This window comes from Phoca vitulina, unplaced genomic scaffold (genome assembly GCF_004348235.1).
Source record: "Phoca vitulina isolate PV1807 unplaced genomic scaffold, GSC_HSeal_1.0 scaffold54, whole genome shotgun sequence".
In the NCBI taxonomy this organism is placed as follows: domain Eukaryota; kingdom Metazoa; phylum Chordata; class Mammalia; order Carnivora; family Phocidae; genus Phoca; species Phoca vitulina.
Window position 1 is genome coordinate 10136405 of NW_022589757.1, and position 68577 is coordinate 10204981.

At 38.2% G+C, this 68577-nt stretch overlaps 1 protein-coding gene across 1 annotated transcript; it reads left to right on the plus strand.

Annotated features, from left to right (window-relative positions):
* Positions 1 to 27181: 27181 nt before the first annotated feature.
* On the plus strand, positions 27182 to 47017 carry GORAB (golgin, RAB6 interacting). Its single transcript, XM_032389403.1, has 5 exons — positions 27182 to 27326; positions 33317 to 33674; positions 36144 to 36245; positions 38456 to 38596; positions 45216 to 47017. Exons 1-5 carry the CDS (start codon positions 27191 to 27193, stop codon positions 45667 to 45669), a joined length of 1191 nt encoding a protein of 396 aa, XP_032245294.1. The 5' UTR covers positions 27182 to 27190; the 3' UTR covers positions 45670 to 47017.
* The last annotated feature ends 21560 nt before the right edge of the window (positions 47018 to 68577 follow it).

Consider the following 68577-nt stretch of genomic DNA (forward strand, 5'->3'; position numbering starts at 1 on the left):
TGTCCAGATGGGCAACTCCAAACTCTCCTGCTATATGCAGATGTGTTCTCCCACTGGACAGGTTTGGACTAACCAACAACTGTATAAGGTCGCCTTAACTCCTGAGATGCTTCATGGGCAATGGGTCCCTGACATCAAACTCAGAAGACCTCTTTGACAACCAACTGTCTAACTATGGGCAATCTGAATGAGCCATTGCATTTGTAAGACTGACCACTGGATGTTTTCATCACTTCAGTGCCTTGCAAACTAAAACAGGTTGATATGAGCCAATTGGATAAACAAAGGGAATAGACATCAAATGTTAGATGCCATTGGTGATTGGATACAGATGAAGGAAGGAATTATGATATGGACGTACACCATTAGCACTACTTTTAAATGGAGGATTAATTTCAAAGGATTCACTATATTTAGCTTGGTGAAGGAAACAAAATCACAGTAGAGTCTCCCAAGGCTTTAGTCAAGACTGAATTATTTGCTTCAGAATAGTGAATTCAGAGAATCACTTTTGGGTTTAATGATAATGTCTATATTTTCTTTGGAACCTAATGAATCATTTTGGGCATTTGAGTTTCCACATAATATAAAAGGGACATAACAATTTGGAGATCAGAGAAGCAAACATTCTATATATGGGTTCACTCTCAATTAATATGGGCAGGATACATTTGACAGTATTTTCAGGATTTTGGTGTCAACTTCTATATCCCTGATATGACTAAGACTGATATTCCATATTCTCAATCCTTAAGATATAATGATTTCAAGAATGTAAGTTCTTACATTTGAATATCCATTATATACAAGAGGCAATAATTGCATACAAATGTCAGTTAACCTCAAAAGGAAGTAGAGCTACTCACCTGGGGTACAGTTTCTTACTAACAGATACAGAGTTATGCAAGAATGGAGGTAATATTTGGTGTTAATATGCATTTTTTTCTGGCGCTTTCATCAGACTAAAAATTGGTCAAGATCGTTGTTTTGTAGTTTGAGTTATAGATTCTATTTCTACATAACACCAGATGCCTATCACTTCTGAGATAAGGAAGCTTATAGTTTATGATAATTATATTTCAGAATACCTGAAAGGATTTGAAGTAACCTTTAGTGATTTTAGTTTGAAAAATGGTTTCTCTTGGAGTAACTGGCCATAAATCTGCCATTCGATGGATCTGATCTATTGCTTGGAAAATGCAAGAGAGGGAAAGGGCAAAGTCTTTTTCTGACTTAGAGGTAAAAGAAAATCTTAAAATATTAAAAAGCAGTTAGAAATGTGAAACCATGAGTAGCAGAGTATAATTCTTAACACAAATAATTGAAGTAAACTCAAATTTTAAACAAACTTAGGACTAACATTAGTTTTTAAACTACTTTTTTCCAAAGCCAAAGACACTAGGTGGTCTATTTTAGGTTAAATATAGGCGGACAGACAGACAAATCATGGATATCAGGTCACCTAAAATTCAAAGCCATGGCCTAGCCTTAATTTAGTCGCTGGTTTTGGAGAGCAGAACAGGCATTCTTAGTAGTGTAAGTTTAAAAATGTTGTGAACAATCTGAAATAGTAGAAGTCAATATAAAGTAAAAGTCATCACAGCAATTAGGAGACTTGAATAAAGTTTGCCTACCTATTTTCAAGCAAGCCAGAATTCACTATTTGAGGTATCAAGTATATCGTTTGGGGCTCCCAGCATTGGAAAGGAGGGACTATCTTGTTGAATATCATAACCCTAGAGCCCATTACAGTAGAGAGTTGATAACTATTGGTTAAATGAATGGAGTGTGAAGATTCCAGAAACTTGGCACCCTTAGGCCGACTAGTTTTGGCATCCCTGCCATGACAAAACCTGTAGCACTTTTAAGTGTTATGTCTGGGTTCTGAGATGAATCCACAGGACAGAAAGCTTTTAGCAATATTAAAAATGTGGGACTCGGGCACCTGGGTGGCTCAGTTGGTTGGGCAACTGCCTTCGGCTCAGGTCATGATCCCAGGGTCCTGGGATCGAGTCCCGCATCAGGCTCCTGGCTCAGTGGGGAGCCTGCTTCTCCCTCTGACCCATCCCCTCTCATGCTGTTTCTCTCTCTCTCTCTCTCAAATAAATAAATAAATAAATAAAATCTTAAAAAAAAAATGTGGGACTCATTTTTCAGAGCTGAGCACTAAGGTAATAATGACCTGGAGAGCAAAGGGTACAGAGAGGGAGGACTTTGAAAACGAAGCATATACATCACATTTATTGGAACACAGACCAGCTTATATCTAAACTGGTATCTGACTGGTAAAGAAGGTAGTATTTTATTCATTCTTATAAAGAACTGTAGTGGTTCCTATCATATATTAGCAAGTCAAGACTTCCATGATTTAATAAATGCCTAAACATGGATTTTCTTCTTACATAGATATGCATGCTTGGTAAGGTGCAGCATGCATAAATCAGAATCCAATACAAAATTCTACTCGCAAATGACAGATTTTCAACAGTCTGACCTTAACCTTCAGTCAATAAAAGCACTTTTGTGTTCGAAATACATCTATTCATGATATGCAACTCATTTTATCTTGTTTCCATATGGATGGGACTGGCAATGGGGGAAACAATGACAAATTTGTCTGGACTGGAAATGTTCTACCAATCCTCCCTCCTCTCCAGTCTACTTCCTGCTCCCTTGCCCCCCAACCACGTGGCTCCAAGAGAAGGAGCAGCATGAAGAGGCTAATGGGGGTGATTGCTGTTGGCTGCATCTTCGTACTTAGGCACATGTCTGTCTAGCAGTGGAAACAAAGGTCTCTGCAGCCTTACTAGCCAGTGCTATGCTGCTTCTGTCTCCAGCATTCATTACTGAGGGAAGAGAAGGGCAAAACCTTCCATTCCTGTCCTCAATCTCCTCCCCCAGCTGAGCCTGGGATAGGCATTAAGTAAGGCCGCCTTTGCGAAGAGCATTTCCCCCCTCCAACGTGCTCTCACAAGCCCCCTTTGTTCCCTGCCCTCCACCCCACTATATGCTACAGCAGCAGTCGCCCAGATGTTCTCTATCACAGCCTGAGCCGTGCCAGCAAACTTTGGCACGCATGAACGTGCACTGAGTACTGGCCCTCCAGAAATACCTTATTCCCCCTCTTATTTCTGCAAATATTTTTAAATGTTAATGGGTTCCACTCACCCACAACCTAGGGGGAGGTTACAGAACAGGGCTCTGTGTGTCCAGCAAATTAGCAGCCCGAGGATACTGCTTGGCGCCTGGGTTCTGTCCCACCCTCAGGCGTTGGCTGGGGTTCTCCAACCTTGAACTGTTGAGGCCAGTTTGCCAGCACATAGCTTTCTAGTGACAGGGGTTAGATGGGCGCTTGGCAGGAAAGTTACTCCCAGCTACAAAAAAGAAAGGACCCTATCTTGCTCTGAAACTTCTGAAAGCAAGAGAGATCCTTTGAGTATCACTGAAATAAGATTTTGAAATGTTTATTTTTTCCTCTTACTCATCCTCTTTTTTTTTTTTTTTTCCCAGTTCAATACATAGGCACAAAACAATTTGATGTGTGCTCTGGTACTTTGGGTATCATGTACCTTTGGAAGTACCTTAATGATAGAAAATGGTACATTAGCAGAAGTCTCAGTGCAAAATTTAGTAAAATGGAAATTTGGATCTTTCGTATACAGGTAGGAGGGTGATATGTATTTGGAGGGGGAAGAAGAAGAGATAGAATATATTTGTCACTGGAGCAACTTACTCATCTTACTTACATTGTGACAGCTATTTTAGGGTGCAGCTGGAGGCCTCTAAAAAGTCCTCTAAACTGAAAAGATAATTGAAAGCCACCCTTAAAGAGTCTGTTTTTAATCCGTCCTGATAATCTCACTGGTCACTCTGGAAACAAACTGCTTATATGTTATCCACCTCTAGGCCTTTATTTCTCTGTAGCTAAAGCTCTCTTGTTGCTTACCAAGTCACACCGTGTGAGGCTGGTAGCCCACATGTCCTGCCCCTGCCCACGCTGGGGAGTGGAGGAACTGACCCTCGGGTCTTCTGTCTCCTGGATGCGAGCTTTAGAGAATCACGCCGTATCATGCCATGATCCAAAGACTTCAGAATGTTCCAGTTACACCATCAGTATTCCTGCTGGAGGTGAAATTTTATTCTCCCACCTTCCAGTGAGGAGGAGTAGAGAATTAGGAGGACCTTGGTGAGATCTGACTGCAGAGCAAATGCAGGGTTACACAATCCAGATAAATCTTGAGAATCTTGAGAAGTAAAATCATCTACCCACACATCAACCTGGGCACTGAGAAAGGAAACCACACCTTACTGCCAACATTCGTGTGATTTTTCTATTCCACAGTCTTCATTAGCACTTTTTTTTTTTTTTTTTTTTTACTTTTCTAGGACTGTCCTACCCAACCAAGAAATGGTGTGAATGTTCAATACAGGAAGTTCCCCTAAGACCCACCAATTCTTCAATGGAAAGCATGGACTGACAGGTGTGCCCTTGGAGTCTTTTAATCCCTTGCTTCAAAATCTTCTCCTTGATCTTTCTACCAATCCTGACCTTCTTACCCCATCCTAATCAATTCCCCACATTGAAAGATCAGATTTAAGCAAAACTTCCAATCCTCAATAAATTCTGACCTTACCTTTTCCCCAACCCCTTCTAGACATGGGTGAAGCTCTGTGAGGTGGTACTTATTTCCCCACCACACCAAGCAGTAAACTCAGCCCTATCTTACCAATGACTGCATTGCATATTTAGGGAGCCAACTCTTAAACACTCTTTTGTTTAACTATAACCTGAGATGGAACTAATATTTTGAAATTTTGAGTTTTATACTTAAAACTGGGGGAGATGTGATGATTTTTTTAATTCTTTATATTTTCAAAATTATTGTCCTTATTTAAAAAGTTCTGAGAAAATTTAAAAACTGAAAGTAAGAAGAATTTCCATTATGAGTTAATTCTAAAATGAAAGTTAAGTAATTTTAAGAAGCAAAACTTTACTTCATAAGCTAAAAATATAGGCAGGGACCATGTCTTCAATCTCTAAATTTAAGTGACGACCAATTAATTAATTTGGTGCAAACCTCTAAATGTTTATGTCAGTGTCAAATCACTTGGATTTTTCTAATGTGGGAAAACCTAGCATACAGAATTTTATTGTTGGCAGTCCTTGCAAGTGTGACTTGCCCTGGGTATATACTGATAAGGTTCCAACATAGGAGATAGTTGGATAACAGGCAAAAGAGTGTAACCAGGATAAAAGCACACATAAAACTTTACTAAATTTGTTTCCAGTCAGCAACCAAACAAAGCACAGTTATAAATGCCTGATATAGGTGTCTCACCAAAGAATATGATTTTAACTACAGAGACCACTAGAACCTCTTGACGAGAGGTGTGCTGGGTCAGAGGAAAGAACTATAGCATAATCACTGCCCTATTTACAAATACCTTTGTTTAAAAAAAAAGCGGGGGGGGGGGAGTACAAACCCAGTGGAGATTTGAGTTACAACAGTGTTTCTAAAGCTAAGTCAGTAAATTCTAGCTAAGATCCTGCAAAAACTTTGGCTTTTCTTTAAAAGAGGTCTGCAAGTTTGAGGTTTGAGGACCACTGCTATACACTCTAAATCCTTGCTTAAGCCAATATAAAGAAGACAGGACTTTTGGTTCAAGAAAGCAGCTAAATATAATTGTTCATCTGTTCTACCTCCCCCAAATCAGAGAAAGCATAAAAGTCAAAAGAAATCCACAGTAAACCTGAAATGCCAGGAAGGATATCATCAGTGTCCATGAACAGAAAGAATTTTCTGGCAGATGAAATCAGATTGACTGCAAATTCCAGAAGACACACACACACACACACACACCTTAATCCCATACAAATGAAGGAGAGAATCTCCTGAAAATCTGAGTTTACCTAATAGAATCCTAGATTAAACCTGTGAATCAGAGACAGCAGGGGCTAGGAAGAATGGACCCTGAGTGGACATGTAATAAAGAGCAGCAGAACAGCTGAACCCACCTCCACACGCAGAGCCACTTTGGTGTTGCCCAAAGCAGAAAGCACAAATACTGGTGTTCCATAAAAATGGGAGTTCTAATCCAGGATGGACAGAATGGGCTGTGGGAGAACTAGGTGCCCCTAGCTATCATAAGGGTTAGGAAATCTCATAGAAGAAAACAAGTATCTCCTACCCCCAGGCCTGCCTATGTCATACCTCTCCTTTGCACAACCAACAGAGTCAGGGCTCATGTACTGACCAGCAAGGGACAAGTATCATTCCCCAGGCTGATGAAATGTGTTCCAGCAAGCAATGGTGATCAGCCTAGCCTGAGGCTTTTAGCCTCTTTTATGCCACGTGGACTTCTTTGTCAGATGAAGCCTATGGAGCCCTTCTCAGAATAATGTTTTGAAATATATAATATTTTAAAAATTTATATGATTATAAAGGAAACCAATTACAATGAAATGAAAGTATCAAAGTATTTTTAAATTATAATATAAAAATATTTTTTCTTCTTTATTAACACACAAAATGACAAGATCTAGCAGTAGGCCAAACACTGCCAAAGTTTCAAAACAGTGATGATTATAATCCACACTTACAAACTAATGTGATATGGAAATGTCTGATGTCTATCAGTGACAAAGTTACAGATTGTACTAATACTCCTATAGTTGTTGCCTATGTTCATAATTGAAGGAATTGCTAAATTTCATTTTGAAGCCAGTAAAATAATATCATTTTTCCCATCTAAATTCATGAACAGCCTGAATTCTATCTGTATTGGTCTGTGGTCCTCAAGTTAAAAATCTCTGATGGTAGACTCATCAACAAATATGAACAGGCAACCTGTTCTCATGCAAATATCAACTGCATGAGAAGGTCAACCACATATTTTAAAAAGTGCAATATTCCACAAAAGAGCTAATTCCTCAGGAAGAAAAATACAGGGAATTGGAAAGAATCATCAAAAAAACACAATTTGTATCTTTTTGTGAGCGCTATGAATTGTGTAAGACTGATGAATCATGGACCTGTACCTCTGAAACAAATAATACATTATATGTTAAAAAAAAAAAAAAAAGAAAAAAAAGAAGATAGTAGAAAGGGAAAAATGAAGGGGGGGAATTGGAGGGGGAGACGAAACATGAGAGACTATGGACTCTGAGAAACAAACTGAGGGTTCTAGAGGGGAGGGGTGTGGGGGGATGGGTTAGCCTGGTGATGGATATTAAAGAGGGCACGTTCTGCATGGAGCACTGGGTGTTACACACAAACAATGAGTCATGGAACACTACATCAAAAACTAATGATGTAATGTATGGTGATTAACATAACATAAAATAAAATAAAAAAAAAACACAATTTGTAACTACAGATAGTTTTAAAAGGAAAAGATGTCAAATTAAAAAAAAATACTTCAAAACAGGATGCGATGAAAAAGAAGCAGAGTTTTTGGAAATTATCAAGATTATTAAATTGTGACTGAACTGCAGAATGAATGAGACTTCAGATTAAAATAGTGAGCTGGAGGGGTAAGCCAAAAGATCATATCAGAATTCAGTGACAAGAACAAAGAGATTAAAAGGATGAGAGAAAAGATGAGATATGTATATTTAAAAGTTCTGCCATCCATCTAGTAGGCATTCAAGAAAGATAAAGTAACAAATAGAAGGAAAAAAATCAAATAAGTAGCAAAAAAGAACAGCAAGGCAAAGTTTCTGCCAGATGAACAAAGTCTCTTCAGTAGTGCAAGGAATAACATCTAGACACGTTATATTAAAATACATGAACTCCAACATTAAGTAGGAAGTTGTAATAGACTATGAAAGAGATAGAGTATAACCAAGTGGAAAGAAAAATTAAAACAGCATCAGACCTCTCACCTGCAACAATAGATGCTAGAAGACAATAGAACAATACTTTAACCAGGGACAATTAGAATTTACATACAAAATTAAACCATCCTTTAAAAACCAGGGCAAATTTTAAAAATTTAAAGAAATTAAAACCAGGGCAAATAATCATATGCAAAGTCTGAGTTGAACACATATAGCCTTTCTGAAAAAATACAAAATAATGTACTATAGCAAACTAAAAACTGAATTCAAGAAAGAAGATAATATAAGAAAAAAAATTGTAAGCAAAGATAAAGCCTGCAGTTAAGTTCAAATAGAAATTGATGATTGACCCTAAAATTAACTCAATTGCTAAGGAGTTATTCCTAAGGAATCAGGAATCAGAAACACAACAATAGGAGAGTATGTAAATATACCCAATCAATCAAAAGGATTCTAAAAGATCTTAAAATGTAAGTTGATGGTGTGATATTTAAAAAGTATGCTAAGGGATGTGCGTGCTCTGGGAGATGGAGGAGATTCTTAGATTCTGATTAATTCTGGATGTTAATGTAAAGTTGTTATCACTATGTGACTATAAATGTATACAAATATTTTTAAATTGGCATAACATGAACACCCCTTATTATTTCTCCCCTCTGCTTTGGCCCTAAAATGTTTCAGACCCAAAATTGTGATGCAGCTCTAGGAAGTATAAGACCTTGAAACATGGTTTTCATGTCCTATCCTCATTCTTGGCTCCATTTTATTTTTCATATTCTTATGTTCCCTCAATTTGGATTTCTTTACTTCTTTAAAAAAATCATATATATATATTTGCACATGTGTGTATATGTCCATATTCACATATGTATGTGTGTATATATGTTGAATTTTAGGTGATACATATATATATATATGTAGTATACATAATATATATTATATATATAAGGCCTAGGCAGGGATAGAAAGAATGTACATTTATAGTTCGATAGATGATTTCAATTAACTAAAGGCAAGGGTACGGTTTAACACATTACTATTTAATCTCCATCTTATTAATGTAATCCAAAGATTACCTAGCCCAGAACTGTCCTAACCTTAAGATGGTTTTCAAACCGTCTACTCTTCTGAAAATCAATGATAGCTTCACTATATCTCTTAACCACATATATGGAAAGAACCATATGTAAATTAAATTACCTAAATGAAGGGGCGCCTGGGTGGCTCAGTTGGTTGGGCGACTGCCTTCGGCTCAGGTCATGATCCTGGAGTCCCGGGATCGAGTCCCGCATCGGGCTCCCTGCTCAGCGGGGAGTCTGCTTCTCCCTCTGACCCTCCTCCGTCTCATGCTCTCTGTCTCTCATTCTCTCTCTCTCAAATAAATAAATAAAATCTTTAAAAAAATAAAAAAAAAAAATTACCTAAATGAAGAACTTGAAACATTCAAAGTGACCAGCTAACTATAATAATGAGTAGGCTTCTTTCAAGTAAAACAAAGCAAAACCAATACCTGAGTTGTAAGAGCATGTTAAGAGCACAAAGCTGTGAGGCAGACTGCCTGGGTTAATCCCAGTTAGCAGGGGTGGCAACTTGGACAACTGACAGCAACTCTTTGTGTTTAGTTTTCTCATCTGTAAAATGGGGATGGGGGGGAATAAGAAGGTTGTTGTGAGGATTCAGTAAGATAATGCCTGAGAATCTCTTAGAATAGAGGCTACCACCATAACTGTTAGCTACGACTATTATAATAAAATATTTCCTTGAATGACATATTTCCCAGAACTATATTAGCATTCTATCATACAAATGATGATTGTTTTGAACAATCCAGCTGAAAGTTCATTCAGAACAGAACAGTCAGATTCTTTATGAATAACAACATAAATTTAAAAAACTACTTCTTTGACTTTTTCTATTTCCATTCCTTTTGTCAGACCATGTATCTGATAGTTTGTAAGTAGGCATTTTCTCAAAATGCTCCATCTGAAAAATGACTAAGTCCTGTTGAAGCCTTCCCAGGTGGTCTATGCCCACAGCAACCATACTAGTCCATCTGACCCAATTAAGCCAATTTTTCCCATTAACATGCTTTTATAACTGATGGCTTCCATACTGCATGTTTAGCAAATATGAAGGAATCCATCGTCACTGGTTTCCTGCAGCAGGCTAGCATCGATTGGCAGGAGATGATTTACACATCTCTTCTTACCTCCACATTTCATATTTACACTATTAGGAATCATCAAATCAAGGTGGTTGTTGGCTTATTTTTTTTTTTTTTCCTGGAGAGCCTTTTGTTAAAAATTACCAACTCATCACAACCTCTTGTCCAAAAGAACCAGCCTTTGTAAAGTCCCAAAGTTAAGAGTACCCACATTATCTTTTAAGATAAAGCTTTTACAATGTAAAAAGCAGGTATCAGATACCCTGATTTGCATATATAAAAGAAATATGGTGTAAAAACAAAGAACAAATATACTTCTATCTGGAATATCATATTCATGAATATAACTTTCTATTCTGGGTTAAAAATCTGAGCACAAATCTTTTCAGATGCAACAGTAACTATCACAGTAATGATGTGGTTTGATTCCACATACTAAATTAACTTGGAAATATTGGTACATGATGTAAGTACTCATCGAAATTCAGTCCGTTTTATTCAAAGAAGTTTAAATTCAGAATATTTTATTTTGTTCTGGAAATTTTATAAAGGGGTTTTGCCAAAAGCATTAAATATTTGATTCTACTTGTTAAGATTTGCAGGAACTGCTTTAAATTTATTATAAAAAATAACAGCAACAGCAACACATTTTCCCCTTTCATTGAGGTAGTGAAAAAACGAACTTTAAGAGCTTTTCCATAAAAATGCTCTAAAATATTCCATTAAAATTAAAAGGCAACTGCCATTTCACACGTGGTCAGATTTAACTATTCGAAGTTATTTTAGGTATATCAGCCCCCAAAGACCAAACTACCTGAGAGTCCAGCTGCGTTCAAAGATCTCCAGAACCCAGCCTCCAAAGTTGGATAGGGTTGATAAAAACGGTTGTTAGGCCTGAGAAGGAAAGGATAGTTTTGGTAGTATTTGATGTAGTATTCAAGCTCCTAAAAATCCTCACTTGATTAGTGGTTCCTTGATGAAACAATCACCCTGCAGTGGTCAGGGAGAAATCTACACTAGAGCATGCTTAGAACAAAAGCCCAATCCAATATTGAAAGCGTGTGACCCACCCACCCCCACCCCACCACCATCAGAAACGGTGAATTGAGAATCTTAATAGCAAGCAATCTTCCAGGGTTGTGAGAAATAATGGCATTGCAGTTGAAATCTTAAGCTTTCATGATTATAAAAAGTATCTTTAAAATGCTACAATAATATGCATATTTGCTGTTAAATATTATACTCCTTCTGGTATGGTTCTCCTTGCCCAGTTTTGTTTTATAGCAATATTTATGCATTTTAAATATGGTTCAAACATTAGTTTGCCAGAGAGATATGTAGTTTCCTGCATGAGTAATTTATATATTCTTAGGGTGGTCCTTTATACATACATTTAATTAGCCTTAGAATCAGATTGTTAAAATACTTGTTTAAATGTCCCAAATATCAAGAAATAAGAGTACCTCATATTTTTCAGGAATTTATTATTGACTTTTGCACTTAAACCTTAACAATCTTTCACCAGTATCCTTGTTAGGGTTTCCCAGAACCCCAGCAAAATTTGACATAACTTACTTTTACCATAGTACCAGATGCTTATGTCTTTGGTATTTTATTTTTTGGTATAAAAGAAAGTTATCCCAAAAAAGTGAACTAATGACTACAAGATAAAAAACTATGGACACAAATGATACAGTAACTACATTTAAAGGCCAACAGACTTGTCAGTATGTGTTAACATCTTACTTCCTGCACCAGTGTTAGAAAAAGGATATGAGGGTGAGAGTGCTTTTGTTTGGCTTGTTTGTTTAGCGTTAAGTGAAAAGTATAGGGCTTGAAACCATCCATACTTGGGGTGTAATTCTGACTCTTCCATTTACTCATGTGTTTGACCCTGAGAAAGTTACTTGACTTCAAGTGACTTTTAGATTTCATCAGATTTCCTTTCAGATCCACCCAAAAATGAGAAAACAAAAATAATGAACACTCTTTTAATGATCTTATTTATACAAATATGGTGTTAATACTGAGAAAAGCTAGAACAACAGTAACTTTCAGATTAGGCCTTAACTTTTCCTCAAAATATCCCTGTTACAAATCTCTCAACCAGGGTGCCTGGGTGGCTCAGATGGTTAAGCATCTGCCTTTGGCTCAGGTCATGATCCCAGGGTTCTAGGATCGAGCCCCACATCAGGCTCCTGGCTCAGCAGGGAGCCTGCTTCTCCTTCTCCCTCTGCCTCTCCCCCTGCTCATGCTCTCTCTCTCTCTCTGTATCTCTGTGTCTCAAACGAATAAATAAAATCTTTAAAAAAAAAAAAAAAAAAAGAACCCCTAAGCCTTTGCCTTAGAATGATTTTTTATTGTCAAATATGGCTGGCTATATGTCATTTCTTATGCCAAGTATGGAAAGTATGGAAAGTGAAGGATTTCTTCAACTTCAACTTCAACTTCCCACAAACACTCAGTACTTGCTTTGCAGGCCACTGGCTTCTCTTCCACCTGAATCAGGGAAGCGGCAATTTCCAGTCTACTTGACTAAACATTTGCTGTGAGCTTAACTCCATTTGTTGGAAAGCTGCCATACGTTTATGAGCGCCTAAAGGATATTGGGTGATTGTCATCTTTCTCTTGGTCCTTCCCGCCACACCAAATGCCCAGCCACCTGGACACTGCATTCCCTGCAGAGCCCCTTGTTCCCAAAATTGTAGAATATTTGGACCAAGTTCAGAGAAGAGTTACTAAAAGGATTAAGTGACTGAGGGGACCAATTTATAAGGAACTCAGAAATGTTTGGTTAAATGGTAATTACCTTAAAAAGGTGTGGTGGCTCTGACATTGAGTTCGAATTTAAAGCCCTACTTGGCAAAAAGGCCTCTTTTCAGGCCTCCACATTCAGAAATACTCTGAAGAAGGGGCAGAATCTCCCTCTTGCTTGGCCCTCCAACCACTGCTCAGGCTGCTTGGGTGGTATTCAGAGTCCAGCGCAGTGAACTCTACCCACAGGGACAGAAGGCAACATGACAAAGCAGAGAGCTCGTTTAAGATGCTTACAAGAAAGTCTTCTCAGCAATCATGAAGAACAAGCCTGGGTCATGAAGGGCTAGTTCCTCTGTCCCAGTAACGCATTTATCCACAGCCCATCGCCAATCTCTGCTTGATGGGTGGTACCATTTAATAAGAGCTGCTGACCGAGTCCAAGTGTGCAAGTCGGTCTAAAATATACCGCTTGGAATTTAAGAATGACAGTTCCCACTTGGCCACAGAGGAAAACCTGAGAACACCTGTTAACAGTCAAGGAGGCTGAAAGAGATAATTCCTCTTTAGCAGCGTTGCCCAAAATGTTTTCCAGGTGATATAACTCCAGGTGATAAAAGTGTTACACACTTTTAAAAAGAAAAGAGCTAAGAACTGGAATAAATGAAGTCAAACTTTGTGTGATGTGTGTGTTTTAACAGTAGTATCTCTCAGATACAAATAAACAAGCCAAACAAAAACACTCTCACCCCCATAACCATCATCTTACTGGTGCAGGAAGTAAGATGTTAACACATCACTGATGAGTCTGTTGGCCTTTAAATGTAGTTACTGTATCATTTGTGTCCATAGTTTTTCATCTTGTAGTCATTAGTTCACTTTTTTGAGATAACTCTTTTACACCAAAAAATGAAATACCAAAGACATATACACTCCAAATTCAAATTGGGCTTGGAATGCTTTATTCCTGAAGTACAGATTCTTGGCATTCACAGCTACTTCCATAATGCCTTTTATAATACTGCACTCAGTAAATGAAAAATGAAATGTATGGACCAGCCTAGGCTAGAATGCAGGTTTTAAATCTAATCCACTCCTCTTTCTACCACATTGATATTCTCCCTACTCTTCACTTACAGGAAGCTTTTCATCCTATATAAATGAAATGAAATTTGTTACCTAGAAGCATTGACTTGAAGCTACAAAATATCAAGCTCGAGGGCCTTCTGCTTTCTTGAGGCATCCAGGTAAGTGTGTATTTATATTTTTTTCTTAAGGAAGCCCCACAAAACTGTATAGCCTTTATGTCCTGCAAAACTTGCTGCTACCATATAAGATGAAAATAGCCCAATGAGTTTTCACCAAATTTATAAGTTGTGATTGAGACAGTTGAACTTAAATTACTAATGATATGACAGAGTAAAATGCACTTTAGATTACTGTGGGGTCACCTTTGAGAGAGAGATATTCATCCTCCTGTGTGGCTAAAATGTATATCTAAATAAAAACTAACTCTATATTCATTATTTCCATACTCTTCATAATTACATGAACTTTAACCATCTCACTTCTTAGCATTCCTCTTAAGACATTTATTACATCTACTATTTGGTTAAATAAGCACCTTACCCAATAGTCTTACTTCCACCCTCCCACCTCTCGATATTTTCAGACAATGAATAGCCACTCTGAAATCATCACATTGTAAATATTACCACAGATGGAATTCCTTCTGACAACCATCTGAAGTTTCTGTATCATTTTTTTTCCATGAGTGGGGGCTGCCATAGTTAAACTTGAATCTACAGTACTGCAATTTGGCATTCTACTTCAATTCTTTAAAAGCTAATTTATATTGATCTTGTCTTTTGGAATTTCCTGTAGGCTGCCTCAGATAAAATAATTTCCAGCCTAATCTTTGTCTTGTCTGATCTCTAGTCTGACATTATGCCTTCAAAATCAAATCTTATCATTTAATCCAAAATAAAAACTTTATTATGAATATTAAATCAGTAATATTCACAGACTGGCCTTGGTAATTCATTTTTATCATGATTGAGAAGCCAATGTTTAAGCTTTGACTATTGATACTCAAAACTTTGCAAATTTCCAGACTGTTCGTAATTTAACAAGATACGCTAACAACCACACACACACACACAAATCACTATCCAACCACTCTGTGTCTTAGACCAAATAAAGCCTTTACCCTCTCATTTTTCAAGTAAACTTATAGTCCAGATTATAAAACCAGGACTGAGTGAAAAGCCAAACATTTTACCTTCCCATATTTCCTTCCCATCACTTCCTGAGTTGGTGACTATGAAAATATGCTAAGCCCAAAATAGCAGTCAGCTTGGCCTCAGTCATTTCCAAGCCAAAGGGGAATTGACAGACACCCCCTTTACAAGTCTAATGTTTGTAAATACCCAGTGAAATGACTTCATTCAGTCAATTATTTCTGGAGAAAGCTGGCAGAATAACATAGTAATTAAACTGAGGACTGATGGAAACTGCTAAACAGGAGAGCTATTTTGCACAGCAATTCACGTTAATGCTTTTAATGCATTTTCATTTTTAAAAAATGCTTAAAATACTAGGGCAGTTAAAAGGAACTGCCTCTTCATTGAGAAACATAGGTAAAATTCCAGGGAAGATGGCATATGGAAAAGAAGAAGAAACTCAGTTTTCCAGTATCATCTTAGAATCAGTATGATTTATTAAGTATGATGAATTGTGAAATCAAAACACAACTGTATTCAAATGTAAGTAGAAAAAGACACCCCAAAGCCAGAACATCATGTACTCAAGATTCAATTGCCTGTGTCTGGGTATTCACTTCATAGTGAATATGCTGTCTGCTGCATGTTTTTGCTCTGTCCAGTTTCCCTTTGGTTCCTCCAGCTGGCCGCCAGCTTACCTTGATTCATCCATCCAATCACTCATTTATTCAACAATATTGAGCCACCCCCTCAGGCACTCCGCTAGTTACTTGTTATGTAGCTGTAAACAAAAATACTTTTCCACACACCTCTCCTAACTGCCTAATAGTTATGTACTTGGAGATAGACAAAAATTCTAATACAAAGTAATAAATTGGAACCCAAAAGCTGATGGAAAGAGCTCTGAACGCTTCCCAAAGGAAAAAGCAAGTTGTTAAATTACTTATGTCACTTCATTTTTTATTAAGTTTTTAACTTTAATTCCAGTATAGTAAATATACAGTGTTATATTAGTTTCAGGTATACAATATAGTGATTCAATTATTCTATACATTACTCAGTGCTCATCGTGATAAGTATACTCTTAATCCCCATCACCTATTTCACCTATTTCACTCCTCTGATAACCATCAGTTTGTTCTCTATAGAGTTATAGTTCTCTATAGTTAAGAGTCTATTTCTTGGTTTGTCTCTCTTTTTTAATCCTTTGCTTATTTGTTTTGTTTCTTAAATTCCACATAGGAGTGAAATCATACGGTATTTGTCTTTCTCTGGCTGACTTATTTCAGTTAGCATTATACTCTCTAGCTCCACCCATGTTGCTGAAAATGGCAAGATTTCGTTCTCTTTTATGGCTGAATAATATTCCATTGTATATATATACACCACCTTTTCTTTATCCATTCATCTACTGATGGACACTTGGGCTGCTTCCATAACTTGGCTATTGTAAATAATGCTGGCAAAAACATAGGGGTGCATGTATCCCTCTGAATTAATGTTTTTGTATTTTTTGGGTAAACACCCACTAGCGTGATTACTGGATTGTAGGGTGGTTCTATTTTTAACTTTGTGAGGAATTTCATACTGTTTTCCGCAGTGGCTATACCAGCTTGCATTCCCACCAGCAGTACATGAGGGTTCCTTTTTCTCCACATCCTTGCCAACACTTGTTTCTTATGTTTTTGATTTTAGCCATTCTGACAGGCAAGTGTGAAGTGATCTCGTTGAAGTTTTGATTTGCATTTCCCTGATGATGAGTGATGTGGAGCATCTTTTCATGTGTCTATTGGCCATCTGGATGTTTTCTTTGGAGAAATATCTGTTCATATCTTCTGCCTATTTTTTAATAGGATTATTTGTTTTGGGGGGTATTGACTTGTATCAGTTCTTTATATATTTTGGATACTAACCCTTTATCAAATATGCCATTTGCCAATATCTTCTCCCATTCAGTAGGTTGCCTTTTAGTTTTGTTCATTATTTCCTTTGCTGTACAGAAGCTTTTTATTTTGATGGTTTCAATAGTTTATTTTTGTTTTTATTTCCCTTGCCTCAGGAGACATATCTAGAAAAATGTTGCTACAGCCAATGCCAAAGTATAGCACTTCATTTTTAAAAGACTCTAACATACAAATAAACACCATCTTTTCTAGTACCTGATGGCATAGATACAAAACCTAAAAAAAGGGGAAACTTTTAGGTCATTTATAACAATCTAAAGAATGGAGTAACAGAAGTTGGCAAAAATAAAGACCAACTTAGGGAAACCAAGCCAGAAAATTCCAAGGTAGAGTGAAATTGGATGAGTTAGTGACTAAAAAGCGTTTCTGCTACACTTCAGAAATATTTCTCACTTCTCTTTGTCAATATTAACTTACTAAATATTCTTCTGGATGAATAATCATACTCCTTTGAAAATACAAATAACATGGGGGTGTGGGGTTAAGGGCTGTCAGTCATTCACATTCTGCTTGTATGAGCTACATAAGAATTTAATGAAATGTTTGGCACAGTTCTTTGTAAACTGAGGAATACTATAAAATCAGAATGGCAGGGTAGTTAAGATCGTAGATTCTGAATTTGAAAACTAGCTCTACTAATAACAAGCTATGCAAGTTTAGGCAACTAATTTAATCTCTTGATGCCTCAGTTTCCTCATCTACAAAATGGGAATAATAGTTGAAACTATTCCACAAGGTTGTTGAAAGGTTTAATTAGTTAATATATGTAAAGCACTTAAAACAGTGCTGGGACTTGCCCTTTTGACCAAAACAGAGTAACAGGGACTGGTTTTATGCTCCCTCCTAAAGCTACCAAAAACAAACAAATAGGATATGAAATAGAATATGAAATAATGATTATCAAGACATAGTACATCAGGGAACGAAGGACAGTGATCCCTGAGACATGGGAAGACAAATGAAGCAAGCCTGAATGATTGCCCTAATTCACTGCCTTGAGAGAGTTCCCAGGCCACAGTATAGAAGAGAATTGAGGGGGGATCCAGGCAAAGTTTGCAGGGCTCCCTAAATTGAGGAGATACAGTTCAGAGTGTGAGCAGAAGAACAAGGGGGCTAGAAAGTGCAAAACAAAGTACCAGAAAGGAGAGAGTTGAAAAAAAATTAAAAGGCAAAAACAAAACAAACAAAAAAAACTCCAAAAAACAAACAATGGGGATCAGCAGAGTATCCCCTCAAGTATTCACCAGAGTAGTGATAAGCACATGCCATGTGAGGAAACTATGTAAGACCAGGGGAAGAACTATCCAAAAGCACCAGAGAGTATAGTACACAATACTCACATAGGAGCAGGAATAGTGGCTATTGTCACCAGTCAGACAGAAAAACCTCAAAATACAAAGAACATTTGGTAGAGTACTCAGAAGATTCTTATCCCAGTAATAGGAAATAATTAGTCTTGACTAAACATTTCTCTGCTCATATCTAACACATTTTAAAACCATTTTCAAAGGGGTGCCTGAGTAGCTCAGGGGGTTAAGTGTCCAACTCTTGATTTAGGCTCAGGTCATGATCTCAGGGTAATGGGACTGAGCCTTGTGTTGGGCTCTGCGCTCAGCGTGGAGTCTGCTTGAGATTCTCTCTCTCTCCCTCTGCCCCTTCCCCCACTTGTGTGCTCTCTTTCGCTCTGTCTCTCTCTCAAATAAATAAATAAATAGATCTTTTAAGAAATAATTCTCAAAAAAGATAAAACTATTTTCAAGTAGCAACTGCATCTCAGAACAAAGTTCAAAAATATTTAAAGAAAAACAAAAATAACAAGCCAAATTCACAAGGTAAAATTCACAATGTGAATCAAATCAAAGGTTACCAGGTATGCAAAGAAGGAGAAAAATATGAATCAAAATGGGGAAAATTAATCAACTGAAACTGCCCCAGAACAGATTTTAGAATCATCAATGACATTAATTATAATTAATAATGACATCATTATTATATTCCACATGTTCAAAAAGTATGGACAGACACTAAAGATATTAAAAAAAAAGACCCACGTTGAACAGCTATAGATGAAAGCTACAATGTCTGTGATGAAAAAGACACACCAGATGGAATTAGACGAGAAAATATTAGTCAACATGAAGACATAACAATAGAAACTATACAAAATGAAGCAAAAAATATTAAAATACAAAAAGAGCTTCAGTGAATTACAGGAAAATGTCAAGTGGTCAACAAACATGTAATGGTAGCCCCCAAAGAAGAGTGTGGGGAAGATGGAAAATACTTGAAGAAATAATGGCAAAAAAATTATTAAATTTGATGAAAACTAAAAATCTACACCTCCAAGAATCTCATGTAACCTTAACATAAGAAATAGGAAGAAAAGTACACCATGACATCATACTCAAATTGCTCAAAAACATGATAAAGTACAAATCTTACAGGCAGACAGAATAAAAAGATAAATTATATATGAAGAAACAAAGATAATGATAATAGATTTCTCATCATAAAAAATACCAGCTAGAAGACATGGAGCAGCATCTGTAAAGCATTAAAAGAAAAAAAGTCAAACTAGAATTTTATACTCAGTAAAATATCCTCAAAAACAAGGCAAAATAAAGACTTTTTCATTCAGGCAGAAGGAAAATTATACCTGATGGAAATATGGATCTGCACAAAGGACTAAAGAGTACAAGAAATTTTTTTTTTTTTTTTTAAAGATTTTATTTATTTATTTGACAGAGAGAGACATAGCGAGAGAGAGGGAACACAAGCAGGGGGAGTAGGAGAGGGAGAAGCAGGCTTCCCCGCGGTGCAGGGAGCCCGATGTGGGGCTCGATCCCAGGACCCTGGGATCACGACCTGAGCTGAAGGCAGACGCTTAACGACTGAGCCACCCAGGCGCCCCAAGAGTACAAGAAATTTTACCTATATGAGTAAATATATAAGACTTTCTTATTTATTTATATTTTTGAAAAAGATAACTGTTTCAACAAAAATAATAATACATTGTGAGGTTTGTAACACATATAAGTAAGATGTATAAAAACAACAACATACAGGCCAGGAGGGAAGAAGTAAAAATATGTATTTGTAAGTTTCTTATACTATATGTTAAGTGTTATATTACCTGAATGTCGATTGTAGTAAGTTAAAGATGTATACTATGATGCCAAACTGACCACTAAAATAAGAAAACAAGGAGTTATAGCTAATAAGTTACCAACGGAAATGGACAAAATCTTAAAAAAAAAAAAAGAATACGAAAGAAGATAGGGAAAGGGAATAACATATGAGACAAAAAGAAAGCAAAGACTAGAATGTTTTGTTTTGATTTTAGGTTTAGCTTAGAGGTTTAAGACCTAAACATAATAATCACATTAAATGTAAATGGTATCAACACACCAATTAAAAGGCAGAAATTGTTAGATTAGATAGAAAAGCAAGACCAACTATGTGCTGCCTAAAAGAAAGGTACAAGTAGGTTAAAAGTGTAAAAAAAAAAAAAACAAGAAAAGGAAAAAGATATACCAAGTTAACATTAATCAAAGAATGCTAGAGTAGTATATTAACATCAGACTAAGTTCAGACTAATATTACCAGGCAAAAGAAAGGAAGAAGATTTTATAATAATAAGTGGCTCAAATAATCAAAAGGGCATACAATCCTAAATTTTTATACACCTAATAACAGAGCTTCAAGACACATAAAGTGGGGCACCCTGAGTGGCTCAGATGGTTAAGTGTCTGCCTTTGGCTCAGGTCATTATCTCTAGGTCCTGGGATGGTGCCCCACGTCAGGCTTCCAGCTCAGGGGGGAATCTGCTTCTCTCTCACCCTCTGCCTCTCCCTCTGCCTCTCTCCACTGCTCATGCTCTCTCATTGTCTCTCTCTCTCAAATGAATAAATAAAATCTTAAAAAAAAAGACACATAAAGCAAAACTGACAGAAGTGCAAAAAAAATGGACAAATACAAAATTATAGTAGCAAATTTCAATTCTTTTCTCTCAACTGAATAAATAGAAAACCAGTAATGATATGGGGGACTTAAAAATCACAATCAGCCAAAATTGACTTGATTGGTATTAACAGAACACTCCAACTAACAATAGTAAAATATACATTCATTTTATTTGCACACAAAACATTTCCCAAGAGAGGCTATTTTCTGGGGCATAAAACAAGTCTCATTAAATATAAAAGCATTCAAATTATACAAACTACTTCTTTGATCACAACAGAATTAAATTAAAAATAAATGAGAGGTCTCTAGAAATCTCCAGATATTTAAAACTAAGCAACACAATTTTAAATAACCAGTAACTAAAAGATGAAATAAAAAAACCTAAAAAACAATTTGAATTGAAGGAAAATCATAAAAACAATATATCAAAATTCATGGGAATCTGCTAAAGCAGTATATAGGAGAAAATTTATAGCACTGAACATTTATTTAGAAAAGAAGAAAGGTTTTAAATCAAGGACCTCAATTTCTACTTTAGAAAAGAAGAGCAAATGAAATGCAAAGTAAGCATAAAGTAGTAAAGATTAGAGAAGAAATAAAAAATGTAGAAAACTAATAAATAGAAAAATCAGTAAAACTAAAAGCTGGTTGTTTAAGAAAAATAGAATTGATAAACCTCTAAGGAGAGTGATCAGAAAAAGAGACAAGATACAAATTACTAATATCAGGAATTACAGAAGTGATATCAGTACAAAACCGAGTCATTAAAGGATAATAGACATTGGGGGGGGTCCCCATGCCACCCTTAGTTTTGATAATTAGCACTAGAAAGACTCAAAGAACTCAGAAAAGCTGTTATACTCACAGTTAACTTACAGTTTATTACGTGAACAGATACAGATTAAAATCAGTAAAGGCAATGGGGTGCCTGGGTGGCTCAGTCGGTTAAGCTTCTGCCTTTGGCTGAGGTCATGATCTCGGGGTCCTGGGATTGAGCCCTGCCTGTGTCAGGCTCCTTGCTTGGCGGAGAGCCTGTTTCTCCCTCTCCCTCTGCCCCTCCCCCTGGCTCATGTGCTCTCTCTCTCTCTCTAACAAATAAAATCCTTCTTAAAAAATCAGCAAAGGCAAAATTCATCTAGAGAGGTGTCTAGAAAAAATCAGATATAAATTTCTAGTTGTCCTTTCCCAGGGTAACTTGTATGGACTGCACTTAATTCTCCCAGCAACAGTATGTGACAACACATATGAAGTATCACCAACTAGGGAAGCTCATCTAAACCTTGTTGTCTAGGGTTCTCATTGACAGTCATGCAGGCATGGAACACCCATATGACTGACTTTAGCTACCCAGTCCCCAGCCACTCCAGAGACCAAACTGATAAAGCATGGCCTAGGAATCCAGGTAAACGAAAATAGTCATTCACATAAATCACTTTGTTAGCATAAGCCACCTGATGAACACAAAGGCCCTAGGTATATAAAGACAATTTTATTACACAGGATATTCCAAGGGTTTAGAGGTTTTCTCCCAGGAGCCAGTCAATGGCTAGTTCTTTCTTCGGGATGTGCAGGGTTTAACCATCACAAACCCTCTAAGTGAACCCTTTACTGTACAATAAGAAAATATTCTGAACAACTTTATGCCAAATCAGTCAACAACTTAGATGAAACAAATATCTTAAAAGAAAAACTATGAAAAGTCACTCAAAAATAAATACTCTAAACAGCCCTATATCAAAGAAACTCAATTTGTGGTTAAAAAGTTTCCCACAAAGAAAACTCCAGACGGATTCGCTGGTAAATTCTACCAAGTATATAAGTACGAATTAATACTAAAGCTACATGAGTCTTCCAGAACATGGAAAAGAAAAAAAAATGTTTCTCATTTGGTGAGATCAGTATTAACCTGATCCCAAAACAAGGCAGACATCACACAAAACAATTACATACATTAGTATCCTTCATGAACATATGCAAAAATTCTAAACAAAATTTTAGCCAATCAAGTCCAAGAATATATAAAAAGCATACTATATTATGTCTAAGTAAAGTTGATCCCAGGATGCAAGATTTGTGTAACACTGGCCAATCAATTCAACTCACCATATTAACAATCTAAAAAAGAAAAATCTGGGGCACCTGGGTGGCTCAGTCATTAAGTGTCTGCCTTTGGCTCAGGTCGTGATCCCAGGGTCCTGGGATCCAGCCCCCGCATCGGGCTTCCTGCTCAGCGGGAAGCCTGCTTCTCCCTCTCACACTCCCCTTGCTTGTATTCCCTCTCTCACTGTCTCTCTCTCTGTCAGATAAATAAATAAAATCTTAAAAAAAAAAAAAGAAAAATCCTATTATCACCTCAATAGACCCAGAAAAAGGATGCAAGAAAATCCATTATCCATTTCTTTTTTTTTTTTTAAGATTTTATTTATTTATTTGACAGAGAGAGAGAGAGAGAGAGAGAGAGAAAGAAGAGCAGGGGAGAGGGAGAAACAGGCTCTCCGCAGAGCAGAGAACCCAATGCAGGACTCGATCCCAGGACCCTGAGATCATGACCTGAGCCGAAGGCAGACGCTTAACTGACTGAGCCACCCAGGCGCCCCCCATTATCCATTTCTGATAAAAGCTCTCAGCAAACTGGGAATTTCAACAGCATGATAAAAGGCATCTACCAAAAAAACCTAAAGCTAACACCATATTTAATGGTAAAAGACTTATGCTTTTCCCCTAAGATCAGAAACAAGACAGGGCATTAATCTCACTTCTATTCAACATTATACTGGTGGGTCTTGGCTAGTGCAATAAGGCAAGAAAATAAATAAATGGCATGCAGATTCGAAAGAAAGAAATAAAATTGTGATTTGCAGACATGATCATCCATGTAGAAAATCCAATGAAATTTACCTTAAAAATGCTGCTATAACTAATAAGTGTATTTATCATGGTTGATCAACAAACATAAATCAATTTTATTTCTATATAGTAGATACACACACAAAAAATTGAATATTGAATTAAAAGTGCTATTTACAATGGGTCATGCTATTAACTATTCGGATAAATCTGACAGAAGATGTGCAAAATACATATACTGAAAACTGCAGAATATTGCTGAAATACTATTTTAAGGCTTTATAAAAAATAAAATGGTATCTTGGGATTCTTCTCTTCTCAACCTATTTTTAGTTTTTTATTTACTAACCAATGAGTCCATGGCTGCAAATAGCAATAAGTAATAAATGGGGTTAATGTTATTCACCATCACAGAAATTCATACTGAAAAGGAATCTCCAGAATACATGAAATGTGGAAATGTTTCATCTCAATACTTAACTTGGAAAGGTTTAGTCTTTCAACATTTATTTGAAGGCTCAGTAGGCATCAAACATTTTGTTATGCTCTGGTTGAATAAAAGATACATCCCCTGATCTTATGAAGCTGTTACCTAATAGAGGGAAACAGAAAATAAACAAGCAAGCAAACAAACGCAAATTACTTAAGAGTTGTAATTAGTGCTATTAAAGTAATAAAGAACACGGAAATGGGGGTGGGTGGGAGGGGTGCTACTTGGATAAGGGGGTTATTGAAAGTCTAAGTGGACATTCAAGTCAAAACCTGAAGCAGAAAGAACCAGACTGATAAGGGAAAGATTATTATGGCCAAATAGAACAGCATTTGGGAAAGCCCTGTGTAGGGCAGGAGGAGGTAGGGGGTGAGCCTGACATGTTCCAAACCTCCAAAGAAAGTCAATTTGACTAGAGTGTAGGGACTATTGAGTAAAGGGAAAGATAAGCCTAATGATCACTTAAGAGAGGTACGAAGGGGTGAGATCACACAGGCTCACACAGGAACTGGTATTTTATTCAAAATGCAACAGGAAGTCATTTTACAGTTTTAACCAGACTACACACATTAGATTTTCATTTTTTAAAAAGATCACCTCTAGTTGTTCTGGTAGAGAATCAATCAGAGGGAATATAATGATCTAAGCTATCACAGATGATTCCCTTTTGCCATAAACACATAAAACTGCTGAATAACATATAACATGTTTTTATTTAAAAGAAAAAATATAGGGGCCTCTAGGTGGCTCAGTCAGTTGAACCTCCAACTCTTGATTTCGGCTCAGGTCATGATCTCAGTCAGGGTCGTGAGACTGAGCCCTGTGTCTGTTTCCACACTCACCAGGGAGTCTGCTTCTCTCCCTCTGCCCCTCCCCCCACTCATGCTCTCCCACTCTCTCTCCCCCAAATAAATAAATAAATCTTTAGGAAAAAAAATATATCCTAGAACATAAAAGAAAGCAAAAAGAGATGTAGAAAGCAAACCCAAGGGGGACTCTACCTGAATATTTAAGTGCTGGAGGTTGGGATTCCTGTACACATTTGAAGACAAGATCGCTGAAATAAAGTTCACAGCCTGGAAAGGATGGTCCATGTGATAACAGAGGGTTAGAAAAAACTCAGCCTACTGATAACCTGAGCCCTGATCATACGTGGGGGAGAGATCCAAATTTATATCACAAGTTGAAAAAATTACTTTAAATTTGATTTAAAGCAACTGAAAGTTCTAGCTCCCAGCAAAACCAATCTGCAAAGACAGTCTCTCAACCCAAGATACAGAGGACTTTCACAAAGCAAAAAATTTCTTTGAAGCTAAGCTCCCATGAAAATATTACGTCATCTGAAGAAACCAGTCACCATGAGGGAAAGCCAACAGAAACAATAAGAGTTAGAACCTTGCAAACTGGAAATTGTAATTTTATACAGATGTTTTTTTTACTATAATCTAATGTTTTGGTTCTCATTCAAGGCTGATGCAAAACCTTTTAAAATACCGTAATTTCCATCCCTATTAAGATTATTGATAATTCTTGAAATTCACCCAGAGCTAAAAAGAAAGTTTATGTATAAAATTTAACATGGGGCATACAGGGTGCTTCATTTTTACTACATGGCTGATGCTTGTAAATGGGAAACCGAATTAATTACCATTGGTACTGATCCCCACCTGCTAGATAATCCGTATCTTTAAAATATTTAGTCCATGTCCCAAACCTGAAGGATCTGTCTCACCAATCCTTTTGAATTGCATTTTAATTTTCAAATGTTAGGGAAAATGAGTCCACACTTAAAATGAAGCATTTGTGAACGCTTAAATTTCAGAAATCCCTTCTAAGTTTAAAAGTTCAAAAGTTAAAGAGGAATTCCAAACATCTTTCACCTTCTGGTCACCTATCCAAACCTGAAATATTCATTTCAACTCTTTTCTTGGTGTGGCACTTTATTTTCATTCTACTTCATTTCAATTTGTTTAAAATATTGGCAAGCTAAAGCCAAAAGTCACACTTGGGATTTTGAAATATAAGCCAAAATAATGAGTTTTTTTTTAATGCAATATAATGAGAAACATGAAAGACAGAGTGGTCTCTTAAATCGTCTTGCTCTATATGTATTCTGCATCTTAATCTTTGATATCTTTCTTGAAATGAGAAAATGGAAGCACAGACTTGTGTTCAAGGTCGAACCAAACAATGAAATTAGGACTCCAGAAAAGCCTACTGTTTCCCCACACCTCAGCGCCGACATTGTTTTACATTGTCTTCTCTGAATGAAAAACTGATGAGAGATCATTTTAAAGTAGAGAGATTCAGGTATCCCTTAGGACAAAAGTTACAGATACGCGAGAATCATTCACAAAACATGGAGACAACCCACAATCAGGATATTTGGGAGACCGAGCTGTGCAGAGAAACCCTGTTACACGTGTCTATTCCCTTCCCATTATACCCCGGCCCTCTGAAATGTTTTTTCACAACTAAAGGCCTAACTGAACATTCTCTTGCGTCAATTTGCAGGATAATCCCAGGGCAGTTCTGGAAAAGATCTCCACAGGTCCCGAAAGCCACCCTTCCAGACCCAGCAAGTAGAGGGCTCCGCCCCAGTGACTTCCCAGAGGACCCAGGAGACAGTTGCGACGGCTCTTTTCCGCCACAGACTTGTAGCCACTTCCTAACTGCCTGTTTATCTCCACCCTCATCCCCATCGCCACTTCTCCCCTTATCTCGTTAAGCTACTAACCCAACGAGAATAAGAGACAGGGAAAGAGATCAGACTCAGGTCAAAGACATAAATGTCCCCGCGGCCGAGATTTCCACAGGGAGTTTGTCCGGCACCGCCGGAGGCAACTCGAAGGGAGCTGGGCCCTGCTGCAAGCGAGAGGGGACCTTGTAGCCAGAACTCGAAGCGTTCATTGGTTGGTCGGCCGTGGCCGGGAAAGAACCCGGATGTGCCTGGGTAGTCGTGTTGGCAGTCGGGGCTCTGAGGTTTGGGCGTTCTGGGGGTGCTGGCAGCCGAGGCGGATGGCGCGGGGTTGGGCCGGCTTCTCTGAGGAGGAGCTGAGGCGACTAAAGCAGGCTAAAGGTAACGGGACGTGCCGGCAGAGATTTAATCTTTGGGTCTGTTGGGGGAAGGGGCGGGGCTGCAGCTTTTGAGGGGAGAAGGGGGCGGGAAAGAGGGTAATGTGTTGGTGTTTGGGGAAGGAGCTATAATGGGAAGAGGGGATATAGGGGTTCCAGAGGTGAATGTACTGGGAGCCAGGGAGGGAGGGGCGAATCCAGGGGCCTGGGATTTTCTTTTAGAAAAGAAAGTTCAGGAATCCATTTCAGGGATTTGGATTTGACTTTTTCTGTGAAAGCAATAGGACTTGGGAGAGGAAGTGAGCCTACAGCCTAGCTGTCTCGTATGGGAAGACTGCTGCATAAATCAATGGCTGGAGAGTTGGGGTCGGGTAAAAGGAGGAGGGGCACAAACCATATTAGAATTGTGATGAATTTATCAAAGTTGACAATGGTTGGGAGGAAGGAAGCACAGGGATCTGAATAAACGCAAAGAGACGATGCTTTTCATAATACATCTGGAGTCTTGCATTCACTTCTGGTTGCCAGACGACTTATGTAATTCTAACTCTTGAGAGTGAGAAAACCAAGAGTTTTTGAGAGGCTACATGTGAAATTATACCTGTTGACTTTGTTGTCAGCTAAAAATTTGTGCTTCCCTTGCTGGAACTCGTACTATTTTGTTTTCTTTTAATGAAGGAATTACTTTTGCTGTTATTTGGTGAGAAACTCTTGGTATAAACTATGCTTTGTTTGTGGTTGAAATTTCGTGAAATTCTGTATGGTGATCCTGGTAGTGGATACTACATCACCCTGAGTACCATAATTTATGTACTTCACTTGTGGGAGAAAATTAAATGAGCCCTGGCATGCTTTTTGTTAGAGTTTGTGATCAAATTGGATGTTGCTCAGGTAAGTCTGTGTGTTATTAGCATAGATGTAAAAATAATCTAAGGCTGACAAGTGGAAAAGGAAATAAAGTAGTAACATAAGGCCAGTGTAGATTATATAGATGGAGGAATTTTTGACTGGTCCAGAGGCCTTTAAAAAATTGTATCATAAAAGTTATACTACAGTGTGTAGTTAATTGACTTTAGCTTGATGTTCTCAAATTCTTTTGCTGTGTTTTGAACATCCGTTCACATATTTGAATGTACAGAGTACAAGTATTCCTGCTTTTGGTCTGACCCAAAGTTAGAGGTATCATCTTCTGTATACACATACTAAGATGAACAAGGCATCATCCTTGCCTTCAAAGAGCTGATAGTCTAATGAGACAAACTATAATATAATGGATAGTAGAAAATTTACAAGAGCTTACTACAGAGCTAGCAGGAACCTGACTGTGCTGGGGGTTGGGTGGAGCTTGGGAAGATTTCACAGGGACTATGTGTTAGCAGAGGTGAGTTTGCCAACTAAATTATAACAGTAGATTCGTTATGTAGAAGTACATTTCTAAATATCTCTTCAATTTGGGATAGAGTGGGGCTGGAAGGACGTTACCTTCAAGGCCTGTCATTCCATAGTGAGATGTTAGAGCATAGACACCAACCACTAGTCTATGTCCACCCTACGTAGCATCTTTGTACACTCATAGCCAAACACAGCGATTGGCATATAGATCTCCTAGCTCTGCCTCTAAATCTTTTGCCTTGAATTTCTCATTTGTAAAACTAGAAAATCTGGATTTTTAATTTTTAAGCCTCCTTCCTTAAAAATTCTCCAACCTTAAAAATATAATTAAGTAATCCACGAAGATGGAGTTGGTTGCCAGCAAAAATAAGCATGACAGTACTCTAGAGAAAACCATATGCACATTAGGAAAGATCAAGAATGTTCTTAGCATTCTTTTTTTTTTTAAGATTTTATTTATTTATTTGAGATAGAGCGTGTGCACAAGCAGGGGGAGTGACAGGCAGAGGGAGAAGGAGAGGGAGAAACAAACTCCCTGCAGAGCAGGATTGACACAGGGCTCAATCCCAGGACCCTGGGATCACAACTTAAGCTGAAGGCAGATGCTTAACCCCCTGAGCCACCCAGGTGCCCCTGTTCTTAGCATTCTTATTTATAATGTTAAAAAGGTGGGAACAAACCAATTGTTCATTTAAAAAAGTGGATAAATAAATTGTAATATAACCATCCATTGGGCTGCTATACAGCTATGGGAATATATGAAGTATACCCACATGCATTAACGTGTAAATTTCATAAATATAATGCATGAAAAGAGCAAGTTGCAGAAGAACAACCTGATACATTTGTAGAAGATCAAAATGTTACAAAGCAGGTATATTGTTTTGGGAAAATAGGACATCAAAATACAGGATACTAGAAAGACAAGGGAATATTATCAGGAAGGGGCAAATACATAGGGAATTTCAAAAGTATTGGTAATAATGAAATCAAGTTGAGACAAGTTACGCTACAGTAACAAAGAGCCCTAATATATCAATTGTTTAAAATAATAAAGATTTATTTTTCACTCTAGCTTCATGTCTAATATGGACTGGCAGGTCACTCTTTTCCACATAATTACTTCACGTTGTGTTTTGGTGCTATCATTTAGGAATTCACCATGGCATGAGAATTGAGCATTGGCAACTAAATGCTTCCATCAGTAAATGATAGGTGTCACTCATACTTACATTTCATTTAACAAAAGCAAGTAGTATGATTTGGAGGGCAATAAATACAATTATCTTATGTGTTCCAAAAGAGAGGATAACATGTCTATCATTGAATAGCAGTTATGTCTATTATAGTCATGTTTTATTTGTTAAAATGTTACTATTTTTAATAATCCATACAGGTTGGATATGTGTCTATAACACATACATGTATTTGATGTATGACTTATTTCATACTAAAAAACTGGAAATAAAAAAAAAAAAACAGTGCCACTACAATGCCATCAATGTCTAAAGAAAATATTCATGAGTTATTTATTCTTGATACTAGTTCTTTGCCAGGTATATTATGGATATCTTCTCCTCTGAATATCTTCTCCTAGCTTGTAACTTATTTTTTAACTTTTACCTTTTGATGAACAAAGTATTTAATTTTAATGTGGTCAAATTGTCAACATTTTTGTGTCTTAAGAATTTACTACCCTGCCATTAGGTGGTAGTACCCTACCATAAGATATTAATCCTTATACTCAATTAAGAGGTTTTTTGAAGTTTCTTCTTTTTTTTTTTTAATTTTATTATGTTATGTTAGTCACCATACATTACATCATTAGTTTTTTTTTTTTAATTTTTTTTAAAGATTTTATTTATTTATCTGACAGAGAGAGAGACCGCGAGAGCAGGAACACAAACAGGGAGAGTGGGAGAGGGAGAAGCAGGCTTCCCGCGGAGCAGGGAGCCCGATGTGGGACTCGATCCCAGGACCCCAGGATCATGACCTGAGCCGAAGGCAGACACTTAACGACTGAGCCACCCAGGCGCCCTACATCATTAGTTTTTGATGTAGTGTTCCATGATTCATTGTTTGCGTATAACACCCAGTGCTCCATTCAATACGTGCCCTCTTTAATACCCATCACCAGGCTAACCCATCCCCCCACCCCCTCCCCTCTAGAGCCCTCAGTTTGTTTCTCAGAGTCCATAGTCTTTCATGGTTTGTCTCCCCCTCCGATTTCCCCCCCTTCATTTTACCCTTCCTACTATCTTCTTCTTTAGGAGTTTTTAACAATCATTTTTATTATAAGCTACAACAGATTCAAAACACTGCATAAAGAAATGTGTTTCTAATAAGAATTTTAAAGTGTTGATTTGCCATTAAGTTCTTAACCCATTTGGAGAATGTTTTGTTTGTTTTTATATGGTGTGAGGTATGGATCTGATTTTATCTTTTCCATATAGTAGTTTTTTCCTCAAGTCCATTTATTGAATGATTCCACCTTTTGCTCTTGATAGGCCATGCTATCTCAGTCATATACCAGTGCTTCATACCTGTATGAACCTGTTTCTGGGTTCTTTGTTCTATTTCATCGGTCATTTTGTCTATATCTGTGCTCTCTGTTCTGTTCCATTGGTCTGTTTGTCTATTCTTTTCAGCATACATTGTCTTTATTACTGTGGCTTTAAAGTGGGTCTTGAAGTCAAGTAATGCCAGTCTTCCAGTTTTGTTCTTCACAATATTATGTTAGCTATTCTGAGTCTTTTGCCTCTCCATATAAACTCGAGAAGCATTGTGTCAGTATGCACACGGTATCTTGGCTGGGATTTTGATTGGGATTGCAGTGAATCTATAGATCAAGTTGGGGTGAACTGACATCTTGACAGTATTGAATCTTCTATTCATGAATATGGAATATCTCTCCATTTAGTTCTTTGATTTCATTATCAGAGTTTGTAGTTTTCTTTATAGATCTTGTACTTACTTTCTTAGATTTATTCCTAAGTATTAAATTTTATTTTTTTTTTAGTGCTAATGAAAATAGTATCATGTTTTTAACTTCAGATTCTACTTGTTCATTGTTGGTACATAGGAAGGCATTTGACTTTTGTATATTAATCTTGCATTCTGCAGCCTTACTATAATGGCTTATTAGTTCCAGGAGTTTTTATATCATATGTTCTGTTTTTAAGTGGACTGAATTTGTTTATTGTTCGGTTTATTATTCGTTACTTGTTTATTGTAGCAATTTTAATCTCATAGGCAGGTTCTGTGAAAATGCAAAATAGATTGGAAGCTGCAGTACTGGATTTCATAGGGACTATTAATTCAGCTAAGTGAGTGTAACTGGGAAGTAAACAGACATTTTCTGATGGTGTGAATAGAGATCAGTGGTTAAGAATAAGTTCCTGTCCTAAAATAGACGAGGCTACTTTGTGTTTCTGGCAAAAGTCAACAATTAATAACATTTTACTTTTGATGGTACATCTATCTTTTAAAAGTATTTTCTTTACCTATCTCATTTAATCCTTACACCAATTCCATGAGTTAAGTAGAGCAGGTAAATTTTCAACCCCTTTGGCATATGAAGAAACCGAGGTATGGAATAATTAATTGACTTGCCTAAGGTTATTGAGCTGGACAAAAGCAGTGCTAGAGCTGTGACTCCAGAGCCTTTAATTCTCCTTTGGGAGATTTAAATACTAGGCTTGTGTTGCTTCAGAAGTCAACGTGCAGAATTTTAAAAGCCCTATTTAAGTTCATTTACAAGGACTTATCACAATTTCATTTCCCAGGTATTTTGTAAATAATACCATTTACAGATCTTATTAAATATTCTGTGAATGTGAGTAAATTCTCCAGTACTCTGTCTTAAAAGGTTAACACTGGCATAGACAACCCAAAAAGTATAATAGGGATATTATTTATTTTATAGTGCTTTTTAAAAAAATTTCTTCCAGTTGTTTTATCTTCCTCTATTGGTTTGCTTAGACTGCTATTAAAATTAGCTTGTGTGTATTGATTAATGGCTAACTGACTTTGGGGAACACAACCTTGCACTGCTCTGGAAAATGAAAGCTAACAATTGAGGGTTAACTAGCATTCTTGGAAATAAGAGATTTCATTCAGTTATACTTTATGCATTACATCTACCTGTGTATCAGATTGGCCTAAGATTCTGCTATTATTTAAGAGGTGCAGCCCATCTGTAAACGCAACCACCATTTTATTTCAGGAGAGCAGATAGAATCATAAATCAAATTTAAGACCTATCAAGAATTCATTTGTCTACCTTGTTTGGTCAGATTAGTTGATTCTTGAGGCAATTCTCAATTCAAGTTGAAAAAGAAACCTTGCTTTTTATTCTGAGGCCTAACTCAACAGACAAATGGACTTCTTAAGGTAAATTTTGAGTTGGGACAGTATGATTGGAGAACTGTTAAAACGCTACAGGAAAATGGCTGTTTTTCCCTGGGCTTTTGTGGTAGAGGGGAGAAACCCTGTAGAATTATTATCAAAACTTAATGTTAATGCAAATTTATTTTCTTAGAGAAATTCTAATTATTTGCTGCTCACACAAGGGAATTTTTCTCCATTCTCTTTTTCACACAGATCCGTTTGAACCACAGCGGCGTCTTCCTGTGAAGAAAAGTCGACAACAACTTCAGCGAGAAAAAGCCCTTCAAGAGCAAAGCCAAAAACTTGGACTTCAAGATGGATCAACCTCAGTACCTCCAGAGCAGCTGCTTTCTGCACCAAAACCAAGCTTTAATAGTCCAAAACCACATTCTTCTTTCCCTCTTCCTTCTAGTCCTCTTACACTCACCTCTCCTGTTGGTGATGGAAAACCACAGGGTATTGAAAGTCAACCAAGGGAACTGGGACTCGAGAATTCCCACGATAGTCACAAAAACGCCGAGATTCTACCCCCGAAGCCAGATTGCAAAATGGAAAAAAAGAAAGTGGAATTGTTAGTAAGTCTATATATCCATGAGACTTTTTCCATTTTACTTTTTTTTCTCCGTTAGGCTTTGAAAAAATAGTAGTTTTAACATTTTCTTTTTTATATTCTAACCTAGAAGTGTAATGGATAACCTGTTAAAGATTAGCTACCCCCTAAATGTGTTGTAAACCAGTCAGTGTTGGGTATGTTATACATGTTATGTCACTTAGTCTTTGCAGCAGCTTATAGTACCACTTCATGATTTTCACTCTATAGATGAGATATCTTGGACTCAGAAAAGATAACTTTATTCCTAAAGCAAATACATAGCTAATAAGTAGCAGAGTTGGGGTTCACATACAGGTCTTTCTGGATCCAAAGTCTCTGCCCTTTACCGTCACCAGAAGCAGTTCTTATGCGTAGTACTCACTCCATCCCCATATCGAACCTATTCTTTACCGTCCAGACTACATCTCCATTGGCCCAGAAAAGGGTGTTTGTGAAGAGATACGAAGGGATGGTCAAAGAAAAGTTGAAATTTAGGAAATTGAGAGGACTAATAAAACGATTCAGCTCCATCATTTGATTTCTTTTTATTCTTTATTTAATGTGCTTGTATTAGAAACTACTTCCAGAATTTAGTTTAGAAACATTCTTACGGAAATTGCTATTCTATCACTTGTGAATTCTCAAAATATTTATCCTAGAGCTTATGTTTTAATATCCACTCATGTTTTCTTTCCTCCTGATTTATCAGGATGTCATTTGTTTCTGTTTTCCATTTTCTGAGTCTTTCACAGTATCTTAGGATTTCTCTGATCCAGATTCCATGCTATGAGTTCACAACCAAGAAAGCATTTTTTTAAAATTTTTTATTGTTATGTGAATCACCATACATTACATCATTAGTTTTTGATGTAGTGTTCCATGATTCATTGTTTGTGTATAACACCCAGTGCTCCCTGCAGAGCGTGCCCTCTTTAATACCCATCACCAGGCTAACCCATCCTCCCACCCCCCTCCCCTCTAGAACCCTCAGTTTGTTTTTCAGAGTCCATCGTCTCTCATGGTTCATCTCCCCCTCTGATTTCCCCCCCTTCATTCTTCCCCTCCTGCTATCTTCTTCTTCTTCTTCTTTTTTTTTTTTACAAGAGATATAAAGCCACATGAATTATGAGAACAACATTGAACAAGTGCATATATTTAAATGTCTTTAAATGTAGTTTACCAGCATAGACCTGAGACAAGTAGATGAGGGTGGGTTTAAATTGAGCTGGACAATTTAGATTGAATGTTGTTAGGAAAATAATTTTTTTTTTAGGTACTTGGGAAAATTTTCATAGAAGACATGCAATCTCAAGAACTGTCATTGAAAAAGGAATTCTGAGCCTATAAGAAGGGGAAAGGAAAGCTCTATCCTATAGGATGCTCAGAGATGGCATCGCATGTCTCTGGAAGAGGCAAAAGCAAGGCCAGAGAAAGTAGAGAATGAGGGAGGGCGAAGAAGGATGTGGAAGCTGAGGGTTCCTGTCTGTTGAGCTCCCCGATGCGGTCGTGTATCACCAAGGCCTCTCAGAGAGAGATACCCTGGTCAAAACAATGGTTAGAGAAAATGCAGGTGTCGGTGTTGCGGTGCATTCAGGGGAGGGCACCAGCTGAGCTGGACCTCCAGCACTGGGTGACAAGATGCACGCGATAGTGAAGCTGAGAGCGGACCAGTGCCAGCACCAGGGTGGAGGCTGTGAGAATGGGAAGGAAATGATAAATTTGGAAGTGGTTACTAGGTCTTGGACTAGAGAATTTTGATACAATGGCCATAAGAAATGGCAATAAAAGGAATAAATAGCTTTGTCAGGACCTTGTTTGAGTTGACATCCAGTTGTTGAATTTACAGGAAATTTTGATCTACATCTTTCAGAATTGAACAGAGGGAAAACTCTTTTCAGATCCTTGAAGTTTCTCGGTAACCCAGCATTCAAATCTTAGCTCATGGTGTTTCGCTCTGTTTAAAATTGTTTGAGATCTGGAAAGAAGAAAGCATAGTGAAAAAAAATGAATAAAATAAACATTGGTTATTGTCCTGAGGGTGTTAGGTGGTAGAGACTTTTCATTATAGAAAACTCTAAAAGATAGAACATGATATTAGCTACATACCAATTTATTTTGCTCTCCATTTTGCATATAATACATAATTAACTTATACAACTTTCTTTGTTCTCCTAAGAAATGCCATAGTACTCTACCTTCCAGTTTGTGGCTTCCTAGATTATATACATATAATGGATTTCAAAGGGCCAGTTTATGTAAGCCTTCAAATCATAATCTTTGTTCCTATTAGAACAAAATAATGAGCTGCAGATGGGTTCCTTTTAAGAGAGTTTTTGAAAGAAAATAGACATAATCTGCTTGATTAAATTTTATACATAGGGGACTGAGCCTGGTAAGGTGTAGGATGGGGTTTCAGAAACTCCTTTTTATACTTTTTTTGTTCCCTAGGCAAGAAAAATCTCGTTGGGAAGTCCTCCAGCAAGAACAACAGCTAATGGAAGAGAAAAATAAACGTAAGAAAGCTCTTTTGGCTAAAGCTATTGCAGAAAGGTGAGGCACCTGAACTAGGAGAGTTGTTTGTAATCTGCAATCAGTTCTGTCATGTTTTATATTTCTTTTCCCTTGTCTCTCTTGATAAATTGATGTTTTTCTCTACAACATTCATTTTTAATTTTTTTTGTAAAGTAGGTTCCACGCCCAGTGTGGGTCTTAAACTCACAACCCCGAGATCAAGATTCACATACTCTACCGACCAGCCAGGTGCCCCTCTACAGTGTTACTTTTAAAGCTAACTAAACAAATTATGCTTTATAAATGATACTGAAATTCCGATGTTTATTAAGGAGGACTTTGTAAGCCAAAATTGTGAATACAGGTGCAATTAAAACTTCAGAATCAGCATCAGTGTTTTCAATTTTAGCCATCTACACATCCGAAGGAAGCGGTGAATAGCCATCAGTATAAGTGCATTAGCAACAAGTGCAGGTTTTAATTTTGACATGGGTAGGTTTTAATCATGTGACATGTAGAGGAGTAAGATTATTTATTACACATAAGTGACTTCCACTTCCAGAAATCTTAATTGTGTTTTTCTGTGGACATTTTTCTTGAATAATTTATCTCCCCCACTGATACATGATATAACCTTTCATCAGTGACTCCAGGTCACCATTGTGAGCACTCTGCCCTATTATGTGCGCTTCAATATTTCTGTCACCTCCCAGTGTCAGTTTGTCAGCAGTCGCTTTTCCTTTACTTTGCTGTGTTGGCCTCCAACAGCAACATTCCCATTTGAGCCACTTTCCACCCCTCACCCACTCTTCCTGCCCTTTTAGTTTGTAATTTCCAGTGTGCTGTGGCCTTAGGAAACCAAGCTTAGTCAGTGAAGCAATGATTGAGAATAGGGAGAATGAAATGCAAGCGAGTATTCTTGGCATTTTCTTTTCAGATCTCCAGAAAAGCCTGGCAAAACTATTGGTTATTGAAGCTGATGTATGTGTCAGGGGAGGGGAAGGGACAGGGCTAGAGAGAAAGGCAGGTAGGTATATGAGAGTCATTCAGAATTTTATCTGTCAGGGATATATGTATTTGAAAATGATGATTTTTTTTTTCTCCAGCTGGTCCCCCTTGATCTTTCATGAAACATAGGAAATATACAACTTACTGCACTTACATTTCAAGAAAAAAAATGTGATTATTGAAAGTGAATAGCGATTTTGGAAATCACTTCAGTAGTCTTCATTTTGGAAGTGGTTGGGGAGGCTGTTCACTGGGGATTTTACAGAAAGATTTATAGGCTCAGCACTTGTTCTTTACATGCATTTGGTTGAAGACAGAAAGTATTGATACAGGCAGAAATGTAGGGAAATATAACCTGATTAGATTATTAATAAATGCGCCAGCAAAGTACTTGAAGTAAGACTCATACTGGTAACTTTTGTAGGCAGAAAACAAGGGAAAATGCATAATGGAGTAGAAATCAGGAGAATATAAGTTGCAATATAGTGGTTTTCTGGGGGGGTTTTATTCTGTGAGAATGGGTATGAAATTTTGAAGTAAATGAAATCAGTTTGAAGGTTGGCTTTTGTATGTTTATTCTCTTTCTTCAGTAAGTGTCATGTATTTGGAGGTGGTGAGGGGACTGAGGTTGAATGTGCTTTTAAACAAAGAAAATAAAAAGACTATTGGTTTTGAGCCCCAGAAAGAATTTTGAGGACCTGTAGTGCCTAAAAACCAAGAATCAAAGTAATGAAAGTTTGGGGGAAATGGGTCCTAAAAAGGTTAAAACCAAAAATATAAAAAAATGGTGTTTAAAAAAACAAAAAGTAATGGTGTTTAATGCAGGCATCAGTTCTTTTGTCCACTAAGTATCAGACAAATGAAAATGGGCTTAGCAAGAATTGAAGGCTAGAAATTTAGAAAGGTTTGTTAGATGTTCCATGTAAAGAGAATACAGATATATTCTTTCACTGCCTGTTCACATCCTCATGGAATGAATAGAGACCTATAAGTGAACTATTCGTTTTTTTTTTAAATTTTACTTTTTCCTTTGTGTATTGGAATAATAAGGGAAAACAGCACAAATGCAGTCTTAGAGATATACCAAAATGTTGCCGGCATTTGTTTTACTTCAATTTGTGCTTTTTTTTTCTAATTTTTTAAAAATTATACATTAAAATCATATTGTATATACAGTAGGCTGCTTTTTTCACTTATATTGTATATAGATACTTGATTTTAAAATGTCTTTATTTTTCTAGATCTAAAAGAACTCAAGCAGAGACCTTGAAACTAAAGCGGATCCAAAAGGAGTTACAGGCTCTAGATGACATGGTGTCAGCTGATATTGGAATCCTCAGAAACCGGATCGATCAGGCCAGCCTCGAGTATTCATATGCTCGGTGAGTTGAGAGAACTCTGAACCAGGAGTCAGAGTAAATTAATGTTTATTGCTAGCTGGGCCAGGAGCTTTCAGGTGTCATCATTGAAGCCTCATAAAAATACCGTTAGGTGCTCTATTTATCCCTATTTTGTATTCAATCAAGTGTCTCTTCTTTTTGAAGTCTTCCTTAACTTTCCCCCATCCTTGTTCATATTCCTGTTAGAGCGTTTCTTGCATTATTTATTTGCATTTTAGTCTTTCTTGCTAAACCATCAGCTATGTAATGTTTGGGACTCTAAGTGTCTATATGACTTGTCCCTAAATTCTAACACCAAGTCCATAATCTTTCTATTAAGAAATTTTGATTATCTGAGATGGTTCTTAGAGATTATCCTAGTTCTCATTTCAGTTTTCATCAAAGAAAGAAGACCTAGTTTATTTTTTTAAAAGCCTTATGAGTATTTTTTTTTTAATTTTACTTTATTATGTTATGTTAGTCACCATACAATACATCGTTAGTTTTTGATGTAGTGATCCATGATTTATTGTTTTCGTATAACACCCAGTGCTTTATATGAGTATTTAAAGAAAATACCACTCTGTCTCAAAAGCTTGAAGTTTTCCTCTTTTTTTTTTCTTTTCGATTGTATTCTGTATATAATAGTTTGCTATCATGTGTTTTCTTGGTTTCAACCACTGGAATTTTTTTAGTGAAAAATTCATCATGGAGTATTTTTAAAATGAACTAACACATGTAAAGAATTACATGAACTTTGCAAGCAGATAAAAGGGCAAAAAATTAGGTCCAATTTCAGGGTTTTCAGTCCTTTCAGCGTTGCTTTAATCATCCTAGTTTGTCTTTTTTCACAAGGGAATGCCGTGTTAATGACTCCGTTTTGCATCTCTCTCTGTAACACTAGAAATCAATCAGAATGCCTCATTAGTCCAGGGTAAACCACAGCATCAGAATGTTTATATAACAATTTAATAAAGCGGAAATGCTTGATTGTGGCTTTTAATTCACTGTTTATTAAGAAAGAGGTTTGTGGTGTCCTTGTGATTTTTGTAATTGTTGTTTGACCATATGCTATTAGACTTAATGGGTTGCTTTTATTAATTAACTGCTTAAATTAATGCCATCAGTAGCTGATAACTGGAGGTTCCAGATTTCTATTTATAAGGTCATTAAGGAGGTAACCAAGATTTTATTAAGATAAAACTAATCCTAGATTTTTAGCATATTTTATTCTCTGTAACTTAAGTTTACCAGAGGAACATTCTTTTGCTTTTATAGCCCTTTATGTGAATAATTCAGATTATTATGGATACCTCAACAGAAAATCATCTCATTATGTTTTAATTCTGTCCTAGAGGAGGCTGGAGTAGGATGCATTTGTATGTTGAACATAATATAAGAAATGTCATAGTTTTAGCCTTCAGAGAACCACAAAGAAAGTGGGATTACTGGTTAAAGAAGAAAACATCCCATAATATATAAACATGTTTAATGAAATTTTAGTAAATTTTTATATTATATTTACATAAAATTTTACATCTTTTAACAAACTAAAGATGGCAATTTCTCATGGTACTGGTATTGACATAGTTGTATGTGAATATCCATATTGTATGTGTGAGGCTATTTTTAAAAATCTAAGCTCTTGAGATAAGTCAAAGAGAAGCCATAGACGATTGTGACTAGGACCAGCATTGTATCTTGTTCATGCTTAAGATTAAGACAGCATTTTCTAAATTTACATCTGTGGTTATTGAGAAATTAGAGATTGGTGATACAATATTGTGGTTTAGATTTATACTGGTAGCTAATCCCCAGGGCAACCAGTTTCTGTTGGAGATTTCCTTGATTTTTTTTTAAATAAAAATAATACTGTAGTTTTATAGTACAGTGCAATGTCTACAAAAGGTTCTTAGATAATGAATAGTCCAGAATTTGCTTTAAAATTGGCTTCTATAGAGCATTGTTAGAGTAGACCCCTTTAAGGAGACCAGCACTTGGAGTGAACCAAATTGAAAGTTATTGCTGCTATTTGCATCTATGACTCCCAGGCTGCCGTATGCTGCATAGACCAGCTTGTGAAACAGAGTGGCTGTGTGTAGAACATTTCTTTGACCCTCCATGGACCAGGAAAAACTATAATCACTGTTAGCTATTTATGTTTAATAGACATTCCCATTAACATGTACACATACATGTGCATACACATACACACATATATACATAAATGTTTTATGTATAATTTACAGAAGTAAAAATAATAGGGATTATGGAAAGAAACTTTATTAAAAATTTTAATAAGAATGTAAGCATAGCAGACCTCTTTATGTCAAGTAAAAAAACATTATAAAAAGCTGAAAGAATGCAGTTACATCCTTTCACAACACTTTCACAACACAAGACGGTCCAAGTACTTGTAAAATACTGTGTGATCGAGTTCTTTCTGTTGGAATTATTAATTCTATGAGAATAACATTTCCTTTTTATCCTCAGAAATATATTTTTCAGTCACTGACTCTGATTTTGAGAACAAGTTCATCTAGGATGTGTTTTTCTGAAGTCTCATACGCTTGAGATTTCATGTATGTCATTGGTGTCACCATCTAGAACCTAGACTGTCTGTTTCGGCCTTTGTATTAGGTTCCTAGGGCTGCCATAACAAGTTGCCACAAACTGGGTGGTTTAAAACAACAGAAATTTATTCTCTTACATTTCTGGATGCCAGAAGTTTGAAATCAAGGTGTTGGCAGGGTCAGTCTTCCTTCACAGACTCTAGGAAAGAATCCATTCCTTGCCTCTTCCAGTTTCTGGTGGCTGTAGGCACTCCTTGGCTTGTGGCTGCACCACTAAGTTCTGTGCCTCTGTAGTCACATTGCTTCCTCCTCTTCTCTCTCAAAACTTCCTCTGTCTCTTTCTTAAAAGGATACATGTGATTATATTTAGGGTCCAACTGAATAATTCAGAATAAACTCCTTTCAAAATTGTAAACTTAATCACATCTTTTACTATATAAGGTAATATTCACAGATTCTGGGGATTAAGAAGTGAGTATCTATGGGTGGTCATATTTTTAGCCTACCACAACATTTGTCTTATGATTTGTCTAATAGCTGCAAAATGTCTTCATCTGTCAACTTTCTCTACTTTGTCACTGTGGGCAGAAAATGAAAAATACTAATTCTGAACTGTGTTCAGTGAAAGCTGAGAACAGATTACAGCTATGGTGTTTCTAGTCTTTTTTTATATCTTTTTGAAAGATGATTGATACTTTGAACAACACAATAAGGAAACTAAACAATGATGATTTATTTCACTGTGGCATCATCCTTTAGGGCATTCTATCATTCTCTGTTTTCTTATTTTTTTTTCTGCAAAATGGGAATAATTGATGAGTAATAAGGAAATAATTCCCAGGGTAACAAAATGGCAAAATGTTTCAAGATACAGGAACAATATATCCTGTCTCAACAATTCTGTAATGTATCTCAGATGTGTAAAAGGATCCAGTGGACCCATATAGTAATTGCAAAATGTAGTTTTATTCTATCCTTTCTTAGGATAAAAACCTTGATATGTTGATCCTTACAAATAGTTAGAACTGCTCAGAAAAGGAACCAAAAAACTGAAAGTGGACCCATGAAACCTAACAGCATGCCAAGGGTTAATTATTGAATCCTTAAAAAATTTCAGGATACCAAAACCAAGAGACAGATTATAGAACCCTTTAAATATCATTAAATCACTTGATGTCCCTTTAAAATAACAAAACAATTTGTAATTACATTTCCAGTTCAATTTAGCTTACTGTGTTATATATAATGCTCTTATTATTCTGTTCCAAAACATGTCATCATATTCTGATTTGGTATTATCCACCTGACCCTCCAGCTCATAGTGCAGTTTGTGAAATTAATCAATATTTCAAGCATAAATCACTCTGTGCAGGAATATATATGCATGTTTCTGGCCAGAAGAACTTTAAATAAATAAACAAAATGCAAAATCTTCAGTGATTTATCCAGGGTGAAAGATCAATGGAAACCTAGGGACCTATTTGCAAATTTAATTTCAATTCAGCATTCACGAGCCCAGTCAGTAAATCTTTACTGACTTTGGCTGGCTGAGGGGACCTCAGACCACAGAAAGGAGGTTTGACTTGGGGGGAAGGGGCAAGGTTTTCATATACCTGTAGAGAATATTGTTAGAGCTCTTAAGCTTGATGTAAGAACATTCATAAACATATGTTACAAAGTATGGAAATAAGGGATTCACATGTCCAGCAAAGCTCCTTTGGAACAATTCTTTTAACATAGAGGGTAATTGAAAAACAGCTAGTTTTCTCATTCTTACAGTTACTAGATGACTAAAAAAAAAAAAAAAAAAAAATTAAATGCGGTAAATGAACATTATGTAAATAACAGTTTTCAAGTATAAATACTGAGTCCTTAAACTTTGCATAATTTTAGTTTTAGTTAGAGTACTTGTTTAGTGATAAACTAGCAACGCTTTTTGATTCTGGTACTCTGAAGGAGAAGTTCTCTTTTTTGAGTGCCTACGAGGCACTGGGCGAGACACTTGCCCTGTTTATACCGTTTAATCCTTAACACTCCTCTGAAGTAATAGTGTCATCACCATTTTACAAATAAACCAAAACTCAGATGAAGATACTACCAAGGGTCACTATACTGGAGTTTTCAGACATTGCACGTATATTCTCCAGCCTCTTCCTTAGGAACCTAGCTGTGTTTTGTACTCATGGTGCTGACCCTGGGGCACACCTGATTAGAACAAAGATGGGCTACCAACTCCAGAACATTTAATCCAAAGGCTAAATAGGGGTTGGTGGCATGGCTGAACACTAAGCTCTGTTCAAACTGATGCGAGCCAAGCTAAGCCAACCCGGGTCCTTCCCCTGGAATTCGAACACTGAGAAATTGAGTAGAGTGAATTTAATATAGAGCCACAGCTGGTGGCCATATTGGGTTGTAAGTATGATTGGAAAGCCAAAATGAGAGAAACTGTGGTTTCTAAGCATTAAAGAGAATAGCTTTTGATTCTGATGACATGCCTGTGAAATTGCCTTTTGTATCCTACAATAAAACCCACTTTTCACCTGAGCTAGTTTGACTGGGTATCTGTTCTTTACATCCAAAAAAGGCCTTGACCAAAACCGGTACATACACAGTAAAAGGCAAAGGCAGGTTTTGAACCATGGGTTTTCTAAAATCAAAGCCTTTCATTTTTTCACTATATTCTTTTTCAAGACAGAGAATCTTGTGTTAGGAGATATAACTGTTTCTGTTTTGCTCTAACTGTAGTACCGGAAATTACTTACTACATTGCGTTGATGTAGGCAATCATAACAGGTAAGGCACCATGGCTTTCACAACTGTTAGTGGTTATTAAACTGAACAATTAGTTGATAAATGTGGGCCAGTCTCTTTTCCTGGCCAAATAAAAAAAAAAGAGAGAAAAGAAAAAAGGGAACAAATTATATGGAAAAGGCAAAAGACAGTGAACCGACATATGATAATTTTTCTTTTTGTGTCAACCTAATACAAAAGAAAAAAAAAGATCACAGGATGACTTCCCCAGTAGAATTACCTTATTTCTAGGATTGGCGTTGCCTGTCTTTGCAGTTTACATAAATGTAAATAGATAAAATGCCCTAATCAAAGTCTAACAGTAATCTGTTGTTGCAGAATGGAGAGAGAACAACTTAACCCAGAGATTCTCAACTGGGGGCAGTTTTGCCCCTGAGGAGACATTTGATAACATCTGGAGACCTTTTTGGTTATTACAAGTATTGGGTGCTACCAGCAGGAGTGGGAGAAAGCCAGTGATGCTGCTGCACATCCTACAATGTACAGGACAGCTCCCCACAACAGAGAATGATATGGTCCAAGTTGTCAATAGTGCCAAGATTGAGAAACCCTTCCTAAACCTACCCTGAAATGTTTCTCTTCTACTTGATGCTTGCTTCTTGCCTCACCTAATACCATTTACATTCACCTTGCAACCACTGTCCATATCCTTCTCCACCAAAATTCTTCTTCCTTTTCTAATCCACTAATCAAGAGATGCAGATTTTCTACTTTTTCCTTCTCCGGTTGTTTTACCTCTCATACATTTTGATCATTTGTGTGCTGGAGCTAGGTTGCACTGGTTCACGAGAACAGATTTTGTGTATCTCTTTCCAATTCTGCAATCAGTGATGGCACATTAACTGCCTGAAATTGGCCATAGTGGTGGTAGTATTTATAATACAGAAATTGACAAACACTGCAAATCAGGGCTCTCCCTGACCAGAGCTAGCTCACCACTGAATTAACCTCTCAGCCTGCTTTCATTCAAACCCAGCTTCAGGAAGAGGAAATGAATGCAGAAGAATGTCATTACATTAGAAGGGCCCAAATGTGGATGTTGTAAAAGTTTGAGCAGCAGCAGCCTGGTTTGTCTGACGTGTAGGACAAGTGTGCATAAAATATTAGTATCCATATCTTCATTATACTTCCTCCCCCCCCCCCCAAATTCTGGAGTTTAATTATTGTTTCTAGGCCCTCCTTTGAATATCTTCTTAAGTGGAAAACCAATGGACCAATCTTTGTACCTGTCCCTACAGGAAGCGGTTTGACAGGGCTGAAGCAGAGTATGTTACAGCAAAGCTAGATCTCCAGCGCAAGACTGAAATTAAAGAGCAACTCACTGAACACCTCTGTACAATCATACAGCAAAATGAGCTCCGCAAGGCCAAGAAGTTGGAAGAGTTGATGCAGCAACTGGATGTACAAGCTGACGAGGAGACTCTGGAGCTTGAGGTGGAGGTGGAGAGATTGCTGCATGAACAAGAAGCCGAAGCAGGCAAACAGGTGGTTCATTTGGAGAGGCCATTTCAGCCTTCTGGGGAGAGTGTGACATTAGGATTTGCCGAAGAGAACAAAAATCAAGAACACGCCGCTTCCTTAAAGGTATATGAACAGTGTGAAAATCCCAGCAGCATTCCCCTTCAAAATCGAGACCAAAATCAAGAAGTTAGAACTCCTGTAAAGGCCATTTCAGCTCCTCCGACCACATGAAGTGCCAGTGTTTGTTGTGGGATTCGGTAGAGTACACTTTTGTTGGAGATTATGCCATGAGCTCGGATAAGTGTGCCTTTAAAACGGTGTTAATTTTTGAATCCCTGGTTAGTTTTAGTATAGCATGTTTGACATTCTAAACCCTCAAATTACGATAATTTTATACGTAGGCACACAGTTTACCTTGATCCAGGGCCAATTCCCTTGGTGTACCCTGATGACTGGGTGAAAACAAACGACCCAAATAAGATGGAAGAAAAACTACACGGTTAAGAGTGTTGTTGGACCAGGTAAATATAGAAAAGTAAAATGGAAAATAATACTCAACACCTCATCAAACTCATTTGACTTCTAGGAGAGGTGTTGACAAGAGTCCTATTTTATGTAGTTAGTAGAGAGATACCAAAGTTAACATGTGAAAAAAGAGTCAGCAGGAGGAAAAAAAACTAACAAGAGTAGCATGTTGAATTGTCTATTGGATCTTACTAGAGCTGCAAAACACAACTTGGGAGTTGCAGTTTAAGAAAGACAGACAGCTTCAGTAACGTTATTTTTGTCTTCAATTTGCCTTTTAAATGGCTTTAATTCACAACCTGAGTTTTGATTGGTTCATACACACACACAGATACACCACTAATACGTATAATTTTACTATTAATACATTGTCTTTTCTTTAATCAGCACATTGATTAAATTTAGACAATGAAAACATTTCTACAGCGAGGCTAAAAATAATACAGAAAACCTATCAGTACTTTTGATTATCCAAAAAAAATGATACACTTTTTTTTCTAAAGTTATTTGTAAATATGTGTTGCTGGATATAAATTATCCTGTCATAAAGCATTTAAATTGCTAAAATGGTGATTTTTCTTAGTATTTTAATAGTTTGTTAATTATTATCACTAATACTTGACCACCACTTTGTGCTATATGTGAATGTGTAAATAAATACTGTTGGTTTGTCACAGAATCTGTGAATTTCACATTAAATTGTGATCTATTTATCAGAAATTCCAAAAAATACAAATACTACATTTTAAGTCTTAAAAAAAGAACTATCATAAAAGAGAATAAGGACAAATGTAATATTGTATTTATAATAATGCTGAAAAAGTAAGGGCCATCCTATTTTTAAATGAGTTTGTTTGAGGGTATTCTAGCAGTGTGGATGAGCTGTGTATTTTTATATTATGTAATTTGAGTTAAAATTATAGCTTTCCATTACTGACTTACCTAAACAGAGGCATTTGTATAGATAGTTGTGTTTTTATTTATGAATGATATTCATAAAAACTGAAAGCATCATTGTCCAATACACTCTTATTTTTCTAAGGAATAAACTAGTCTGATACATCTATAATGTGGTCTTTTGTTTACTGTTAAAAAAATCTCACTTTAGGGGCGCCTGGGTGGCTCAGTCGTTAAGTGTCTGCCTTCAGCTCAGGTCATGATCCCAGGGTCCTGGGATCGAGTCCCACATCCGGCTCCCTGCTCAGCGGGAAGCCTGCTTCTCCCTCTCCCACTTCCCCTGCTTGTGTTCCCTCTCTCGCTCTCTGTTGAAAAATAAATAAAATCTTTAAAAAAAAAAAAAAATCTCACTTTAGGGCGCCTGGGTGGCTCAGTTGGTTAAGCGACTGCCTTCGGCTCAGGTCATGATCCTGGAGTCCTGGGATCGAGTCCCACGTCGGGCTCCCTGCTCAGCAGGGAGTCTGCTTCTCTCTCTGACCCTCCCCCCTCTCATGCTCTCTCTCTCTATCTCATTCTCTCTCTCAAATAAATAAAATCTTTAAAAAAAAAAATCTCACTTTAGTACGTGTTCTTACGTGCTACGTGGTAGTCATGTGCCTCTACTTTCATGTGATAGATGCAGTCATCTGCTTTTGTATGAGCCTCTGTTAAGGGAAATTCATCAATGAATGAGGTTCTGTAAGATCCGCTACATACAGGGAGCTACAATCTGATTCTCAGTCTAAATATTTATAAGGTATATGGAGAAAGGAGAACCATGAAATAAATGAATTGGAAGGGACCTCAGAGATCATCTGATTTTATCATCTTTACGGAAGAGGAATTTGAGAGCCAGAGATTTCACTTATGGCATGTTGGCCAACTGGCTTATTTTAAACTTAAAGTGCTAGTAACGTCGCAGTTCTAAAACTCTTGGTGTATCTCTTATATGTATCAGGCTGTAAAGTTCACTGCATCCCTCCACTTGAAAACTTTGTTTTATAACCCATTCAGGGATTGTGTTTGTGCTTGAAATGCTTTCAAATATGTCTATAAAAGGTCCACTGATATCATTATTTTGAAAAACTTGCTTTGCTTGGCTTTCCCAGGGTGGTATCCGAGTGCTCAGGTGATGATATAAGTGACAAAGTTATATTGCATCAGTTTTGTACAAGGCAGCTGTATTCCATGTGTGGGAGGAATAAGAGCAAATGAAGTGGGGGCTCGTTGGTATGAGGACCATATGCACTGGCTTTGCCAGGATAGTCCTGATATCTTTTAAAATCATAAAGCATATTCAAAAGACTTTGATATATGGATTCACAAATCCACAAATAATTGTTACTTTCTGTGAAGGAACTTAGGTTCAAAATTACTGCCCTGAGTTTATTGGAGCACTTTGTAGAGCTGTCCCTCTCTGGAGTTGAACTCCTCTTCTCTTGCTTCTACTTCTCAAATAGTTGGAGCATAAAGTTGTCGGGGCTCTTAATAATGTGTAATTTAGGAGTTAACTACTTTGTGTTCTCTCACTTGTTCTCTTTGAAAGATAACCATTGGTAGTAATTTTCACTTGTTGTCTTAAAAAAAAATAATACTCTGAAGGGTAAACTTGAATTCCTGAATTTAAGAATTCTTATACATTGATTCCCACTACTTTCTTTAAACAGAACCATTTTTATAGGTTTCAGAGAATTTCTTAAAGCATAGTTCTCATTGCATTTAAAATACAGTGAGAGTTTTTCACGCTCTTCACCTCTGCATAATTCTACTGAATTACGGCACTTGCAGGTGGTAAATCTTTGTACTCATTGAGAGCACAGCTCGTTTCCAAGTCAGATGATAGAAGTCTCTGATTGGAATTTCTAGAACATATTTTATTGCTAGATTGGCATTTGAATTATAGAGTAAAAACTCTGCTATAAACCTCTTTCATTCTTTGTTTGGATTTAGCAACATAGTACTCTCAAGAAGCTTTAAGTATTCAGCAACTTCCTCTTCCAAAACATTGGCACAAAACGGACTCAAGTTATCCTGACCCAGGCCATTCCCAGTGACCTTTATAAATGATGTTTTGGGTTTTGTATTTCTCAGGAGCCAAGTCAGCATTTTAAAAGGCCCTGATAGATATAACTCAGTCTGCCAGACAAGACCTGGGGCCACTCTGGACCAGGGTAATTATACCCCCTCTCAACATAGATCTACCCCAGGCCTGACTTGAACTACTCTCTGGAGGGATGAAGCAGGACACTATTCTCCATCTGCCTTTTCCTTAATGTCAACTACTTTTGCAAGCTCCTAATCCCAAACAGCTGTCTTGAAAATGCAACATTATCTCTTTATGAAATTGATCAAACCACTGTATGTAGCTACATATATGGACAGAGCCATGTGAGAGGTGTATGATCTGCTCCTTTTGTCCTTAAGCTTATCATCTACCTGAAGGACCAAGATTTATACTCAAAGGTTGATACAGAACATAATGTCTTCTTGATGGGAGGCAAAATGGGCGGTTGGAACACAACATGGATGCATCCTCCAGAAGTCCCAAATTTTTAGAACACTTCTAATTTTAAATATTCTGTCCCCTTTTTTTTTTTTTTGCAATCTATGAATGTATCTAGGGCCTGCCATATCTTTCAGTTTGCCTTTAGCAGTAAGGAGCAACACATGCACAACTAAAACAAAAAGTCTCTGGTAGACAACATGTACACATTCTTGAGTTAAAAAAAATTATAGTCACCACCACAGAGTATTGCAAAAAGAGGAGGGTTTTGCATGATTTAAAAGAGGGGGCGGGGCACTGGGATTTATCGGTGCAAAAAAACCCCAAGTATTAGAAAAAGTAAGTACATGCCTTTCTGACAGAGGGTTGATAGTGTCTTGTGTGGAGAGTAGCATAAATATAAGAGCTCACTGCAACAACTCAAGGTCTTGCTGAATCAAGGAGCAATAATTATTGCCCAAGCCAGAACAAGGTGGAAATGGAACAGACTCGTGTGAACTCAAGGATAACTCAACATGGATGTGTGTTCCAAGATCACATAGAAAAGAGGTGTTTCCAAGCCAAATGACTCTAGGAGCCTAAAATAGAGCCATAATTAAGCAATAAGACGTGACAGGGAACACATTTCTCAGTGATTATAGCATGCCTCAAGGGATAAGTCACTAGGCCAAAGGTTCATGTGATGAGTGAAATAATAACACTCCAATGTATAGCATCACACTGTTAGAGGGAGAAGGAGAAGGAAATGAATAATTGGAGTTCAAAGAGCATTTCATGAGCTATTCTTCCAGTTGTTGGGAAATACATCTATGTGTACAGTACATGTGGCCATTAGTTGTATCCAGCACCTGGAAGCTCGGAATTTACACCAGAGCCTTCACTAATATTAAAACCCTGCAGAATTGTCCATCTTCTCATTTTCTCAGCCAAACAAAAACCAGGCCATTAAGATACAGACTTGGAAGTGCATAACCATATATATGGCACTACAGTCTGGTAGAATTTTAATTGCGGGAACTTAGACCTGGCTTTTATAACTGAAAAATAGCTGAAGCAACCACATGAAGTCATTTTCCCAGTATTTTGTCTTATTTACCTCCTGTGCATTTCCCTCCAAAACTACCAATAGACAAGGCCCCAGTGTCACACAGGTCCAGAAACATCTCTGGTCTTCTAGTCTGAGCTTTCCTTACCACTGCGCTGCTGGTGGAAGACAGGGAGAACACTAGAGCCAGTGACCAACTGAACCCCACACTATGGTAGAGGGAGGCCTTTCACCTGGATGAGAAACAAAATACCCACCAAGCACAGCGGGATGAAAATTTTCCAGACTAGCAGATGTCCTGAAAAGCCAGGAGAGGCAGTTTTTGACTGCGAGATTCCTCTCCATGTTTCTGTGATTCTTATTCATCACTTTAGAAGATCATTAAAAATCTTCTGAACCAACCTCAGAGAACAAGATTTTTTGTGATTCTTCATGTATCCCATGGCACAGGCTAGGGTTGTACCCTGGACAGAATTCTGGCCAAACAGTGGTTTGACTTAGATAGCCCAGGCAACCAGTGTTCTCACCTCCCCCAAAATCACTCTTAAGAAAAGTACTGAAGACAGTGCTATAGACTGAATGTTTGCATCCCTCCAAAATTCATTTGCTGAAACCTAACTGCCATGTGATAGTATCAGGAGGTGGGACTTTGGGGAGGTGATTAGGTCAGGAGGGTAGAGCCCTCATGAATGGGATTAGTGCCCTTATAAAAGAGACCCCAGAATGTTCCCTTGCTCCTTCCACTGTGTGAGGACACAGCAAGAAGGCAGTCGTCTGTGAACCAGGAAACAGGGTCTCACCAGATATCAAATCTGCCGGCACCTTGATCTTGGACTTCCCAGCCTCCAGACTGTGAGAAATAAACATCTGTTGTTTTTAAGTTGCCCAGTCTGTACTATTCTGTTAAAGCAGCCCAAACAGACTAAGACAACAGTTATGTCTTGGGGAAACTAAGTAGGTTACTTTTCTCAAGTGTCCCCTTTTAATACAATGAAATATATTAAAGCAATGTATTTTAGCTTGTGTAGTGGAAATCTTAACCCCCAGCTAAAAAAATTTCAAGCATCAGAGAGCAGATGTGAGAATGGGGTTGTAGTGAACTGTCTGGAGAGGGCTTGAGGAGATCCTGCAATCATACTCCACTGCATGAACTGAGAAATGAGTCTTTATTTGCCTTTATTGCCCATGGCATTATAATCTCTCTTTGAGGAAAATTACCCCAAGCTGTCCTTCCCTGACTTCCTATTGCTAACACAACATGTAGTTGAAGAAGTGAAACCAAGTCTGACATTCCAGCCACGTATATGGCTGCATAGTAAACCATCCCATAACTGAGTGTCTTCAAACAGCAACCACTTTTTTGCTCATGATTCTATGGGTTAATAATTTGGTCTAGGCTGGGCAGTTCGTTGATACTGCTGGGGATCTCTTATGTTGCAGTAATTTGGTGGCTTCCCTGGGGCTACATGATCTAAGAGAGCCCCACTCACATTCTGGCAGTTGGTGATGCCTGTCACCTGGACCTTTTTCTCCAGTTAGTCTCTTATCCTCAAGAGGGCTAACTTGAACTTCTATTCATGGAGGTCCCAGGGTTTCAAGATGGCAGGACGAGCTGTAGACGAAGTTCTACAGTCACATATATCACTTCTGCTGCATTCTGCTGATCAAAGGAAGTCACAAGACCAGCCCAGATTCCAGTGGTGGGGAAGTGGACTTCACATCTTGATGGGAGGAGTAGGACACTCACATTGCAAAGGAACAGCCATCTAGGAATGGGAGGAATTGTGGTTGTCATCTTGGCAAACAATTTACCACAGTCTGCCCCCTGCTTGCTACAATAATTCACATTTGTCCCACACAGAAAATGTACTACCTCTTCCCCCAAAAGTCTCATCCCATTATGGTTTCAGGCATGCAGTCCACGATCTCATCATCTGATCAAGCCCAGATGTGAACGAGCCTCCTCAGGTATAGCCCCTTCGGTGTGGCTCCTCTTGAAGACCTGCGAGCTAAAATGAAAAGTCACCTGTTCTTCCCACACTTGAACATGCAGTGTGAGACAGGACAGGATAAATTCAGTGGACATTCCCTTTTAAAAAGAAGAGGGGCTCGCTGCAGAGAGAAGGCATTCTGAAATCTAGCCTGGGGTGTGTTGTCACGTCTCCCTCTCCTGGGGAGTGTAATTAAGGGCCTAGTTCTCATATCAGGGAATGGCTTCCCAGTTCAGCATTTTCCACAATTCTCGGCTCTGTACTTGGAGATATTTTTGCTTTTCCATAAGAAATGACCCATGTTAACGACTCAGCGGTTAAGTGTCTGCCTTCGGCTCAGGTCATGATCCCAGGGTCTTGGGATCGAGCCCCACATCGGGCTCCCTGCTCCGCGGGAAGCCTGCTTCTCCCTCTCCCTTGCTTGTGTTCTTGCTCTCGCTGTGTCTCTCTCTGTCAAATAAATAAATAAAATCTTTAAAAAAAAAAAAAGAAAAGAAATGACCCATGTTTGTAACTGAGAAGCTTCATCAGCCTGCTTCCTGTCCATAGAAACTAGAGGGTCCAGAGGTCTCTTTTCACTTTGGAAAGTCTTGGTCTCTTTTAGTTCAAACTGGTGGTGATTTTGTCATTTTAACTCTCTTAAAACTTTGTTGGTTCTCTTTGACTCTTAGTGGAGTTCACTCATAATTCCAAAGCCACATTTACAGTTATTTTTTTTATGAAAACCTCTATTGATTTTGTATGTCAGGGACATGTGACCCAGTGCCTCTACTGTGGCCTGAATTGTGTCCCAAAATATGTATGTTGAAACCTCAACCTCCATTGTGACTGTATTTGGCTATAGGGCTTACTTACAAGTAAGGTTAAATGAGGTCATAAGGGTGAGACCCTGATCCCATAGGATTAGTGTCCCCATAAGAGGCAACAGAGAGCTTATACAGGCTCCCTCTGTCTGTCTCTCTCTCATTCTGTCGTTCATATGACACAGTAAGAAGGTGCCTGTCTGCAAAGCCAGGAAGAGAACTCTCACCAGAAACCAAATCTGATGGAAACTCGATCTTGATTTTCCAGCCTCTGGAACTATGAGAAATATATTTCTGGTGTTTAGGCCGTCTAGCCTATGGCATTTTGTTATGACAGCTCAAGCTAATACCAATGTTGGTAGCAAGAAGTGGGATGCTGCTGTAACAAATTTCATCCCACAGCTCCAAAAATCTTAACCCATTCCAGCATCTGAGGTCTAAAGTCCAAAGTCTCATCTAAATATCATCTCACTCAGGTATGGCTTACATAGAACTATGCATCTCAAAAGGGTAGATTTCACCCTATATAAATCAGGCCTCAAAAACAAGACTTTGAGGAAAAATTGAGACTTAAAGCAACTATTTTATTTTCTTACCATTCTATGTTAGCAATTTGGACTGACTCAGATGGGCAGTTAGTTCTTTTGCTGTGCTATCCACAGAATCAGAAACAAAATGGTTGTTGTTTTAGGAGACTAATTTGGGGGGTAGTTTTTTTATGCAGCAATAGATAATTGATATGGCTCAGGAGATTGAATCAGGAGCTCTTGTGTTTGTATGAGGCAACAAAATACAAGCTGGCCATAAAGGAGGCCAGCCACTCTTAGGGGGATCAGCAGAAACTCTGTCCCATGTAGGGAGGTGTATGCCATATTTAAATGAAGCCTGCACCATCGGATCAGAACATCCATTGGGGGAAGTATTAGTGCAGAGCACAGAGAATTGTGGGTCAAGCTCAAATTGCTACCTGCAGGGAGGCTGAGCTACTTTCTCCAAATTGCCCTGACATGTCTTAGCATCTGGTTCTTTTTTATTTTTTTTAACTTTTTTTTTTTTTTTTTTAAGATTTATTTGAGAGAGAGCATGAGTGGGAGGGGCAGAGGGAGAAGGAGAGGGAGTCTCAAGCAGACTCTATGCTGCGTGTGGAGCCCAACTGTGGGCTCGATATCATGACCCGGAGACCAGGACCTGAGCTGAAACCAAGAGTCAGGTGCTTAAGAACCACCCAGGTGCCCCTCAGGATCTGATTCCTCACTGTTATTTGTCCAGATTGTCATCCTCTAAGGTCTGTATGGTACCACTGGTCCCTCATACTCAACCCTTATAGATTACATCTTCAACATCCCTTAGACTGGACTGTGGGAGACCTCCAGGGCTGGCTTTCTCTCGGCCCCTTCTACGTATCTCCAGGGGCCACAGAAGATATTAGGCTCACCTCCTTTACCACTCTGGGACCATGGAAAACTCAGAAAAACCCATCCCATTTTGCTCGAGATGTGCCCTACAGCTTCTCTGGGACAGTGCTGGGTAGAGGGGATCTCTCTGACGTTTGCCATCTTTTGGATTCTAACCTGGAAAGAAGGCACAGGTCCCCTTGTTCTTAGAACCTGAAAACCCCACATTCATTCTAGGGGTCAGCCTGTGGAAGGGGGGCAAGAGGAGAATGCAAGAACTGCTTTCAGGGACTCACCAGCATCCAACCCTCTTGCTCTGCCTTAGAAGAGCCTCTTGTCTTCCAGCCAGGGGAATTTTTATTTTACGTGGGCAGGAAAAAATTGGCTCACATTGATCAAATATTCTTCCAAATCTTTTTTGTCTGAAGCCTGAAGCTCAGCCTTTTAAACTCAAAAGCCAAGAATTTGTCTCTTTTGTTCTCTGGTTCTGCTGAGACAACCCTCCCTTGAGGCAAGGAATGACTCATGGTCTAGCTGCCCGGATGGGGGAGGGTCAAGGGTAACAGGAAATCACAGGGAAAAACACATTTGTTAATACATCAAAATATGATCCTGCAACACTAGGATTTCTATTCTCTTTCTTATTCTCTGTTAAGTGGAGACAAACCCATCCTTCTCCTTTCTCACAAAGCCTTCTGCATTGGATAGGGTTCTTTGGGATGTGAGTAATAGAAATCAACTCATTCTTGCCCACTGTCTCTCTGAAAATGAAATGCAGGTGTTGGGAGAGGGGGTAGGGAGGGCTGGAGGCACAGACAGAAATGTACTCAACGTCTTTTACAAAGGCACCGAAGCAATGAATTCCCACCAGAACCATGCTTTCTCTGATTTCTGCTCTTCTTTGCATGTTGGTTTTTTTCACTCTACACTTACTGGCCCCTCTGTAGATAGGGTCTAAATTTCAACTCCCGCTGCTCTGGTGAGGCAGAAATCTCTCACTCTGCTACCTGAATTCCAGTGGAAGGGCCACTGGTCAGGTCAGTGTGGTCAATGATCCAGCAACTGTACCTGAGGGAGTACCTGTAGGGAAGGGCAGAATCCCATTTTAAAAAGGGCTGTGGACCCATGCACCACCAATGGAGGTGAGGAAAATTCTTGAAAAAGTGGAGGCTGAGCAGCAGTTCCTTAATCTCTAGTCTGTTTCCTGCATGGAGGTGATTTCACCCTCATTAACCTAAGGTGGCAGCTGTACCTATCATGTAGCACTTACCGTACTGCTTATTTTATAGCTATTTAGGGATATGTCTCTCTCTTCTAATGGACCACCAGCAACCTATAGGTAAGAATTTAATTTCTCTTCCCAACAAAGGCAAACGTGGTGCCCTACACATCATAGGCACTCAAATGTATCCACTGAAGGATCAAATGAATCAATGAATGGGAATGAAGGAAAGTTAATTAAATCAATAAGCCCCCCAAATCAATGGATACTATAAAGGGAGAATAATAGGGCATTTTTATATGGTAGGTATAATTTTGAAAATATATCCAGATAACTTCTATTATGGGCTGCAATTTTCTTTAGGCAGGGAAAGAGTTAAGCAGTTTTGCACTGTGTTCATGGACTTCTGACATGATATAAAACACTACAATTTTGGCTTTTCCATTTTAGCTGACATAGTTTAAGTTGATGAATATTTTGATTTGTGCCAGTCTCAGGCAGTTTTAAATGCTATCCCTGCAGGAGTCAAGAAGTCCAGTCATAATCATAACAATATGCTTGTCAGTCAAAAGCACCGGAAGATTGTTTAGGTGCAAAGAAAGCATTTTCCCCTGAAAGGAAACAGGGCAATTGAAATCACCTACTTTTCAAGGCATTGAAGTCAAAACTGTTACCAGCTTCATGGTGTGAAAATCCAGGTCTCCTCACCCCCTTGGTCAGACTCCAGTATGTCCTGGGGCTCTCCAGCCAAAAAACAAGTTACAGTCCAAAGTTCAGCAGAAATTAGACCAAAGAGAAAGCACAGCGATCAAGCTTGATTTCCCCATCATTATTTTCAGGTCACCATTTCAGCAGGGAATGTATAATGAGTTCCCTTCCATCCCTGCACCTTGGAATAGATTTGCAGAGCCAACTAAATCAGAGAATTCATGCAATTACACAAGGTCTAGGCAGAAGAAAGTGATTTTTTTTTTCCCCCTGAACAGACCAAGCAAATAATACTTGATAGAATTGACCTAAAGGTTATACCATAGGAACTGTTTGCATTATAGCAAGCAAAATTAAAACATTCATGTAATACTGGGTTCATTAGGAAAAGGGAAAAAGCCAGAAACCAGGGTGGGATAAAGAAAGAAGAAATGAACAGCCCAGAGAAATGGATTTCAGAATTGGAGGCAGCCCAGAATTATTCAGACCTTTGGGTATGTTGATGTCAGGACCTTCTTTCTTCAGTGTTAGTGTGACCTTGGCAGTTGCAGCTGCTCAGCAAACATGCTCAGCAACACTGCCCCACCAGAGGAAAATTAAAAAACAAACCCGGTACACCCCTTCTAATTTTATTGCATTAATAGCAGCTTTTACATGGAAATGAACTGGTTAAATAAAAAGCTACTATAATAGAAAGAACACCTTTCACCCCCAAAGAATTCCATATACCCCATGCTGATATCAAAAGAATCTCCTCATGGGAAAGAGCAATGTGGAAAGCAGAGGGAACAAAAATCTGGTGTTCAGAGTCCACTGGGAGCTTCAGACCAATATGAAACAATGACTTCATGTAGTAGATAAATTTTTCACATTCTTCAACCAGTTTTATTAGCTAAATACTCATGTATCCAGTTGTATGCACACCAAGCCAGCCCAAAGAAGAATCTGAGTGGATTTATTTAAAAATACATCCAGGGTGGAAATGTAATCATATGCTAGCCTTTTTATCCAGCAATTTATCAATGTTTCTATTAGTGGGTCACTCTTGAAGTCACCTAAAAACATGTTCATGCTTATCCCCTCTCTTACTGACAAGGGAATAACTTTGTAAAGGTAAAACAATTTTCAGCAATCACAGAGCGGGAAGAAGTATACTCTTATTGTGTCTAAGTCCAACCTCCACATTCTCCACTGTCCTAAGACGCAGTACCAACTCCAGCATGCCACAGTGTGTCCCAGCCCTCTCTCCGGCTCTGGCTCCCAGTTCTGTCCTATAAGAATCTTGCTTTTCATTTAAGCCACTTTGACTCTGTCCCTAATTGGCCATGCACCCATGTGCCTCTGAGCCTTCGTGTGCTGTTTCCCTTTCTTCCTTGTCTAAGCTCTGTCTTTCTGTCCTTCAGATTGGGTGCCTCCATGAGACTTATGGGCTGCTCCAGCCTTTGCCAGATCCCTCTCATCTGGATTCCTCTCAGTTGGTACTTAGCCTAGGCTACCTTGCCCAGTGAGATCTCTCATGATTTCATTAGTCTCTGAAGGCCATGGAAGGTAATAGAAAATAGAGAAGCTTTGGAATCAGATAGACTTGGTTGGAGATTGAGGCTCTGTCCCTAACAAACTGTAGTAATTTAACGTCTCTGAAGTTTCATTTTTTCATGTATAATCTGGAAATCATAATACCTAGCTTACAGAGTTCTTGGTAGCATCAAATAAAGTCATGTATACAGAACACTTAGTCCCTTACTCTACAAAGTAAATCAGAGCTTTGTCTCTTTTTTTCCCTGCTTTATCTTTGGCACCTAAAAGAGTTCCTAGCACAGAGTAGATGCTCAGTTAATGCTTATTAACTGAATTAATGAACATTCAATGTATAGTAAACATTGACTTTCTTCTGTTTTGTTTTCTCCACTAGCCTATAATTTCTGGAGGATGGGGCTTATGCATCTATCTTTTGGTATACTCACTGTGAGGGGCTTTGATGAGTGTTTTCTCGTAAGTCGTTGGCCTCCCTGTATGCTAGATAACTCTCAATGGCACATGAAGATCCATTTATCATGGTAATTAACCCATTTGTCTCTGAACTTCAATGCTACTCCTCATGGATAGATATAGTAGCAGAGTAAAAATAAATAAATAAATAAATAAATAATCAGCTTAGAAAAAAACAAGGGAGCTAGAAGAAGGCATCTGACAAATATGTACATTTATTAACCTTTTCCACCAGCCCAGCATGCTGAGATTCATACCATAAAACTAAAAATAAAAGCCAAATTGCCAATAATAAAGGTATTGAAGAAGGAAAGGAGGATGTAAGGGAAGGAGGGGGGAAGGGAGGAATGGAGGAAGGAAAGAAGATAGAGGGAGAGAAAAAAAGAAAAATAGAAGAAGAAAAAAAAAGCTGTGAACATATTGCTGTTGTCTCAAGGCTGCGTGTTTTATGTTTGTTCCCAGGCCTCTCGTGATCATTCTGGCTCAGGCTGGGAACAACCTCAGAGGAGTTCTAAAATCCCAAAAGGATAGTGGTATTTAAAGTCCAGAAATCTCATAACAGAGTCTCTTCTTCAGAGATCATGCCAAACCACCATACATCGGCCTCTTCTGTGAGAATGAGAAACTAGGTCTGAGATCCTAGATCCCTTCTTGATTGTAACCCAGGGACTTCTCCATAATTTTTTTAATCAACTTGGGCTGTGATGTCGTACATGGGAGAGACAGTTTGGAGCATTCGGACAGGCTTTCCCTTGGCATAATGGAAACCACATGCATCATTATGGATTTCTAATGCTCCATTGAGTTGGGTACATGTTGCTTTGAAGAAAAGGAAGCCATTTCCAACCACACTCCTCCTGATTTATGCCTGAGACCTAGAAGGTCCAGACAGGTTGGAAATGATTTGGTAACTGGAGAAGTGACGGGGTGAGAAAGTATACTTTGCAAAAGATGACGAACTTGACTCTCGCTTTAAATCCTTGCCTTGGGCAGTGTGTGCACTTCGAAGCTTACATCATGTTAATAGTTTACATCAGATTGAGAGTGAAAGACTGTATAGCTCGATGAATTAGGACTGGATTGCTTTGGTAAAAACATTTTCTAAGTTGGCCAAACATAAATCAGTCCTCAAGGCACCTGTGATTACAAGCAGGTCTAAAGCCCTTCACCACTCTCCACCCATTCTTATTTCTCTTCTATTCACATGTTTTCCTAACCAGAAAAGTAGAAAGCAATGAGGATTTTTTTTAAAAAAAAAAACATGTTGCAATCATCCCCCAAAGAGAATAGAAGAGTCCAGAATGACACAAATCCGGAGCACCAGACACAGGTAACTACATGGGTCTTAGCAAGGAAGCTGGGATCAGACAGAATCTGATGGTGGATACTAGAGAGGTTTTCATCAGGCAGCAGGGAATAAAGTCCTAGATTTCAGCACAGTGTCTCAGAGCTGGTGTCAGCTGTCACTCTCCTGACCAGGGGCGGGAGGTCCCTGTGACTACATGCGTGTGCCTCATCTTTCTCCTTCTCTTACTCTTTGACCTATAAACCTTCCGGTTCAGGAGGGTCTGCTCACCCAGGTGACTCTTGTTTATCCATGGAAAACCTTTATGGTTGTTTTCTTGTTACACTTTGGGTTTTGCCCTTAATACATTTCTTCATGATTGTGTTATTCTTTATTGCTATCTCATGAGAAATGGTCTTACCTTTGAGTCCCTGCTGAATTTCCATTAGCAAATGCCTTTCTTCAAGTCCCATCAGAGACAGAAAAATGACACAGAAAAAGACACCAGGGTAATTTTGCCCTTTTGCAAATTTTGTAAACGAGTCAAGTAGGCTTGAGACTTTTTGCCCACCGAATCCAGCGGTCTTGGAAAAAAAACTGTATATGCCTCTCTTTCTAGTCTTTTATCTATTTTTAAAACTTGATTTAAATTGTTGGCTCTTATGATACCCTCTGCCATTTTTAAACATTTGTCACTCATCACGGGTGACTCATTGTTTCAGTTGACATATGCTCTTTTAATATTCCATACAGCTATTGCTCTTTTTAGTTACTGAGATCTGATGGAAAACAATTATTCTATTTGTAAGCACCAAGTGACCAAGGTACTGCTAATTGCTTGATATTTCTTGGGTTCTCCTGGGTCTCACCACCAGTCAGGAGAAAGATTATGGCTTCATCTTCAGGGAGTTAATTTAGTTTGCATTAGGTATTTTATATAGTGCATCAAAGTTTTGCCACCTACTTTAGTAAATAAATGGCAGGCTTCAATTTGTCAAACTCTTGAGTTGAAATATTCCACAAATGTCTGTTTATTTAAAATGATCACATTTTAAATCAAACTTACATGAACAAGGTATTCAAGTGCTGCATCTAGCAACGTGATGGTCTTTTATCATTATGTCTACTCTAATAAGGATGATTAGCCACATTTTAAGATGAAGAACAGAAGTTCAGAAAAATAACCCAGCCAAGGTCATACAGTTCTGGTTAGGGGACTCAGGATTTAAATCCATGTCTGTCTGATTCTAATGCCCCATTACCTCCTCAGTAGATTGTTATGTGAATAAAAATTTTTTATAGCTATATAGAACTTCAGAGTTCTCAAGTAACGATTTCACTGAATATTCTTCACGACCAGTTAAGGTTGACAAAGCAATTACTATTACTTCTATTTTATAGCTGAAGAAGTAGAGGATCAAGAGGTTAAGTAATTTATCAAAGACTCCATCTCCTGATTCCTAATACAGTGCTTTTTTTCAAGTACATCCTCCTGTCTCCTGAGACTTCCTTCTTGGCACCACCTTTGCCTCCTCTGTGGTGTTTGTTAGCTCACAGTGGATGATGAAGATGGGGATAATCATATCGATGATGAGGAAGAAAACACCCTATTACACACACACAAAAGCTATGTATATTTTTTCTATGAAAACTTACATAATTGCTCCCATTCGTATGGTTATACATGTGGTCTCTTACTTGCCTGATTAACTGGAATATACTCTTCAGGGTAAAAGAACAAAAAGGGATAAATGTTAGGTTTCAAAGTTATGTGCTTCATATTGTGTATACATAATAACATACATACAAACCTATCACAGTTGAATATATACTAGTATAAAGCAGTAGTAATAGAGCTACTGACAATAAGGTGGATTTTGAACCTTAAATCTTGTCATGTGTAATAATTCTGACATTTTATTGTTTTGATTCATTATTTTTATTTTTAAAAAATTAAAATAATAGTGATCCCTCTAACTACTCAAAGAAAGAGTTAGGAGGAAAAGAAAATCATAAGATTCCAAAATAGGTATTAGATGAGTATAGCTGGTGTGGACTCTTGCGCTATCTTGGCTAGGTTGTGGGGCATTTGGATATGACTGCAACTGTATCATACTGATCCCCTTGCTGGACAGACACTTAGTGCTGTGCAACTGGGCGGGCCCCTCATTTGTTCCTGGATTTAAAAATTATGACATAGATAATTTAAGATTTAAGGGAAGCTGTCATATTGTCTGCTCTTCCTGAAGTCACTTTTTTCCTCGAGCTTAGTAATTACTAATAATTTCTCAAGCATAGTTTGAGAGTATCTGGAAGTTGCCTTTCATTATAAGTAGTGAGGTTATAGTAAGGAGCCCTACCCCTAGAACACATTCTTTTTTCAAGTGTCCAGTTTTCTATCTCACCTTCCCCAGAGCTATCATCTGAGAGGCATTTAGCTTTGAGTATATAACTGGAAAGTCCTATTTAAGAAAGTCTGATGTTGGTGTTGCATGATCATTTCTAACAGAGATGAAACATCTCGTGGGTTGATTACTGGGCTTAGGATGTAGGAAAACAGGTACTAAGTTGAGCCAGTCATGATACATCCCATTAGTAAATGGTGCTCATGGTTGTCACACTGTGCCCTACACAAACATGGCGAGGGTACACAGCACATATGTGTCACAGTGTGGCTAGCTCATGTAGAATGCCATTCATCATTTTAACCCAACAACTGCATTATAAAAGTTGGATTTGGTCCAACTTGCATGGCAGAACCTTTAACCCTTCCCTCAATCATCCCCTTTTCCGAATTTCCAAAGAGTTCTAAAACATCTAAGAGGGGCTTCACAAGTTCTTCCGAACAGGTTCTCTCAAACCACTGTGTACCACCCACCACACTCTCTCCTTCTCTATTTCTCTTTAGTGATCTTCCTATGAAGATTCTTCATTATGCCACTAGGGTTGGGCTATTTCCTACTACTGGTGTTGTCACCCAGGGGTCCCTCAGTTCCCAATGGCGCCCACACTATCCTGCAGAATTACTGCTCTGAGGAAGTAGAGAGACCTCTCTTCCCCTTGCTCTCAGGGCCATGTATCGTGCCACCCTCTGTTACCAGGATCTTTAAGGGGGACTGTCTAGCATTCCCAGCTCCTCACAGAGATTTCTTACTTGCAAGCCCTTTTTCTAAGATTCAGACAATAGTCCACAAGGGTTGTTGAAAAGACTAGTTTCTCAGAAGACTTCATGCTGTGCTCCTGTCTTAGCTCCCGCTCCATAGCAGATAGATCCTGAGGCAAGTGTTAAGTAACTGGTGAGCCTTTGCTTGGGAAGTCAGAGAGAGAAAGAAAGAAGCAAGGGAGGATAGGAAAGATGAGGAAGCAATATCACACTGGCCATTGCTTTGGATACTCAATCCACAAAGGTAAAGAGACGTATCTGGTCGCACAGCAGGCGTATCCAGTGGGAACTTCTGCAGATAGGCTATGTTAAGAAATGAGGCTCAGAGCACTCCATGGGTATGAAGAAGAAGAGGGAATTCATCTAGCTGGCCCCTACCTGTTTCCCTTTCTCACTGGTTGAAGTTTGCCTCGTGGGGCGGGGCTCCCCTGCTTCTGGTTGAAACCATCTTGGTGGTGGCTGCTACGTCAGATGTGTAATATGTACGGGGTGTGGAGCGTGCCTGCGGCACACTGTTCCATCCACGTCTGGAGGTCGTGGGCAGAGACAGAAACTCTGGACACACGAGAGGCAGCTGAGGGGGGAAGACTTGGCATTCACAAGGCAGCAGACGGCTTACCCCGCAGGGCCAGCTGGGTTGGTATGCTGTGGCAACACAAGGCAAGAAAGAGGTGAGGGTCTGGAAGATGAGAGGCTCCCAGGTAATCCTGAGAGATGCTTAGAAAGTGTCAGTTCACCTCCAAGTTCCTCCCTCACACCTCTATCCTGCTCTTTCCCCATAGTCTTGTGAGCATTCAGAACCCCCCGGAAACTCTGTAATTCAGTTCAAGATTTGGTTTACTTTGATGTTTGTGCTACAGAAACACAGTCCATTAAATTTTGACAAAGTGTCAGGTATAAATCAGTTATGGGGCCATTGAGTGTCTCTTTATAGCAAAACTAAAGGCCTAAAACGAATAGAGTCTTAATTGAATAATATTTCTCAGGGACTTCTTATGTACTTGTTTTTAAGATTGAAAAAAATGTATTTGATGTGTTAGATAATCATCAAGATGGCATGATGAAAATTGCTAATATAAATAACCTAGAAAAACTAAATTTCCATCCCTAAGACACCTCAGACTCCTTTAAAGAGAGGCAAAATGGATGCTTCAATGTAAATAAACTAAAAAACCAATACACCCTGAGGGATGGCATTGTTTAGCTCACACAGTGGAATGAAAAGTGGTTTTTGTTTATTTGAGTCTTTTTAGTTTGTTTTATTGATGGTTTTAACTTCTCCATGGTTAGGGCTCAAGTAATTTTCTTCTATTCTATTATAAATTATAAATTGCTGGCAGGCTGGTAAAGATTCAGTTTCATTCTGATGTTTGGAGAAAATGATCTTCCTGTTCCATATTCAAAGATAAAAATATCTCCCAGCTCAAGAGATTGTCAATGCCAGGGCCAGGTCCCTTTTCAGGAATTTCCTTCTGGGACTTGGCCCTTCAACTTCCAAAATAACAATTGTTTTTCAGCTTTTCTGAAATCAAAATATTTACCAACAAGTTTTGGTTTTATGACATCACATGTCCTTCTTTGGCCTGCTGTAATAGTTACATCAGACTAGCTGACGCTGAGCAAGGGAGAAGCTGCGAGGAAGCCACCGTCTGTGGGCAAAGAGGGAGGGAAGGAGGGAAGAAGCAGGAGTGAGGAACAAACCCTATTTGACATGCACATCGGAATTTCAAAACAGGCCATAAGGCCCGGTATCCAAGTAGAGAGGAAATGTGTATCAGATGAAACACCCACACTTTGATCTTTCTTAGAATGTAATTCCTTTTGGCAAAAACTCTTTCTCCTCCATACCCATTACAGAACCTAACTTGTCATTGCCAATCAATAAGGATAAGACAATAACAATAATGTTAACACCTTCCAATGGGAAAACGGAACTGTGTACTATCTGTTTTTGGCTTGGTTTCATATTTAAAATGGGATTTGGCAAAGTAACTAAGGGCTTCTGTCTACCTCCCCTCTATCCCTTCCAAACCCTGTGCATCTTAATAAACTGATGTCAGAGGAATCTGGCAGAGTGCTTCGTGATGGCCTCTCAAATTAATGTATACGTAGGGCAGAAAAGGCCTTTCTGGAGGACACATCCTACCTCAGGCCCAAATGTATTAGCAGTTACTGCTCAGGGATGCTAGCGCCTGGGATGATGTTGAGATGAGGTGGTTGGTGGAGGGGGAAGGGGTGGAAATTACATCATTTCGATATGTTTTTTCTGACAAGAGTGACATCCTTCAGAAGGCAGAAAGTACAACCTAGATCCAAAACGTCAGCACTCCTCAAAAAAGAAGGCAGTTTACAACAGGAAAATATTTTCATCTGTGGACTAACCTCAAGGACAATCTAATGTTTGTTAGATCTTCTTTTCTTGAAACTATCCCTAGACATGAAAAAGGATTATCACTTAATAAGAGCAGAAGGCAAAACGCACATTTAGAGAGAGCCCATTATGTGTCAGGCACTCTGCTACCTGCTTTACAAATATTATTTCCTTTAGTTTTTATTACAACTTTACCTGGTTCTGTTCTGTTATTATCCCCAGTTTGGGAATGGGCAAAGTATGGGTTAAGAAGACAAAAATTAAGTATCTTGCCTAAGATCATACATTTAGTAAGAGAAAACTCCAATAATAACCATGAGAAGAGATCCTACATTTGTCTTTGTAGTGGGTACTGTGGTGCACTGCCCGATGACCCCTTCAGGACCGAGACGTCGAGTCCCCTAGCTGTGGGAAGTGTTGGCCGCTGATGGCTCACTGGTGATGCTTTCTCCAGGAGCTGGCCTAGGCTAATGAGAGTGGCCTTGCCAAAGGTTGTGCCCCCTTCCTGGGAGGCAGCCTGCAATCAAAGACTAATAGTTGAGGGGACACTAAGGACTGGCCCCCTTGTCTCAGTTGGGAAAAACCGGGGGTCCAGAACTCCTCGACCAGCTGAGGTCTGTGTTGTGATGCTTTCTCTGCCCAGTGCTGCTTCCCTGACCCACTTAGCCATTGTTGTCCTCAAACATACTCTCCAGTCAACTTTTGCATATACATCTCCAACCCAGAGTCTGTTTTCTGGGAAGTCTGACCTATGATGGCCTTCTGGAATGCTTTTGAAAACAAACAAAACAAAAAAACAAGTGTAATGCCAGGACACAGAAGAAACAAAAAGATAAACAAACAAAAACCTGCCTCATCATTTCAACATAGTGGTTCTAGTATTCTACATAGGGATACCCAGAACTGACACTCTTATTCTAGGTAGAGTTTCATAAATCATAGGATTTTACTCTTTTTTAGAATCCAAATGAATGTTAAGGATTCTTTTTCTCCCATCCCACCACCGTCCACCTTCATATCACAATTTTAAAAAATTAATGAGGCTAAAGTAACAGACTTGGCCATGGTCACCCAGCTATTTGGTAGATTAGGACCCAGTGCTGAATCCAAGACATCACTCTATAAAACACAGCCAAGGTCATACTTAACTTTTAATTTGATTAAGTTAAAATGCTTTTATAGTACATAGTATGTGCAAGAAAGTACTTAATTCAGAAATGCTTTGTTCTCTCATCCCAATTTTAGAGTAAATGATATATAACTATTGTCTTTAAAAATATAATAAAGCAACTCTTAATATCATGGAAGCAAACATTATTTGTGCTCTGCTTTAACTCGATCACACTTGATTCTACTTATTTTAACCACATAGTGACTTTTATACATTCACTTGAAACTGTTGTCATTCACCCAGCTTTAAGCAATACATTTTTCCTCTCTCTCTCTGCCATCCTGTGCTAATTTTAATTTAAATTTCACCATATTACATGATAAATTGTTTATTTTCCTTAAAAAGAACAACTTCAAGGGTGCCTTCCAGGACTCTAGGAGTTCTTTTTTCCTTCAATCAGCTTAGTTTACAAATGGGGGTCTTGGAAGCTGAAAGAACATTCCGTCGCACAGGGGAAAAGTTTCCCTTCCATGCTCTGATCCACTCTCCTATCCACACGCGTGTGCGAGCACATGCACACACACAACCCGCATCCTCCATCAAGAGGTTAAGGGACCATGGCCTTTTGTTTCATGGGATGGATTAGCATTGCTGGGCTGCTAGCAGAGGGAGAAAGGACTTTCCAAGCTGTTACACGCTGGACGTGTTGAGAGTGCATGGTTATGTAACACCATATTTTTTAATACAACTGACAGTCTGTCTTGAGATTTAAGTGTTTTTTGACAGTTTTTATGCACCTGTTAATTCAAAGCTCTTAACATATGCCAGTTAAAAAGAGCCAGGCACTAAAACATCTAGCTTTAGAGGCTAAATATGGCTCAGCTGCAATCCCAGGAAGGCAGGCAGGCGGCAGGCAGGCAGGCAGGCAGGCTAATGGGAACAATTCCTTCCTCCAAGATGGAAATCAGCTGTAGCCTCCTCTCTGTGACCTGAACAGACTATTTCTAGGTGGGACGCTGGAAACACCATTTGATTTCTCAGGGAACAGTTAGGGGCGTCTCGGGTCCTTAACATGGTTGGTTACCCTGGATAATGTTATGCTGTGTTTAGACGGAGACCTCAGGATGTGAAAAGACCTTGGTGTTCATTATAGGTGCTCAGGTGAGCATCCTTATACCCGGAGTCTGTTTAATACAGCTCCGCATTTGTCACCCCTCCGTACTCATCTACTTGTACCCTGCACAACTGGGGACGAGTGCCTGAATTTTTCCATTGCTAACTCCAAGGATCTCAAGGGCAAAGGCCAGGCATTCCCCTGTAACACAGAGAGTCATATTTCTGGTGTAAAGAAAAATTCTGTCAACCATAAACAAGGGTGAATAAAGGAGTCACTTTAGCAATAGCCACATGCCAAAATATAAACAGTCTCTGCATACAAAGTAACTTAGACTCAAAGCACTAAAGCAGCATAGGTTGGAAGGAAAATAAGGTCTTGCCTTTATTGTTCTCTGAGACTATATGGTACAAGGTGTGGATTATGATACATTTCAAACATCTGGTACATTCCACACCTGAGGGTACAGAACAACATTGTGCAGTAGAAATATAATGTCAGCTGCAAATGTAAATCTATACATACTGTAATTGAATATTTTCTAGTAGGCACATTTTAAAAAGTAAAAAACAGGTGAAAATTTTAATAATATATTTATTCATATCCAAGATATTATCATTTCAATATGTGATCAATCAATAAAGAACTTTATGTTATTTTTAAAACTTATTATTACTGTGCTTTTGGTGTGAAGTCTTTGAAATCTAGTATATATGTTACATTTTCATCTCAGTTTGGACTAGCCACATTTCAAGTTCTTAATAGCCAAATGTAGCAAGGACAGTTCTAAAATATTGACCACGAAAATGTTCCAACAAATGAAAAATAACACTTAGTGACTTTGGGGAATATTTCTAGAAACTGGGTAACAGCCAGGGGACCTGCAGAGAATTCAACAACTTCTTCTCTTGTTTCCTCCCTATTACAGCGCATTTCTTTTCAGACAGTTGTTCAAGTGTCCCTCCCAGCTTCACAGCAT

Excerpts from the sequence above, each read along its gene's own strand:
- GORAB (XM_032389403.1), top strand. The coding sequence starts at position 27,191 with ATGTGCCTGGGTAGTCGTGTTGGCAGTCGGGGCTCTGAGGTTTGGGCG. Across the intron at positions 36,246-38,455 it reads GCTAAAGCTATTGCAGAAAG|ATCTAAAAGAACTCAAGCAG; the intron begins GTGAGGCACCTG and ends TTATTTTTCTAG. Across the intron at positions 38,597-45,215 it reads CTCGAGTATTCATATGCTCG|GAAGCGGTTTGACAGGGCTG; the intron begins GTGAGTTGAGAG and ends CTGTCCCTACAG.